The sequence below is a fragment of the Miscanthus floridulus genome, chromosome 14, assembly GCF_019320115.1.
Source record: "Miscanthus floridulus cultivar M001 chromosome 14, ASM1932011v1, whole genome shotgun sequence".
Taxonomy (NCBI): Eukaryota; Viridiplantae; Streptophyta; class Magnoliopsida; order Poales; family Poaceae; genus Miscanthus; species Miscanthus floridulus.
The window spans coordinates 64,692,203-64,763,309 of NC_089593.1; the positions used below are offsets into that span (position 1 = coordinate 64,692,203).

Here is a 71,107-nt window from a genome sequence, read left to right on the forward strand (position 1 = left end):
TCTCGGCACGCGAAGCTAAACCCTAACCCACGAAGCATTCGCTGGGGAAGATGAACAGTGACTCTAGTAAGTCAAACCCTAACCCAAACTTGATGTAACACTAACCCTAATCCCCAATCGGATGAAATCCAAGAAGAAGATCCAAATCGGAGAAGAAGGGGAAAAGGGGAAAGGGCCTACCTCGCCGTGCACCGCGCTGCCACCTCGCCGGCGTGTAGGAAGACGGCCAAGTTGTGCGAGCTCTGGCCAAGGGCGCCGCCGCTAGTCCACTCGACGGTAGCGCGCTCACCGGCATGGGGAGCGCGCGCGCCGGCGAAGGGGCCGGCAACGGCGCCATGTCGCTCAGTCGCCGCTGCTGCTCGTTACGCTGAGGGCTGCTGTGCTGAGGAGAGAACAGAGCGCTGCAAAGAGAGAGAAGAGAACCGAATGGCGTTAGGGTTTTAGGGGAGCCGCTGTCGTCGCCCTTTTGATCGAGCGACGTGCGCGGACATCCGTCGAATCCGATCCGACGACTGGAGCGTCTCGGACCAACATTCGGCCCAGGCGGGATCAGAGAATCCCTGCCCAGGCCCTGGTTGCGGCCTGGGACGCGGGGGAGTGCGGCTGCGCGCCGGGCCATGGGCTGCGTTTCTACTCTGCTATGACGAAATGGCCACAAACACAATGAAACAGAATTTTCTTTCGTTTTATTTTTCCAGAAACTTTTTGATACATATTTGATGAATTTCAATTGAATTTTGATGTCCAACTCTGCATAATTTTGATCCAATGACAATTTTGTTCAGAGAAAAGTATAGTACTATAAAGTTTCTGGAAAAATAATAATGAGAATATTTACGCTTTTCGCTACGTATTTAAAATTGTTATTTTCATTATTAAATTCGAACCAATAGGAGAATTTAATTTTGAAAAATGGATATGTTTTTAGTTTATTATAATATTGATATTATTCTGACCAACATTGATTAATGGCAATATTATGATGTTATTTATGAGTTTTGTCATGCATTAATTCTATTTCTGCCCAACGGTGATGTAGAATTAGTGTAAAGGATAATTGTATGTTTTAATTTTGACCAACGGTTGGAACTAAGGCATGCAATTATTATTATTATGTTTATGTTCTCACTCTATATGAATTGTGTTTTCAGGCGGATACAACTTGATGGGTTGTATCAAAGAGATCACCACTCTCAAAGGTGACAACTACACAGATTGGAAAAAAAAAGATTGACCTGGCCTTCATCTTGGCTGAGGTGGACTAGGTAGTCACCTCACTATGTCCCACTGAACCTGTGGCACCGATGAGGGAGACAAACGAGGCTGATGCCGTTTGGGCAACTAGAGAGAGGGATTTTGCATCCTAAAAGATGTCCTATGATTTTGAGCATAAGAAGTGGGTTACTGCCAACAAGAAATATTTGGCTGTGATAAAGAACACGATTGAGCCTAAAATTATGGGCTCAATCCTAGAGTGTGACACAGTCATCGAGTACCTCGATAAAATAAAGGGTCAGTTCACTGGCTCTTCAAAGACATATGCTACCCAGCTGATAGAGCAGCTGATGATAGAGAGGTACTCTGGAAATGGTGGTATAAGAGAGCACATACTAAGGATGAGCAATTTGACATCCAAGCTAAAACCAATGAATCTGGCTCTCAAGGAAGAGTTCCTTATCCATCTGATTTTTGCTTCCTTGCCAAAGGAATTTGACATTTTTGTTGTCAACTATAACATATAGCCCGAGAAGTGGGACTTAGAGAGGCTCATGGCTATGTGTGTGCAAGAGGAGGAGAGAATGAAAGCTGCCAATGGTGGCACTATCAATTATGTGAAAGACAACAAGAAAAAGAATAATAATGCTAACTCCTCCTCAAAGTCAAAGGAAAAGGGTCCCATGCTGCATCAGCCTCAGCAGAATAAGTTCATAATAGAGAAAGACTAGTGTCTCTATTACAAGAAGACGGGACATTATAAGAAAGATTGTCCCAATTACTTAAAAATGATCATGGCAAAGAAAGGTGAGAACATTATTACGTTCATAAATGAATCCCTATATGCACAATATTCGAAATCTACTTGGTGCATTGACTCAAGTGCAACTGTTCATATTGCTAATTCCTTACATGGATTCTGTTCGACGAGGACTACGCAAAGAAGAGAAAGACACGTTAAAGTTGCAAATGGAGTCCGAGTAGATGTTGAAGCCATTGGCGATCTTTCTCTAGAGCTAGCTGATGGCTTCACACTTTTACTTAGAGATATACTTTATGTTCCCTCTTTACAGAGAAACTTTATTAGTGTTTCATGCTTGGACAATGATGGATATGATTGCCATTTTGGAAATGGCAAATGTAAGATAACATTTAATAATGCATGTGTTGGTCTTGCCATCTTACAAAATGAACTTTATTTGTTATCACTACGTGATGATATGAATGTTGTATGCAATGATGGAAACGTTGCGTGCGATAATGAGAATGTATCCTCGTCTACAGATGTAAACAAAACATGAAAGAGCTCACGATGTGTCGTCGAAATTATGGCACTGTCGTTTAGGCCATATTTCGAGGGGAGGAATAGAAAGACTAGTTAAGAATGATATTCTTCCTCCATTAGAGTTCTTAGATTTAGAACAATACAGAGAATGCACAAAAGGAAAATATGTAAAGAAAATTAAGAAAGATGCCAAACGAAGCGCAGGAATTTTATAGATTATTCACATAGACATCTGTGGTCTATTTCCTGTAAAGAGTGTGGATGGTTATGATTCATTCATAACATTCACAGATGATTACTCCCGTTATGGCTATATTTATCCAATCAAAGAAAGAACAGAAGCATTGAATAAATTTAAGATATTTAAGGCAGAAGTTGAAAACTAACACAATTTAAAGATTAAGATAGTCAGGTCCGACCGTGGGGGAGAGTACTATGGTCGGCATACCCCATATGGCCAAGTTCCTGGACCTTTTGCAAGGTTCTTATAGGAGAATGGCATAGTAGCCCAGTATTCTACACTGGGCGAACCTCAGCAGAATGGAGTAGCCGAAAGACGCAATCGTACCCTGATGGATATGGTGCGTAGTATGATAAGCTACTCCACCTTACCGTTGAGCCTGTGGATGGAGGCATTAAAAACTGCCATTCATATTCTCAATAGAGTACCAAGTAAGTCGGTGCCCAAAACACCATATGAGTTGTGGACAGGCTGAGGCTAAAGTATTTAACCCAAATATTGGAAAGCTAGATCCCAAAATAGTAAGTTGCCATTTCATTGGCTACCCAGAAAAGTCAAAAGGTTTTCGTTTCTACTATCCAGACAGACATACAAAGTTTGTGAAAGCGAGACACGCTGTCTTCCTAGAGGATGAAATGATGAAGGGGAGCATGGTAGCTTGAGAAATTGACCTTGAAGAGAAGTGGGTGTATGCGCCCACTCCGATGATTCATGAGCCATTTTTCTCACTACCTGCTGTCGCTGCACCGACAGTGTAAGATACTGTAGTGACAGCACCTGTTGTTATTCCGCCTGTGGCAACAATGAATGACAATGAGGAACCTATTCTTCAGGATCCTATAGAACATATTGCCACACATGAGGGGGAGCAACAACAGCCTCAAACAGAAGATGTGCCAAATGTGGAGGCCCCTAGAAGGTCTCAAAGAGTTAGAAAATCAGTTATTCCTACTGACTATGAAGTATACAACACTGAGGAATTTCAAATGGAGGATGATCCCACCTCATTTGAAGAAAACCATTAGAAGTGATCATTCATCAAAGTGGCTTGAGGCCATGGAAGATGAAATAAAATCTATGAATGCCAATAAAGTTTGGGACATGAAAATAATTCCTAAAGAAGCCAAAACAGTAGGCTGTAAATGGGTCTACAAAACAAAACTTGACTCTCAAGGGAATAGAGAGATATAAAGCGTGACTTGTGGCAAAAGGCTTTACGCAAAGAGAAGGCATTGATTACAATGGTACCTTTTCTCCAGCCTCATGTAAGGATTCCTTCAGAATCATAATGGCATTAGTAACACATTACGATTTAGAATTACATCAGATGGATGTAAAGACGGCATTTCTCAATGGGGACTTGGAGGAAAATGTTTACAAGGCACAACCGAAAGGTTTTGTCATGGAAGGAAAAGAATGAATGGGATGCCGCCTAAAGAAATCCATTTATAGATTAAAATAAGCTTCAAGACATTGGTACTTGAAGTTTGATCAGACAATAAGGAATTTTGGGTTTAAAGAGAATGTAGAGGACAATTGTGTCTATGCAAAGTTTAAGAATGGGAAGTTTATCTTCCTTATCCTGTATGTGGATGATATCTTACTTGCTAGTAGTGATTCCAGTCTACTACTGGAGGCAAAGAAGTTTTTGTCCTCAAAATTTGATATGAAAGATCTTGGTGAAGCTTCGTTTGTTCTAGGGATCGAGATTCACCGAGATAGAAGTAAAGGGGTATTAGGATTGTCACAAAAGGCATACATAGAAAAGATCTTAAAGAAATTCAATATGCACAGATGTAGTCCCTCACCTGCTCCTATAGTTAAGGGCGATAGATATGGGGATTTTCAATGCCCCAGGAATCAGTATGAGATCGATCAAATGAAAACGGTTCCATATGCTTCAACTGTCGGAAGCTTGCAATATGCTCAAGTATGTGCGTGCCCTGACTTGGCATTTGTTACCGAGTTACTTCGCAGATTCTAGAGCAATCCTAGAACAGAACACTGAAAATTAGTAAAGAAAGTCTTACATTATTTGCAAAGAATGAAAAGCCTCAAAATGACATATAGAAGATCAGATTCACTCCATATAGTGGGATATTAAGATTCTGATTATGCGGGAGATGATAGAAAATCTATGTCTGGATATGTATTCACTCTTGCAAGGGGAGCTATTTCATGGAAAAGCTCAAAGCAAACCGTCACTACATCGTCCATAATGTATGCCGAGTTTGTAGCGTGTTATGAGGCAACGGGACAGGTGAACTGACTAAAGAAGTTCATACCCGATTTGAAGGTGGTTGATGACATCTATAGACCACTTAAGTTATACTGCGATAATAATCCGGTAGTACAGTATGCTCACAATAATAAGTCAAGTGGTGCTACCAAACACATTGACATAAAGTATTATGTTGTGAAAGATAAAGTCTGGGATCATGTCATAAGTCTTGAGCATATAAGTACCAAAAAGATGCTCGCGGATCCGCTTACAAAAGGCTTACCACCCAATGTGTTTAGAGAACATGTAGCCGGCATAGGCTTAAGGGAAAGCCTATAATTCCTGGACAAAAGAAGGCCCAAAGTTAAGTATCTATTTCAGAATAGAGTGGTGTGTTGTAGTTGTTAAATCTATCGGCAATTGACCGTGACAATGAAACATGCTCTATGCGCTAATCTGTAATGGAATGAACAAAAGTAAATTATACGAAATTAAAAGATGGTAGGAGATCAAGGGGGAGATTGTTAGATTGATCTCTAATCCTAAATTGGGCCCAACAGCCTAGTTGAGCCTTTGATCCGTGCCCTGATCGGGGGCGCCCAACCCACTATGGATGGAGGGCCCTTGTCACACTTCGTAATATATAGAGGTGGGGGCCGGTGGCTTTGAGTACGAGGTTCACCTAAGCCGAGCTCCCCACTAAAACCTAAACCCTAATCCCGATTAGAGAGGGGCACAGCCAGTGACAGGAAGCCACCAGCCGCGCTGCCCCGCTCCATCGACCCCGTACGACACCTCTACTGCACTGCCACCGGGTTATCGCCAAGCATTGTGATGGCGAGCCCATCTTCCTCCAAGGCAGCCGATGGTTTGCACCCTTCACCCCTCTCTTTCTCTTGTTCTATCTACTGTTATTGCACTAGTAGATGTTCTAGGACTCACAGTTTTATTCAATAGCAAGTAGACATGCTAGTTCTATGCCTAGAGGTCCTGCTTTAGGTCTAACAGGAACATGTATGTGACACGAAGGAACTAGGCAGCCTTGGCCTCAGAGATTTTGGTATTCAGAACACCTGTCTTTTGCTGAAGATGATACACAGGCTTCACTCCCAACAATCCATCATCCTGGGCACAATGGGTCACAAGGAACGCTTGCATTGCCTCACTCACAGGAAATCTCGTTGGTAATCACTAGGACACAATGAGATCTCTACTGCCCATCTATCATGCAATCACAGAGGTGAACCTGGCAGATGGAACAACAACATCCTTCTGGCATGATGTTTTGGATGGGCATGACAGTCTTGCTGAGAGATTCCCAGAGCTCCTTACTCACTGCCAAAATAATGAAATCACAGTCAAGCAAGCATATGATGGAGAACTTCAATGATCACTGACCGCACGGTGATCAGCTCAAGCAAACGAGCAATTGGTTCAGGTTACCCAAATTATGACACGGCACCCACTATCTGATGGGAGAGATCAGAGGCACAGCCCTATGCTCAAGGGAAATGGGGACCTTGTTAGCAGCCTGCCCCTGCTTGTGACAAGCCAAGAGAACACGTCTAGGATAGAAGCCGTATCCTCACTTGCTGCTAAAGATGAAGTTGTTCTAGCCTTCCGGTCCAAAAGGCTCCGTCGACCCAGTACAAGAGTAGCTAGCCCAATGTGGCTTGTCTGAGTCCATTGTATAAGTAGGGGGAAGGCAGAGAGGAGAAGGGGCATGTATGACAGAAAACCAAAATTACTCTGAGTAATCCGGCCATTGTGCCGTGCACTACCTTCTGTTCTTCCTGTTCTTCATTTCCAAGTATTTACTCCTTACAATTGGTATCAGAGATCAGTTTGAGCCCTGGTCTCTGATCCCCCTCATACCCACTTCACTCGTCTACAATGCTCTCTGGGAGCCATGGAACTAAACCTCAAGCTAGTGCTGGAGGAAATCCAAAAGTCGAAGGAAGAGTTTGGGCGTCTTTTTGATGAGCACAACGAGCAGTGGGAGCGACGCTTTGCTGATCTCGATCTTGCCTGCGCCGCCCACAATGCCACCATCAACAAACACCTTGATGCCATCGAGCTCGCCGGCGCCGACACAGCGTACACCATCGGTGGGTGCGTTGTTGATCTGGATGATGTCCGCATCGACCCCCTCCACGACAACTGCATCACCACCCATGAGGTGGCCGCCACGGACCTCGGTACTTGGCACCTGAAGGTGGAGGTGCTCATCGACGACCTATGGATCGGGGTGAAGAAGCTATCACAAGGTCGTGACCCTAAGGTGTTCGACGCTTCGCCTCAATGGCCCAACATCACCGCCTCTTCTTCCTCTGAGCCCAGTGGGCACGATGCTGCATCGTCTCACCGGGATGGTGGGTTCGGGACCAGGGTGGTCTGGACTCACATCCTAGTTATGGGTAAGCAATCTGACCCTCCTCCCCCTCCCCCTCCTCCTCCCATTCCTCCGTGCTCGACACCACTGCTTCTGCACCATCCACTAGCTCCACCGTACCCTTCTCTACACCCTCCTCTGCATCAGTCTACCCACCCTCCACCACATCTCCCACTGCTCTACATACCCCCTCATTCACCAATTTCAACTCCTCACCACCCAACTCCTCACGACACCCATGAGTTCCAACTCCAACATCCAACTGGACGCCTCCCTAAACTTCCATTCTCAAAATTCGATGGCAAAAACCCACGCCTCTGGCGTTCTCGCTGCGAACGCTATTTCAACATGTATGTCGTGGATCCCTCACTTTGGGTTAGCATCGCATCCATGTATGTGGAAGGTGCCGCTGCCGGTTGGTATGAGTCCATCGAAAACACCCCAACCACTGTAAATTGGACAGCCTTCTGTCAAGCTTTGCACGATCGATTTGATAGCGATCAGAAGGAAGCTTTAATTCATAAATTGTTCCACATCAAACAAACTTCTACGGTGTTAGATTATGTCGAGCACTTCTCTATCTTAATTGATCGCCTCAAATCCTATTCTGCTTCTACTGATCCACTGTTTTATACAATGAGATTTATCGATGGCCTTCGGCCCGACCTCAAAGCTATGATACTAGTTTCTCGGCCACAAACACTTGATACTGCTATTTGCATGGCTCTTGTGTAGGAGGAGGTGGCTGGCCAATCTGGTGGCTAGTCTTCATTTCGCTCGTCAGCACATGTTGAGTGGTCTCCAAAGCCCACACCACAAACCGCGCTGCCGCTACCACCACCTCCGCCTCGTGCTGAGAAGCCCATGGCGACGCCTGTAGCCACCGAGCCCGCAACATCTTCGGCGACTAGTGCTCTAGCTGCTGTCAAAGTGTATCATCGTGCCTTGGGATTATGCTACAAGTGCAACGCCAAGTGGAGTAAGGATCACCAGTGCGCACCGGAAGTCCTGCATGCGGTCGAAGCTCTTTGGGAGTCGTTGGACCCTGATGTTGTGATGGCTGCGGAATCATCTGATGATCCGCCAACTGAACATGTGTTTTTGGCCATCTCAAAATTTGTTGTTTCTAGGGTACCTGCTGCTCGTACTATTCAATTGTTGGTCTCGATGTCAGGTATTCTAGTGCATGTCTTGGTGGATTCCGGGAGCTCCTCTTCATTTATCAGTAACAATATGGCTGCTAAGTTACATCACCAAGATTCAGTATCTCTGTCTAGCTGTGTGCAAGTTGCTGGTGGTGGTGTGTTGCAGAGCTCCTTGCTACTTCACCAAGTTCGTTGGATAGTTGGCTCATGCTCCTTTCACACTAATTTTCGGGTGCTGTCTTTGGGAAACTTCGATGCAATTTTGGGCATGGATTGGTTAGAGGCCTACAGTCCAATGCAAGTTCATTGGGCCTTGAAGTGGTCGGCAATTCCATATGATGGAAAGACTCAGGTGTTGCAAAGTTTACTGCCTGATGAACTGGAACAGCTTCTTTTGCAAATTGAAGATACCGCGCCTGCTTTCTCTTCACATCATGAGGTTATCACTGTACCAGCCCCCATCAGTTAGTTAATTGAGGAGTTTTCTGACTTGTTCTAGCCACCAACATCTCTTCCACCTTCTCGCACTTGTAACCATGAGATTCCTCTATTGCCTGGTGCTCAACCGGTCTTCATTAGGCCCTACAGGTACCCGCCAAAACTGAAAGATGAAATTGAAGCCCAGGTTCAGGAGATGTTGTCACAAGGGCTAATTCAGCTGAGCTCTAGCTCTTTTTCCTTGCCGGTCCTGCTTGTCAAAAAGAAAGATGGCTCGTATAGATTTTGTGTTGACTTCAGATACCTCAATGCTCTTACAAAGAAATCTAAGTTTCCTGTTCCAGTGTTTGACTAGTTGGTGGATGAGCTAGCAAACGCTAAGTCATTCTCAACACTGGATCTTCAAGTGGGTTTTCACCAGATTTTGTTGCAGCAAGGTGAAGAATTCAAGACCGCTTTCCAAACTCACCTGGGTCAGTACGAGTTCAAAGTGATGGCGTTCGGCATTACTGACGAGCCAGGCACATTTTAGGGTGCCATGAATGGTACTTGGGCTTCGGGTTTATGCTGCTTCGTGTTGGTCTTCTTCAACGATATTCTCATCTACAACCCCACCTTTGAAGCCCATGTCGACCACCAGCGGCAAGTTTTTCAGTGGCTACGCGCCGATCAGTGGAAGCTCAAACTCTTAAAATATACCTTCGCTAGGGAGTCTGTCTCCTACTTGGGTCATATCATCAGCAGCCATGGCCTTTCCATGGACCTAGCAAAGGTGCAAGCAGTGCTCGAATGGCCCGTTCCATCCTCAATTCGGGAGCTTTGAGGTTTTTTGGGCCTTGCCGGTTATTATCGGAAATTTGTGCGTAATTTCAGCATCATTGCCAAGCCACTCACAGATCTCCTAAAGAAGGATCAGTTGTTCATATGGACCTCAAACCATGATTTGTGTTCTCTGTGCTGAAACAAGGTCTATGTACTACCCCTGTATTGGCGTTGCTGGATTTCAGCTTGCCCTTCCACATTGAAACTGATGCCTCCGGGTTAGGCATTGGCGCAGTCTTACAGCAGAATGGGCATCCCATAGCATTCATCAGCAAGGCTCTAAGTCCTAGGAATCAAGGTTTGTCAGTCTACGAAAAGGAATATCTCGATATATTGATGGATGTTGAACAATGGCGTCACTACTTGCTTCAGGGTGAGTTCTTTATTCACACTGATCATCGCAGCTTAATCCATCTAAATGATCAGAGGCTACATACTGCATGGCAACAGAAAGTATTCTCCAAGTTGCTTGGGTTATAGTATAAGATACTATACAAGAAAGGCTCTGAGAATGGCGCTGCAGATGCCCTATCTCGCCGAGTGCACCAAAACCAGAGCTATGCTATATCTTTAATCTCCCACAATTGGCTCGATGAAGTTGTACAAGGCTACTCTTCTGACAAAGCTGCTATTGATCTATTATCCCAGCTAGCTGCCAGCCCAGATAGCTGCCCTCCATTTTCCTTAGTCCAAGGAGTCATCAGATACAAGAACCGTCTATGGTTGGGTTCTAATAAGCCCATGTAGCTTAAAATTATAACAACACTGCATAGCAGCCCCTTGGGTGTCACTACAAGAAATAGGGCTTTACATGACGGTTTACTGGTGATGTTCTAAGAAAGCATCATAGAATTCTATTGTCTATGACGGTTCATTCCTGAGGTGATACATCTATGACAACTGGTTTAGTTGTCATCACTGTTGGACATCACAGATCATATTCCCTTGTAAACAGGGAAGTTGGTACCCAAGGGGAAGGTGGTACCAGCCTATCGATGAGGTTAAATGTGTAAAAATTATTTTTTTTTGAAAGTAAATGTGCAAAAACTATTGCCATGGCCAGGAGTCGAACTGCAGGCATCTTGTATTCAAGGGTAGGGAACTAACCACTGAGATGCAGCGTTGTTTTCGATGAGTACTAATCTATTTCAGATTTTGTCCTCTGCTAAACAAATTATAGTGCATTGAAATCCCTAGTCTATGACGTTTTGTGTTTGAGTGCACAGAAAAAATATGTCGCAAATTTTCATGCTCCGTGCGTGCCTATGGGACTCAAAATTTTTCCTCCAGTGACTCCCTCCCTCTTATCCTCTCCCATTCTCCCTGCAGCAACACACATGTCCCAGTCTCCAACCTTTCTCCACCTTCCCTGCCATCCTCTCGACCATCCCTCCCCAATCCACCTCTCTCCATCCAGGTGCGCACAACGCGGGGTTGTGGTGGCGTGGATTTGCGGTGCGGGGCTAGGGGCTGAAGATGCGAGTGGCGTGGGGCTGCAGGTGGCGCTGGGATGTGGGCAGCGTGGATCTGCGGGCGATGTGGATCTACGACGCGGAGCTTCGTGCTGAAGCTACGAGCGTCGGGGTAGCTACCGTTAGGGGTGGCCGACCGTCCCGTCCTCGCAAGCAGGATCGTGACTCCACCGAGTCGCCCGGTCCTCCGCCGGCGGCCAGCTACCCCACGCCGGCGCACCCCCGCCTAGCCACCTCAGCCCTTCGGCCTCCGCCCTTGGCCGACGCTCGGAGGCCATAGCCAGCCGCCCAGGCACCCACGTCGCACACTCTGCAGTGTGCTGCTCCTCTCTCCTGTTGCCTACTGTGGTATGCTTTTGTCTCTTAAACAACAGTAGATTTTAGCTAAACCCAACTCTGAATTTTGTACCAAAATTATAGTGTTTTTAGCCGAATTTGAGCCTTTGCAACTTCTAAACGGTGTAGGTTTTGATCCATGTCCTTAAACAAGATCGGTAGAACTTTATGTCTAGAACATATTTCTTTATGATAGATTAAATCATGTACATGTGAATTTAGGAGAAATTCTTTGATGAACATAGGATCTCAATCTCAATTGTGAGCTCTGAAGTTATAAATTGCAGGTATATTATTATCATAATTTTGACATTAGTTCTCCAACCTAATGTATATTGTGTGCTCTGTAATAAACAAGGTATGGTGCTAATTTGCAGCAATCTAGATTAGAGAAGATAGCTAGCCGATTTGATTTTTTATATGCTCTGTTACCGATATGATTTCTGAGAACTTGAGATGCATAAACAACCTTTATTCTAGAACTTGTCACTTGTACTGCAAACTGCAATCAGTAGCAATAGAAACTTTAGTTCCAGATAGTCGTTCCAGGAACTCGGTACTTAAGAGTTTCTAGTGTTCATGGGATCTGTTCCTCACATTTGCAGGCACGTATGGCCAATGTGAACTTGTCAAAACAGGCCTAGTGGAATCGTGATGTAACTTTCACTAGCTATTTTAACTTATGCAGCTACCATCAGTGAGGTATCCCTTTTCCAAATTACTATACTAGCAGTGCAAATTACTATACTAGTTGTGTTAAAAAAATACTATACTAGCAGTGCAAATGCAACTGCCAAGCCAAATTGTTTTGGTTATGTTTCCAGCTTTAGTGTGCATAGGATAAATTAAATTAGGAGATTTGCAGAACTTGTCTTATAACTAGTTCAGCTATGTTTTCTGATTTGTTAACGAACTGATCTGCTAAGTTCAATTATGTTTTCTAATGCAAGTCTATGCATTCTGTTTGTCCTATACCTCAAAGGCTAATTGTGTTTTCTTTTTCTTTCTGTACCTCTATAGATGATGCCTCATGCAGAGAAAACCAAATGATTGTTCAGGTGAATATCTTCATCGATCCATTCATTCATCAATCATTTTACAGAAGTCTTAAATGTAGAGATCTAGTGCAAACATTTGACTAAGTGCTATGCTGTTATGTTCACCTCATGTCGTGTAGGCCTATCTAGGCTCTCAATATGCTCCTGTCTTCTTCTTATTAAGTTGACAATCTTCAAATAAATAGCAGTTGTGATGTAGAAGTTTTAACTTGGCCAAAAGACCCTTGCAATTTTTTCAAAGATAGTACCTTTGCACATGTGAGTTTTATTACCGATCAAGTATTCTTTGCAGATGTTTGATGAGGCTATCTGTGAATTGCGGCAAGAGAATCAAGGTGCTCATGGTGGCTATTTTCATTAGTCATGAAAGATTTTGTTGTGCGAGTAAATCATATGAGTTGTTGCTGTACAAGCCAACATCTTAGTTTTGTAAGTACTTGAGTGTAGCTTGGTTATTGCCTTAGTATTTCGTGTGAAATGTTGTACAAGTACAAATGCTGATGGTTTCAATGAAAATGATTAGCAATATTTTGTCAGTTGTGAGCTTTGTTGTAGTTTATGTGTGTTTCATGAGTGTGCTTTAATGTGTGGCATGGTTAATATTGATTGTATGGTTAATGCTGTGATGATTTGGCACTAATTTGTGATGTTCTTTTTCGTCACTATGGTTTGGATCTGGGCTGGTTATAGGAGACAAACAACTAATTCATGACGAACAAAAAAAAGCCAATCTGTGACGGTCCATTTTGGTCCAATAAATGTATGACGCGGGATACATGACGTTTTTCTTGATCGTCATCATAAGTTAACTATGACACATTTTTGTTTGTCTGTGACCAAAGTAAACCGTCATGTACAAGGGTATTTTTTGTAGTGTGGACACTCGGGAGCACCAGCAACATACAACAAGATTAAAGCATTATTCTTCTGGCCTGGTATGAAGTCTGACATTTGGGCTTATGTTCAGTCGTGTACTATCTGCTTGCAAGCCAAGCCGGACAGATCTCGTTATCTAAGCCTCTTGCAGCCACTTCCAGTGCCATCTGCTTCGTGGGAAGTTATCTCAATGGATTTCATCGAAGGGTTGCCATAGTCTGGCTCGTTCAATGCAATCTTAGTAGTGGTGGATAAGTTCTCCAAGTTTTCACACTTCATTCCTCTGCGCCATCCTTTTACGGCAGCCTCTGTTGCCAAGGTTTTCATGGACCAAGTGTACCGCCTTCACGGTCTTCCTCGAGCTATTGTCTCAGACCGCGATCGCATATTTACAAGCAACTTTTGGAAATCTCTGTTCAAGGCAGCTGGCTCAGAGCTTCAGTTCAGCTCCGCCTACCATCCACAGACGGACGGTCAGACAGAGCGTGTCAACCAGTGCATCGAAACATTCCTTCGCTGCTTCGTGCACACTTGCCCAGCTCATTGGAGTCGTTGGCTGTCGCTCGCCGAATTTTGGTACAATACGTCCACACACTCAGCGCTGGGCCGTTCCCCTTTAAGGTATTATATGGCTTTCCTCCACGCCTATTATCGGTGAATTTGGATGATGTGGCTCCAGTGCTTGAACTTCACAAATGGATGGCTGATCGAGAGCTCATGCACACTGTTGTCAAGCAACACTTGCTCCGTGCCTAGGCTCGCATGAAACGCCAAGCTGATAAAGGCCGTTTTGAGCGTCACTTCACCGTGGGCGACATGGTGTTTTTGAAGCTCCAACCCTATATTCAGTCATCCCTGTTCCACCGCTCCAACAAGTAGTTATCTTTCAAGTTCTTCGGGCCATTTCCAATCATTCAGAAGATTGGTCCAGTCGCCTACAAGCTGTTACTTCCACCAGGCGCTGCCGTCCACCCGGTCTTCCACGTCTCGCAGCTGCGTTCTTCTCCTGGCAATCAGCAGGTATCGCCATATCTACCTTCTTACTTGCAGCAGTTTCAGCTTCCACTTCGTGTGCTGCAACGCCGTTGGACGTCCGGGGCTCGGCCTGTGGAGCAAGGCCTTATCCAGTGGTCCCATTCACCTCCGGAGCTGTCTACTTGGGAGCCGATCGAGCAACTCCGCTAGCAGTTTCCGCGAGCACCAGCGTGGGGACACACTGGTTCTGAAGATGGGGGGAATGTTAGCAGTCTGCCCCTGCCCGTGACAAGCGAAGAGAACACGCCTGGGATAGAAGTCGTATCCTCACCTGTTGCTAAAGATGAAGCTGTTCTCCGTCGACCCAGTACATGAGTAGCTGGCCCAATGTGGCATGTCTGAGTCCATTGTATAAGTAGGGGGAAGACAGGGAGGAGAAGGGGCATGTATGACAGAAAACTAAAATTACTCTAAGTAATCCGGCCATTGTGCCGTGCACTACCTTCTGTTCTTCGTGTTCTTCCTTTCCAACTATTTACTCCTTACAGACCTCGACACAGCCATGCTATACAGAGCGCTGAAGAGTGAGCAATCAGCTCCGAACGCCTGGACAAAGTTTGTTTGGAAGAACAAGGCTCCACCAAGAGTCAAATTCTTTGCGTGGCTGCTCTCCCAAGAGAGAATCAAATGCAAAACAAATCTGATAAAGAAGCACATCGTCGACAACACGGTCTGTGAAGCCTGCCAAGCGCCTGAAGAAACGACAGCACATATCCTGGAAGGCTGCCCAAAAGCTCAAGAATTCTGGAATGCCATTCAGATAACCACTAATGCTGACTGGCCGGTGCAAGCAATCAGAGAACTGCAACAACCTAAACACATACCGGGCAAGTTCTTCAACACTTTCCTCCTGCTTTGATGCTGGCACATTTGGAAGAGAAGAAACGGCTTTGTCTTCAGCTGACAGGACTTCACTGACCGCAACATTGGCAGCATGCAAAACTGAAGCCTACCTTTGGGGTGCTCGTTTACCACGTAATGATAGGGAGGTTGCTACTACTTGGTGCTCAATCTTAGCTAGCACAATGTAAAAGAATCACGAAAATGTATTCCAAACAATATTTGTAAACCTCATGGCTATTAAGAGCCAAATATGAATGAAAACCCAGGTGGGGGACTCTCTCCCCTCCCGTCGACTTATCAAAAAAAAAAAGGAGCTGTGTGTATATGTGTTTGTTACGTATGTTCTATCAAGATCAGAAGACTATGATGACAATGCTAAATTAAGCACTGACTGAAAAATTGCTTCAGTTATTGAAATGGCCATGAAATCACAGTGATTGGAAGATGTTTCTGTCAATGCAGAGTTGCAAGCCAGCATGCAGAGTTACGGCTGACACAGGTTGCCTCTAAGCTGCCACCTTCAACAATTTTCAGTAGAGGGCCGATCCAATTACATCTGAACAAAGAAACCACTAATCCCAACACAGATAATGCCCCCCGAAAGAAGTTAAGATAAAAAAAACCTATATAATATAAAGATAGCAATTCAACCCTATATAACTTTGCAAAAAACAAAAACAAAAAGCAAACAAAGCAAGAATTAATAATACTCCAATACGCCGGATTCACAATTTTCCTACTACATACATCCGTCATAAAAGTTAATATGACTAGGTTAGTTTGAAAGTCTAGAAAAAGTAATTATTATGACACACGGTTAAGTATATTATAAAAATTTATGGAACACCTAATTTAATAATATTAATTTGGTTTCCTATATGTCTGTATTTTCTCCTATAAATTTGGTGAAACGTAACATAGTTTTGACTTAGGAGAAACCGATAAAGACATATAGTATGGGTGGAGGGTGTATTTCACTTTAGGTTTAGGCCCGTTTTATACATGTCTTCTGCTGGAGCCGAAGCCGTGTCGAAAAAACGTTTGGTAAAACAACTTCTCATAGTAGACCTAAGAGAGGGATATTTTCAGCTCCAGAGTTGAGGAGCTAATTCATTTTAACCTATTTCGAAAAAAAAAGTAGACCCAGACAGTTGCTGAAAGTACTGAAGAAGTTGCGTTAAACAGGACCTTACTAGTTTTAAGTATTTTGTCGTTGATGATAATGTTTTAGTACTGTGAAGTGAAGAGAAGATATAGTGGCAATCATATCATGCGCGGAGGGAGGTGTGTGCCGTGGAACCAAAGTTGCATTATAAAATTTGATATATTTTACTTAATTTTGAAAGAAAAAAAATGAGTAGTACAATTGGGCCCTTCACAGTCGAGTTTCTGGCAACGCCGTCGTGACCGATAAGAAATGAAACACGCAAGCTAAGTGGAAGACGACGACGAAACCCCACAAAAGCTGAAAGGCGAGCCTGTAAAATTTACCAGTAAATCACCAAACCACGAGTCCGCGACAGACATATAAACCTGCCAGGAAACAGAAAGCCTAGGCTCTTACTGTACTAGATAGAAGATCATAGATGTCGAATAAACTAAGCTAGCATACCAATAGAAGATCATAGATGTCGAATAAACCAGCCATGTCTCGGGCAGCTCATCGGCTGGCACCAGCACCACGGCGGCGACAACGAGTACTCGAGTCCGACGTGCCGTTGCGGATAGGGAAAATCGGTTCTAGCATTGAAAGATGCCAAGAATCAGAAAATACCATCAAAAGAGTTCTGTTACGTAAAATACCATTGAAAGATGAAAACGTTACCTGAAAATAGCATTTCGTCACGTTGTCACGTTTGGAGGTAACGGCGTCCACTTCCCTTCTCCATTCCCTCTCTTCTCTCTTCTCTAGTTTAAGCGGACTGCGGCGATGAAGCTCCTTTGGCGTTGTCCGTGTGGTCGGCGGTGACGGTGGGCGCCGAGGAGGCGGTGCCGTTGATGTTGAAGCCGGTGGCGCTGGTCGGGGACAAGGTGAGGACGGTAGGGGGAGGGTTGATCCTGGACGGGTTGAATGACGACGGTGCAGCAGCGCCGCCTGGGGTTTGTAGCGGCGCGGCGCCTGCGGAGGCGGAGGCGCTGTGGCCGCCCAAGAAGTTGTGCTTGTTGTTGTGCATCCAGACCTTGAAGACGGCCTTGCCGACGCCGATGTCGCGGCACCACTCGTCGACGATGGCCTTATCGCGCTTCTGCAGCCGCCACCCGAGCCTCTCCGACAGCTCCTGCATCCGCTGCTTCAGCTTGGCGGTGAACTTGGTGCGGAACCGCTTCTTGGGCATCGGCATCGCGCCCCCGGCGGGCGGCGTGCTCGACGGCGTCAGCTGCTGGGCGGCTGGGGCCTGTAGCCTCTGCAATGCGGCAGCCGCCGCAGCCCCGGGCGCGCCGCCGGAGCCAAGCGAGAGCAGCATGTGCGGGGCCGTCGCGAAGTACGGCGGCGGCGGCGGGGGCTGCTGCGCCACCGGTGCCGGCACGTGGTGGTGCGACGGCGGGGGCGGGGACACCGACCGCTCCTCGTCATACTCCGAGCCCTCCGAGTCGGAATCGGAGTCGTCGGCGTCGACGACCCCCGGGTGGTGGTGGCGGTCCTCGGGCGTCTCCTCCCCGCCGCGGTGCGGCTGGCCGTGCAGCACGCTCGGCGGTGGCGGCGCCGGGAGTGCCAACGGCGCAGGCGCAGGCGGGGAACCCTCCACCGTCCGGCGGTGGAAATTGCGGTGGCACCCCAGCGCAGAGCAAACCTGCACCTGCTGGCTGCTGCCCCGCTCTCCTGTCGCGCACAGCGTCGGCCAAATCGAACCCGCCGCTACCGCTAGCCAAATCGGACCCTAGCGCCGGCCTCCGGCCAAATCGAGCGGCGGTGCAGGCGCATCGGGGAGAGGGGAGAGGGGAGAGGGGAAGCGCGACGCCAGATCGAAGAGGTGTTGCAGGGGCGTGCGGTCGTGCGGACGGCGCCGCCAGCCAGAGCCGGCCAGCCGCACCCGCTCCTGACCTCCTGTCTGTGCTGCTGCAGCCACAGCACACGGCAGGCGCAGGGCGAACTACGGCACAAGTACAGCTGCACAGGCTTTGTACGTACTAGCAACTAGCCAGCAAGCAAGCTGTTTGTAGTACTCGTGTTTTATTCTGAATTCCATTCTTCAATTGCTCTGAAGAAGAACTCACACACACCGCACACTCGGGGTTCCGATGGTGGCGGCTCCGGCGGCCGCACCAACTCATTCGCCCGCGTCCTCCTCCTCCTCCTCAGCGTGCCGCGCGGGAATCTTCTCGAGGGGGACATCCCGCCCCAGTGTTCGCTCCGTCGCTGCTTCGGCCCCTGGATGGAGGAGGCGCAGGGAGCCGTACCCGGCAGTCTCCGTGGCGGCGGGCTCCGCGCAGTCTGCGCCACGAGCTGTAGCCGTCGACACCAAGGTTTGGAGTTTTCTCTTTTTCTTTTCTTCTCGCGAAATCTGCTTCTCTTATTACCTCGGGACCAAAATAGTTGGAGGGATTGGAGCGGGCTGTAAGCCACTGGGGATGCAATCGGCTCCTGCCCTTTAAGTGCGCTGTTGAGGGTGAGGACCGCTACACTTCCACATGATGGCTACAGGCCCTGGATGAGGATCCACCACTAGTGTTGTGCAAGGTTTTATTTGTTCCACTCAAGGAGAGTTGCAGCAAAGACATTTCCTGTTGCCTTGGATAGATTGCTCTGTTTATGCTGTAATAGGATGGAATACCACAAAATTATGGTGCTAGTGCATTGCTTGCAGCCAACGTTCTTGATGCACCATCGATGTTATCTAGTCGTCTAGCCAATCCTAGTCTCCATGGGACCAACCAGAAGACTAGTCGGGATTAGTTGTTGACCAGGGTGTTGGTTGGTCCTAGTCGTCCTATATATATCAGGACTGATATACTAATATACTATATGTTTATTCGGAGGATTTAGAATTCATTTACGTATTTCCTTGTACATGCAGATATATTCTTCTAACCTCTTGAATATCAATATCTTTCCAGTGTAGACTCTGATAGTAGTATGAACTACAGCCATTTGAGACTTTGCAGTAGCTCTGCTACAATTTTGTATCAGTTTTAAATGGAAGCAGAATGTCTGTTTTTTTTATTGTTCCCCTAATATTGAGTTTAAACTATCATTAAAGCAATAAAGCCTAACATAAGTTCATTATCGTGCTGGATAAAAAAATCAGGTTGGCACGTTACTAGACAGCGTGAAGTGGGATAGCAAAGGGTTGGCTGTTGCTATTGCACAGAATGTGGATACTTGGCGCCATTCTTATGCAGGGTTTTGCTAACAAAGAAGCCCTTGCAAAAACTATATCAACCAGGAAAGCTACATTCTTTAGCCGCTCAAGGTCTTCCCTGTGGACAAAAGGGGAGACATCCATGAACTTCATTAATGTTCATGACATTTTCCTTGACTGTGACCGTGATTCTGTAAGCATGTTCTCTGTTGTGAATAAATACTTTCACTTCAGCTTTAGAGGGTACTAACTGCGTAGATGTTTTGTTTTTTATACAACTTAGATAATATACCTTGGAAAGCCAGATGGACCTACCTGCCATACAGGAGCAGAAACCTGTTACTATACTTCAGTTTATGATGCTCTACAAAGTTCGAAGGTACTCATTCTCAAGTTACCCTTCCCTGCAATAGACTTTGACTCATGATTTAAATTAATATGTGATTTCCGTTCACAGCCCAATGAAGGCATGCAGGTTGTGACAACCCTGTACTCACTTGAAGATACAATTAGTAGACGAAAGGAGGAGAAAGTTACTGAAGGAGGTGGCAAGCCATCATGGACCAAAAAACTATTGCTTGATAACCAGCTACTTTGCTCGAAAATACGGTATGTGATGTTATGCTTTTTCTGAACCATCACGGTACTGTATTATTAGAAAACTGTTAATTTTAATGGGAAAGAGAACTGGTATTAAAGCATTGAGTCTTTTCTCTCTTTTTCTGAGTCTAGTTCACCAAGTTCTGCATTTTAAAATAGATAGATCCATGTTGAATTAGCTTAATGCCTCAGTTATGTTTATTTATGCTTTCATAGTACTGCATTTGACTGGAGAACTGATGGGTTAATTTGGTGCAACAAGATTTGATCGGTACAGGAGACCAGAAAAGATAAAAATTCATTTGTCTGTGTCAGGATTTGTTTATTGATGGTTTTGTAGTGAGTTTATGACTTGGCATCACTAAATGTGTGAGAGAATACGTTTACCTGACTCAGGCACATTTCATACCTTTTTCTTTTGGTACTGCCATGTTTTGTTCTCCTTCTCCCTACTTTCTCTTAATGAGAATGGCAATGTATTTCTCTCTTAATGTCAATGCTGCTATTTTTGCATATAATTCAGTGAAGAAGCTGGCGAACTAATTCAAACGCTGCTTGAGAACGAGGGCCAATCTCGTGCAGCTTCGGAGATGGCTGATCTGCTGTACCATGCTATGGTGCTGCTCAGAGTCAAGGATGTAAAGATGGAAGAAGTCCTTGAGGTCCTGAGGAAGAGGTTTTCGCAGTCTGGTATTGAGGAGAAGGCCGGTCGCAATAAATCTTAGCGTGATTGGTAAATGGTGGATGGCTTCTCCGATTTGCTATCGATTCCAGCACCGTTGCAGAGTACTATGGAAGAATTTTGTGTCTGATGATTTTCGGATATGTTTTCTTTTTTTCTCCATCAAGACGACTATGAATTTGTGGTAATCATACACAATCCTGTTTCCTAAAAAAACACTGGAATGCATTCTTTATCCCTGAAATGCTTGGTAGTTAATCAATGAAATGAAATTAATCAGCACAAATTCTTCTCTCGTCTTGTATTTGTTCAAGAAAGTGGCTTCATAGTACATACCAAACATGCTTGTAACAGCACCATATTCTATTCTTGCATGACATCCAATTGATTCCGTGCAACCTCAAATGCTTCTTCCTCTTCTTCACTCGATGATGAGTTCATCTACAAACATTTTCGAAAAATCAACAACACATGCATGATGTGGAATATACCTGTTTTAACACAATTTGATAGAGTAGAGACCATCGTATATTTCAGCTCAAAACAGCTCAGAGAACCAGCGTGTCAAGGAGAACTCGTTCATCCATCTATGCAGGCACCCGTTGCTTGCCACGGCGAGTCATCTCGACTGGCAGCGGCGACTTCTGGGCGCACAGAACGAGTGCGCGAGAGGGAGAGAGAACGCGAGCGCATTCCGGAGCGTGCCTAACCTTCCCGCGAAACTTGGTGCCTAACCTTCAATTTCAAACATGTTTTTTTAGATAGTAACTAGCAAATTTAGCAAATATGAGCGTCTGTATGTTGCAACGAGGTGTACAGTTTATTCCGTGCTGTTCGTACAAATGATGATGAGTTATCTATTTTTGTTTAATTTAGTTGTGTTTGATTCAATCTTAAGGAAAATAAATTTGAAAACCTATAATAGCTAATGCAATAAAAGATTGATCACATATGGAAGATTGACAGGAGATTGACACAACTTAAATAGACGTTATTGGCCCCGTTCGCTGGTCTGAAACTTGGCTGAAAAACACTATTCCGGCTGGTTTGTTGTGAGAGAAAAATACTGTTTGACTGGATGGATGAATAGTGCCACATGAGGGAAACCAGCCGGCTGACTGATCTCCTCCAGACCAGCGAACGAGCTCATTATGTGCAACTGATGTGAGTTTAACAACGGTGAAATGGACACAGAGAGGATTCAGAGGCAGAAGAAATTTTTGCAATCAGGGTGTTCCATACAATCTAAGCATAATATCATACAAACTCTTTATGTACTGCATATTATATATTTTGGATTTTAACTATTGTTATTGTTGATTGCTTGATTCTATCCTAGTACTGTATTTATATTCCTTAGTCCTTGTTTTAAATGAAGGGCGGGCCTGGTGCAAGCGGTAGAGTCTTACCGCCTGTGACCGGAACGTCCCGGATTCGAGTCGCGGTCTCCTCGCATTGCGAAGGCGTGGGTAAGGCTGGTCACTAACACCCTTCCCTAGACCCCGCACAGAGCGGAAGCTCTCTGCATTGGGTACGTCCTTTTAGGGTGTTCCACCGTCGATCATGCGCACCGTTGGGTGCATCGCGCGGCAACGTCTTGCCATCTGGGCGCCTAGGCTCGCCAATTGAGTCCTTATATATAAGGTTGTGTTTGATAAAGCTCCGGCTCTAGGAAATCCATAGATTTTTTTAGAGTTTGCGACCTGTACTTCTAGAAAATCCTAGATCTGTAATACAAACATGTTTACATAACTCATTTTGTTTATACTTTAGATTAAATAAAAATATTTGAACCACCTTAATTTAGTTTATAAACTATAGATCCAACATAAATCTCGAAGCTAGAGTTGTGACAAACAAACCCTAAACCTTAGATGTGTATATGTGTAATAACGTAGCCTCGTCGAGCTGTAGATGTAATCTGCCCACGTGGAGCTTAGATTGCGGTGATAATAAATGTAAAGAAGTAATAAAAAAACTAAATGTTGAAGCTTCAAGTTCAGTTAACTCTTCTACTGGCGACCGAGTCAGAGACTCAGAGGTATCCATTGTTCAGAGACCAAAAAAAACCGACGACACCACGGCGTCCCAACGGCTACCTACTTAACAACGACAGCACACAGACGTCAAGATGACCGGTGTAATCTCAAAAAGAGAGAGAGAGAAGATGACCGGGAACCGTTCTTTTCTTGTATCGTACATAGCTGAGTTTGAATACTATTCTCTCCTTGACTGAATTACGAGCTCTTCCGTTGGTTGAGCACGCAGACCCATCTTGCATGTGCCTGAACTTTGACAGGAACCAACACTGTCACCATTCGTAGTTCTGCATGGCCTCCCTGTTTTTTCCGGGTGACAATCGGATTAAAGAAGCGACAGTGACGGGAGCAGATTTGATAACAGACTGTTGGTTTGGCTGATAAGCCATGGCTGAAAGTACTGTTGGCTGATTTGTTGCGATAGAAAAATACTATTCGTTGGCTGAAAAAATATGACTTATAAGCCAAGCGAACAGGGCACAATGATCCAAGCTTGCTAAAAGCATACCGGCAACTGCAGAATATCCAAAGCAGCTCAGTACTAACCTACTACAAAACTTTTTTTACCACTCTTGCGAAACTTGCAAATGAATTCTATCCTCCTGAAGTTCCTGACGCAGAAGGGAAAGCTTTTCTTCTGAACCAAAAAAAAAACACCACTGAAATCTACAAGAAGCTGGCATGGCATTTGTCACACAACGGACTGCTACGAAACGGTCCTCCTTGTTGACACTCGCAACTTCTCCTAGCTGCTTTATTATGACAATTTGGTTTCCGCATCTGCACGCCAAGACACATGATGCCGGGTCCCTCCCGACATCGTGCAGGAATTGAACAGCTCAAAAACCTACCTGATCCACTACGATTCCTCATCAGCGGCGGCTGACGCCTGACGCCTGACGGTTCATAAAGAGAGCAACACAGCTCGGAGGAGGACCAACAGAGGGTGGCCAAGACCAGCAAGCAACGGGCGTCCCAGTCACAGCACAGGGCGGCTGAGAGCTGCCGGCCGGCTAGCGGCTATGGCCCCCCGCCTTCTCCTCCTCGCCGCCTTGGCCTTGGTATTCGTCACGGCAGCTGGGCAGGGCGCCAAGACGGTGCGGCCGTTTGCGCCTTCCTGCTCGACAAGCGGCAACTACACCGACGGCAGCCAGTACAAGAAGAACCTGGACCAGCTCCTGGCTGCGCTCCCGACGGCGGCCGGCGACAACGGGTGGTTCTACAACGGCACCGCCGGGACGGGGGCCGACCAGGTGTTCGGTCTCATCATGTGCTACGCCGACCGCAACGCGACGCAGTGCCTGGAGTGCCTCGCCGGCGCGCCCGCCGGGATCACCGCGCTGTGCCCGGGCAGCCGGAACGTGAGCGCGGCGTACGACGCGTGCGTGCTCCGCTACTCGGACACCGACTTCTTCTCCGTGGCCAGCCGCGACGAGGCGTTCTACGTCATGTGGCCCAGCACCGTCGACCAGGCAAGGCTCGAGAACGCGCGCTCCAGCCTGATGAACCGGCTCGCCAGGACGGTCCCCGTCTCGCTGCTGTTCGTCGCGAACGAGAGCGCGCCGCTCGCCGGCTCGTCGGACTCGGTGTACGGGCTCGCGCAGTGCACATGGGACCTGACGGCCATCGAATGCAGCTGGTGCCTCAACACGTATATCGCTCTGCTGCCGGGGAGGTTCCCGAACAACACCGGCGGCGCGCTCAAGGGGTACAGCTGCTACATCAGGTACAGTATCGGCGCCTTCGACATCACCCTGCCGCCGACGGAACGTCATATGACACCTTGAGTATTCGGACCCTTCTTAGTTAGACAGTTGGCATAAGTGTGATTGTCTATCTTATTGATCTCCTCCAAAGGTATTTGTTCCTCCAAAGGTTTCGATCCCGGGACTTGTGGGTTATGGGCCCACGCTTCCGCTGCGCAAACTAGAACGTATGATACTTCATCTTGCAAATTCTTTAACTTGGCTACCCCTTAAGAAAAATTAAAGTAGGGGACATAAAAAGGGTAGCTTGCACCTTCTTCCAGAAGGGCTAACTAGTATCAAGATGTTCTGAGATCCCAATGATATTCTCGTGTATGAGCAAGGACAAGAAATCTAAAATTCCTCGCGAGCAGAAAATCAACAGCATAGTAAAATAGCTGTAACTGTCATTCTGTTACTCCAATATAGGTACAGTTATATTGTTGGAAAGCTTATCAAATTCTCCACAACTTTCTTATAGAACACTTTTCCAAATTTTGCAGTTTAGGTAGTCGAAACCAGTGCACAACAGAAACTATTCCAGTCTTCAGACAGCATCGATGTATCATCTTGTGATTTTCATAACTCCATAACCAACATAGCTATCAAGGTGATTCTTATGGTCAGAGAAACATATTTAAGTATAATGTCGTCCTAAATTTTGTCATGGTTTTTGTAGTGCAAAGACAGAGATATAAACTGATAAAGATAGGTTGCTCCGAAGGCATGATAGAGAAAACAGGAGAGAACCAAAACCCGACTATTTATTTCATTAATCCTTATACCTTAGGCCTATAAATTAAATGAAATTGTGGGAACACCCAACAAGATCATTGCAATCATTACAAAGATTCAAAACAATCATAAGCAAAATGATAATTTAACAAAACAATAAAGGTGTGCAATTTAATCATTGACTCAACTTACGATACTATCGTCCTTATTGTACTAGGTGTAACAATCCTAAGACTCATCTTCAGATTACGCAAGAAGGTGGTGAGAAACAGTTCTAAAAGCATATTAAATCAAGGAGTGAAGATGAGAACAAAGACTTTAAAATAAGCACCAAGGTAGAGATGAATAACAAGCGTAGAGTTATAGTAGAGAAGAAAATATCAAGGTTCATAGAGCAAGGGTTTTTGTAGCAACTTCTAAACCTTAAAACGACCAGTTTATACTAGGCTTGTGTCCTATAGTCAACATTGCTCTAATACCACTTTGTAGCATCCGATTTTAAGGACAAAACCAGATACACACCATATGTGAGCTCAGAAAGTCAAATATCATATATAGCTATAAATAAAGGTAATATCAATAGATAATGCTTAATATATAGCATACTTAGTATAAAGGATATAACCTTAGACAGCAAACAGTGGAAAGACAACTCCGATCTTCGGGTGAAGACTCCAATTCCACAGGGACAACTGACTGGTTGATCACAAGCCTAATGTCGGGTACCTTAGTATGGGGTACCCCAAGCAAAACATCAAATAGGGTCGCTAAAGTCCCATCTAAAAAAAATAATAAGAAAAGCTAGAAGGTAAGTCGTGGGCCCCTCACCCGCCACGACCGAGCCCACTGGGTCCTCTCCCTCCTCGCCTCGAGCCTCGAGCAGGAGGCCTCGGCATCCTGACGTGAACTCCGCTTCGTGCGAGGCTCCCCAGGGAAGGCCTCGGCAGGGAACGCCGTCTCCACCTTGCCCGAGGCTCTCCACGGAAGGACTCGGTAGGAGGCGCGTTCTCCGTATCGCGCGAGGCCTCGGCAAGGAGCCTGATCTCCGTCTCACGCAAGGCCTCATTCTCCGTGTCGCTCGAGGCCGGCTCGTCCGCGGTCCGTCGCCCCCCGTCTCGGCCGACCCTCCCGACAACGTGTCATGTCTCATTAATGCTTCAACCACTCCTGCAATCTCAGCCGGACGGTGGCTCCACGCCACAGAACGGCCGACGCGACCCGAGGTCGCATCAGCGCCATGTCGGCCGGGACAGGGCACAGCGGGGATTACCGGCTACTGTGTCCCACCACTGTGTCCACGATCAGCGCCATACCGGCTAGGACAGGGTATGACGGGGATTACCAGCCACTGTGTCCTAACGCTGTACCCATGATCGGCCGCCCGCCCAAGGCCTTGGCACTGTACACCAGGGGCTCGGCACTGTACACCGGGGCCTCGGCGATCTTGGGGTTCATGCCTGCCAAGACCCCCCCACCGCAGTACAAGCCTCGGCACCAACCAAGTCTCGGCCTCGCGCACAGTCCGTCCACAGTGGCTTGCACATTCGCCGCCGCGTCCACTCCGAGGCATTCCCGGGGCTCCCACGACGCACAGGATCTGATGGGACGACCACGCCGCCCTAGTACCCTAAGGATGGACCACTCCGACGACCACGCCGCCACAGGAACAGGCCACAGGGCTCGGACATGCCGCCCCTGTTGGCACGACGCCGCATAGTTAACACATGTACTGTCCTTGTCTTCCCTTCAACTATAAAAGGCGAGGACTTGGGCCATTTAGAAAAGAGGAAGGAGGAGGACACCTTGTAACACACAGACACGCACACATTCCAGCCGCTTGAGAGCAACGTCTCAGACAGCCCACACGACACCCCGCTGAGACCTGGGACTAGTTCCCTCTCTCCCTTAGCTTGTAACCCCCTACGAGCACTTTGGTGCAAGGAATACGAGTTTGATCTCTCAGACTGGACGTAGGGCGCCGATTGCCTGAACCAGAATAAATCTTGTGTCTCTTTACATCACCATCCGGAATCGGGAGAACGCAGAACAAATTCACTGGTCGGTCGTGGACCCCTCGGTCTGAAACACCGACAGTTGGCGCGCCAGGTAGGGGCCTCTGCGTGTCAGTTTTGTCATCCCAGCTGGTTCCGAATGGCAGACCCCGTACGACCATTGCGTCTCGGCACCGTGGTTTGGTTCGGGAGCCTAGAGTTCATGTCTCTAGGGCATGAGTACGACATGGTACTCCTTGCTCCTCGGGCCCCACCGTCCGATGATGAAGTTATGCACCGGTAGCCCAGGCGCAGGCGGCGCCCGGGCGGCCGCTCTCATCGCGCTCGCCAGGCACGACGCGAGCAAGGCCACCCCGATGCTACGCGAACTCGGGGCGGCATGCCACTCCCCGCCGATATCCTACGACCAGCTGTTGGTATGGGGTCCCTGGCTGGGGACCTGTCTGGCCTGAGCTTGGACAAAGGAAAATCGCCGGTGGCTCATGGCGATGCCCAGTCGTCAAGCTCCGCTCCACCACTCCCTAAAGAACCGACCTCAGCGGAGCAGAATTTGGCGACGGCACCATCCCCATACCCCTTTGGGTTGAGAAATGCCGCCGCTTCTTACGCCTACGCATACGCTGCCGCTCACGAGGATCCCTCAGAGCACTGCCAGCGCTTCGGTCTCGACCTAAGCACCCACGCCGACTCCTCGGATGAGGACGAGGCGTGGCCCGGGGTGGATTTCTCCGGGCTCCATGACTCTAGGGCTTTGCGCCAGTTCTTGGCCGCAAGCGACTACTGCTTTGGTTACTCCGACTCCGACGACGAAGGCACTTATGATCCCACTCGCGAGTGTTTCCACGTCGGGCTCGGGATGCCGAGGGCAGGCGAAGAGGATGAGGCGGCAGGTAGCCGCTCCCCACTTCGCCTAGGGGCGGGCGCCGCCACGCCCCCACGCATTGCCCTACCGGCCGCATGAAATGAGAACGTCGCTCTTGCACGACCTCAGCGCCCAGACCTAGAGCAGCTCCGTGAGCTCCAGGCCAAGGTCGAACAAGACTAACTCCTTCTGCAGCAGCTTCAAGACTCTCTCGAACAAGAACAGCGAGGCCGCGGTGAAGGCGAGGGAGCCCGGCGGAGGGCCCGCGATGTGCATCACCGCATCCACGACGACGAAGGGAGTGAGCAACCCCCAGTCTTCAATCGCGCTAGCTAGAACATCATGGCTACGGCAATGCTGGTCCACACAATGCCCGAACCTTCTACCACGGAGGGGCGACAGGTCCGCGGCGAGCTCCGCGATCTCCTAGAGACCGCTGTGGTTCAGCAGGCCAAGAGTTCCGCCTCCCGATGGTACGGGACGCCTCAAACCTACCCATGGCACCGCCTCGGTAGGAGAGGGAAGCCTCGGCTCGTCCCGAGCCCGATCGAGCACCAATAGCCCACAGGGTCCCTATGCTTCTGGACCGCCTCGGCAATCAACGCGAGGTGCAGGGAGACCATGAGGTGGTCAGCAGGCGACGATGCCACGACAACAAGGGGCCCGATCAGGGCTACCACCCACACCGAGGCGGTCGCTACGATAGCGGGGAGGACCGCAGTCCTTCCCCTGAACCGCTAGGCCCTTGGGTCTTCAGCAGGGCCATCTGCACTGCTCTTTTTCCCACCCAATTCCAACAGCCGGCCAATCTCGCGAGGTACAGCGGCGAGACCAACCTGGAGCTCTGGCTTGCCGATTACCGCCTAGCCTGCCAGCTGGGTGGCGCGGACGATGACCTGCTCATCATCCGCAATCTCCCCTTGCTCCTGTCGGACTCGGCGCGAGCCTGGCTCGAGCACCTTCCTCGCAAATCCACGACTGGCGCGACTTGGTTAGGATCTTCGTCGGGAACTTCCAGGGCACATACGTGCGCCCTAGGAACTCCTGGGACCTCAAGAACTATCGCCAAAAGTTGGACGAGTCTCTCCGAGACTTCATCCGGCGCTTCTCCAAACAGTGCACCGAGTTGCCTAGCGTCGGTGATTCAGAGATCGTCCAAGCTTTCCTCTCCGACACCACTTGTCGGGACTTGGTCCAAGAGTTAGGTCAGAATGTGCCGCGCTTCTCGACATCGCCACCAGCTTCGCCTCGGGTGAAGAGGCTATCGGAGCCATCTTCCCCGACACCGACACCAAGGGTAAGCGGAGGGACGAGGCCCCCGAGGCCTCATCCTCCCACCTCCCTAAGAGAAAGAAAAAGGGGCGCCTGGGGAAGCAGGAGGTCCTGGAGGCTAATCTAATCATAGCCGCGGAATGCAAGAACCCCCGAGGCTTCAAAGGCCCCAGGCCCTTCGACGACATGCTCAAGAAACCCTACCCTTACCACCAGGGCCCGGTCAAGCACGCTCTCGAGGATTGCACCATGCTGCAGCGTTACTACACCATGCTCGGGCTCCCCGACGACGACACCAAGCAGAAGGGCACCGGTGGCCAGGACAAAGACAAGGACGACGGGTTCCCCGAGGTACGCAATGCCTTCATGATCTTCGGTGGGCCCTTGGCCTGCCTTATAGTGCGGCAGCGCAAGAGGGAACATCGAGAAGTCTTCTCGGTCAAGGTGGCCACCCCCCAGTACCTCGACTGGTTTCGAGAGGCGATCACCTTCGATCGAGATGACCACCCTAACCATATTCCGAATCCCGGGCAGTACCCACTGGTCGTCGACCCGATCATTGGCCACACCTGACTCTCCAAAGTATTGATGGACGGAGGCAGCGGCCTCAACATCCTCTACGCCAACACCCTAGAGATCTTGGAGATCGACCGGTCGATACTCCGAGGTGACGTCGCACCCTTCCACGGCATCGTGCCAGGGAAGCGCACGCAACGCCTCGGGCGCATCGACCTTCCTGTCTGCTTCGGCACCCCCTCCAACTACCGCAAGGAAGTCCTCACCTTCGAGGTCGTCGGGTTCAGGGGAGCCTACCACGCATTCTGGGGTGGCCGTGCTACGCCAAGTTCATGGCAGTGCCCAACTATACCTACCTCAAGCTCAAGATGCCAGGCCCTAGTGGCGTCATCATGATCGAGTCGACGTACGAACATGCATACGACTGCGACGTCGAGTGCATCGAGTACGCCGAGGCTCTTGCGGAGGCCGAGACCCTCATCGCCCACCTCGACCAACTCAGTGGTGAGGTGCCTGACTCCAAGTGTCGTGCGGGGGCGTTCGAGCCCGCTAAAACCATCAAACTCATCCCGGTCGACCCCGCCTGCCCCGACGACCGAGCGTTGAGGATCAGCGCCACCCTCGACATCAAATAGGAAGCCGTGCTCGTCGACTTTCTCCGTGCAAACGCCGACATATTCGCATGGAGTCCCTTGGACATGCCGGGCATACCAAGGGAGGTCACCGAGCATGCCCTAGACATTCAGGCTGGATCTAGACCGGCAAGGCAACGCCTGCACCGCTTCGACAAGGAAAAGCGTAGGGCCATCGGTAAGGAGATACAGAAACTCTTGGCGGCCAGGTTCATCAAAGAAGTGTCCCACCCAGAGTGGTTGGCTAACCCCATGTTAGTCAAGAAGAAAAATGGGAAATGGAGGATGTGCGTAGACTACACCGGTTTGAACAAAGCCTGTCCAAAGGTCCCTTTCCCATTACCTCGAATCGATCAAATCGTTGATTCCACCGCAGGGTGCAAGACCTTGTCTTTCCTCAATGCATATTCTAGTTACCATCAGATCAAGATGAAAGAGTCCGACCAACTCGTGACTTCTTTCATCACACCCTTTGGCATGTACTACTACGTGACGATGCCCTTCGGCCTCAGAAACACAGGTGCCACGTACCAACGATGCATGACCCAGGTCTTTGGCGACAACATTGGGCGGACCGTCGAGGCCTACGTGGACGACATCATGGTCAAGACCAGAAAAGCCGAGGGTCTCGTCGATGACTTAAGAATAACCTTCAAATGCCTTAGAGAAAAGGGCATCAAGCTCAATCCCGAGAAGTGTGTGTTCGGGGTCCCCCGAGGCATGCTCTTGGGATTCATAGTCTCAGAATGCGGCATCGAAGACAACCCAGAGAAGGTCTCAGCCATAACCAGCATGGGACCAATCAGAGATCTCAAGGGAGTGCAAAGGGTCATGGGATGCCTTGCGGCCCTGAGTCGCTTCATCTCACGCCTCGGTGAAAAAGGCTTGCCTCTGTACCGACTCTTGAGAAAGTCCGAGCGTTTTTCTTGGACCCTCGAGGCCGAGGAAGCCCTCAATAGACTCAAGAGGTTGCTCACCAATCCTCCCGTCCTAATACCCCCAACCATGAATGAGGCCCTCTTACTCTACGTCGCCACAATGACCCAAGTGGTCAGCGCCGCTGTAGTGGTAGAGAGGCAGGAAGAAGGGCATACTCTACCCACCCAACAACCTATTTATTTCATTAGCGAGGTGCTCTCCGAGACCAAAGCACGCTACCCCCACATCCAAAGGCTGGTCTACGCCGTGGTCCTGGCCCGGCGCAAACTGCGCCACTACTTCGAGTCGCACCCAATGACTGTGGTATCATCCTTCCCCCTAGGTGAGATAGTTCATAACCGGGAGGCCTCGGGCAGGATAGCCAAGTGGGCTATCGAGCTTATGGGGGAAACCTTGACCTTTGTGCCTCGAAAAGCGATCAAGTCTCAGGTCTTGGCCGATTTTGTGGCTGAATGGACAGATACCCAACTGCCACCTGCTCAAATTCAGATGGAGTGCTGGACCCTGTACTTCGACGGATCCCTGATGAAGACCGGGGCAGGCGTGGGCTTGCTCTTCATTTTGCCCCTTAGAGTACACATGCGCTACCTGGTGTGGCTCCACTTCACCGCCTCTAACAATGTGGCCGAATACGAGGCCCTCATCAGCGGCTTACAAGTCGCCATCGAACTTGGGGCGCGGCGCCTCGATGTCCGAGGTGACTCACGGCTCGTTATAGATCAAGTGATGAAGGAGTCAAACTGCCTCGACCCCAAAATGGAGGCTTACTACAAGCTAGTATGACGCCTAGAAGACAGGTTCAACGGTCTCGAACTAAATCACATCGCACAAAAGTACAACAAAGCCGCCAATGAGCTGGCAAAGATGGCCTCGGCACGGGCCCCGGTCCCTCCAAACGTCTTTGCCAGAGACCTCCACAAACCATCCATTGGCCACACCTCGGCAACAGAGGAGGGTCCACTTGTGGAACCCACGATGAAGCTCGACACTCCCTCTACTGCCGAGACCCCCTCGACTGAGCCCGAGGTCATGGAAGTCAACGCCGAGCCTCCGCAGACTGATCAGAACGGGGATTGGCGAGTCCCGTTCCTCGATTAGCTTGATTGAGGGGAGCTCCATGACAACAGAACCAAGGCGCGGCGGCTTGCGCACTGAGCCAAGACCTATGCCCTCTACAATGACGAATTGTACAGACAAAGTCCCTTAGGTGTCCTCCAACGGTGTATCAGTACCGAGGCGGGCCAAGCCCTACTTTGGGATTTACACGTAGGCGCTTGCGGGCACCATGCGGCGCCTCGGACGCTCATAGGGAACGCTTTCCGCCAAGGATTCTACTGGCTAATGGCGATCGCCGACGCTACCAAGCTAGTATGCTCCTGCGAGGGATGCCAGTACTACGCCCAGTAGACACATCTCCCGGCCCTGGCCCTGCAAACCATCCCCATCACATGGCCGTTCGCCGTGTGGGGGCTCGACATGGTCGGGCCTCTACAAAAGGCCCTCGAGGGCTACACCCATCTACTGGTATCAATCGACAAGTTCTCCAAATGGATCGAGGCTCGTCCAATCAATCGAATCAAATCCGAGCAGGCGGTGCTGTTCTTCACTGACATTATCTACAGGTTTGGGGTCCCCGACACCATCATCACCGACAATGGGACGCAGTTCACCGGCAAAAAGTTCCTGATGTTTTGTGACGACCACCACATTCGAGTGGCCTAGTCGGCTGTAGGACACCCAAGGACCAATGGCCAAGTGGAGCGTGCCAACGGCATGATCCTACAAGGCCTCAAGCCAAGGATTCACAACCGGTTGAAAAAGTTTGGCAAGAAATGGCTCGCTGAACTCCCATCGGTCATCTGGAGCCTGGGGAACACTCCAAGCCGAGCCACGGGATTCACGCCTTTCTTCCTAGTCTATGGGGCCAAGGCCATCCTACCCACCGACCTGGAATATGGTTCCTCGAGGCTGCAAGCCTATAACGAACAAAATAACCGCACCACCCGAGAGGACACCCTTGATCAACTGGAGGAAGCCCGAGATGTCGTGCTACTACACTCGGCCAAATACCAGCAGAGCCTGTAGCGCTATCAGGCTCGACACGTCCGAGGCCGAGACTTGAAGGTAGGCGACCTGGTGTTGAGGCTAGCACAGAGCAACAAAGGTCGCCACAAGCTGACCCCACCATGGGAAGGACCGTACATCATCGCCCAAGTACTAAAGCCCGGGACCTACAAGCTGGCCAACGAGAAGGGCAAAATCTTCATCAACGCTTGGAACATAGAACAGCTACGTCGCTTTTATCCCTAAATTTCCAAGCATTGTATATGTCGTTTCCTGAAATACAATTAAAAAGCGTTCTTTAGTTGGTCTTATTTTTCGAGAAACCCCCCGAGCCCATCGTAGGTCTCGGCAATACAATCAACACGACAAGGGAGACTCGGCTCTGCCTTGGCAGAACCAAGCCTCCCTCGGGGGCTAGATGGGGGACTCCCCCTAAGTCCCACGCACCATTCTTTAGTTGTTTTTCACAAAAATTCCTACACCAAGACTCTAGTAGGCTCTGACGAATCATTTGTAAAGACTCCTCGGACCAAGGTCTGTTTCCTAAGCAAGAGGCCGGTAGAGTCGCGAGACGACCTACGCCCCCGGGCAACGGCACTCCCTCACTACCTCTCGCTCAAGGGACGGCTTAGGCCCCAAAGGGGTATTTTGCAAATGAAATTTGATCAGAAGCAACAAGAGGACAAAGGCTCGGAAGCATAAGAAAAACAACTAAGAAACACAAATACTTCAGAAACAAGGGCCTCGACGGCCACAAATGTTATGATACAAAAATAACCCCTATTCTATCTTTACATAGCCCCCAGGGCCCAGATTAAGACTCGGGGCCTTCAACACCGGCAGATGGTAGGGAAGGAACCACCTCCTCTTTGAAGAGCGTCGCCAGCGCCGTGCCAGGGCCCTCCGCCGCCTCCATCAGCTTCGCGACCGCCGCGTTGGCCTCCTCATCATCATCAGGCAGAACATAGCCATCACTGATGGCCGGGAGGTCGACGCCAAGGTAGTGAGAGGAGATGACGGCCATCGCCCGCTTCACACCTGTGTGCAGCGCCCCTTGGAGTCGCTCGCGCACCTGGCTGCTCAGCGTAATCAAGCGACTCCCAAGGGAGCTACCTGACTGAACTCCCTCGACTTCCAAGGCCTCGCAGGCAGAAAGGGCGGCACATTTCAGTGCCTCGTGCTCCTTGATCTCGTTGTCGAGCACTGTCTGCACCACGCTGGAAGCCTCGACGGCCTGAGCGAACTTCGCCTCTGACTCTACACCGTGGAGAATGGAATGAGGTCGAGCCAGAGAAAAAACAACCCAAGCTAGGGATGGAAGCCCACGGGACTCACCCTTGGCCTTCTGCTCCCAGCGTCGGGTCTCGGCTGCCGCCCTGGAAACTTCACCCCCCAGCTCTGCGTCATACAAAGAAGTTAGGGAGCGAACATAAGGAGAAGGAAACGAAACATGGGGACTGGAACTCACCCTCGACCGTCCCCCTCAAAACCACAGCCTCGATTTGCGAGGCCTCAACCGAAGCAAGGGCCTCGTTCAAAGCGCCCTTGGTCAGCCGGTGCGCACTCTGCTCTTCCCCCAGCTGCCCGGCGAGGGCCTTGCCCGAGGCCGTCGCTTCTTCAGCCCGGGATCTGAAGGCATCCCGATCGCTGACGGCGCGGGTAAGCTCCTCCTCCAGCTCCTTGATCCATGCCACCAAGGGGGCGAGCTATGTCTAGGCTGTGGCCGCCTCGACCTTTGCGTCGGCACAGCGAAGGCGGAGGTCCTCCACCTCCGCGCTTCGTGCCGATAGAAGCTCGTTAGCATCGGCAAGAAGGCCCCTCTACCACTGAAGCTGGTCCCAGACTCCCCTCTCCCACCGGAGGAAGACCGACTTCCCGAGGGACCGGGTCTCGAGCTCCTGAGGAGGCAGAGCAGAGGTCATCGATTGTGACAAAACCGAGAAAAGAACAACGTCACGTGAGAAAGGAAAACACGAACCTGGGCGACTCTAGGCAGTTCGTCGGCCACCACGGACAACGCCGTCCATAGCAACCGCTCCGCCAGCTCGCGGTACTGCTCGAAGGTACTCCAGCACCCGCCCTCGGCCGTGTCCTCGAGGGCGAATAGAGGCTCCCCCTCAGGGTCGTCCTGGCTCCGCCACAGTACCCGCGGGTGATCCCACCCGCGGGGCTCGGGTCGCACCCGCACGAGGGCCAAGCTTCCCTCGCCCAAGAGTAGCACTGGCTGCTCCACAGCGTTGGTCTCCTCGGCGTCGACCACCTCCCACGCTCGGGAAGTATCGTCGGAGGAGATCGGATAGACCTCCGTCTCCCAGGCGCTCTCCCGCAACAACGGCGGGCCCTGAGCCAAGGGCACGGCCGAGGCCTCCACCGCCTGCATCTCCGCCTCCTGCACAGATGGCCTCGCCGCCATCACGACAGCCGTGGTGACCTCGGGGGCTCCGACCTCTGTGATCACGGCCTCGGCAGTCTCGAGGGCTCCGGCCTCCGCCATTATGGCCTCGGCAGACGCAGAAACGCCGACCGTGGACACTATGGTCTCGGCGATCGTAGGCGCCGGGGCCTCCATCGCCTCAGCCTCGGAGGCCCCGGGAGCCTCGGCAACAAAGGGCACGACGGCCTCACCCGACCGTGTAGGGGCCGCCTCGGCAACCCCTCCTTGGGCGGCCGGTTCCTTTGGGTCGACCCTCGCCGACGTCGTGCCACGTTGGATGGCGGCTTGTGCCTCCGCCACCCAGTGGGCGGAGGAGCCGGGGCTCGCCTTAAGCACCTTGAGGGGCGCCAAGGGGAGGTCGTCCGCAAGCCGCTTCCGACTAAAGAAAATTAACCTACAGGGTCAGCGTGAGACCAAAAAAGCGAACGGAAGACACTATGACCCTACCAAAAATACACTTACTTAGAACGGGGCGGCCCCCGCTTTGCCGCAGCAAACCTCATCCGCAACGGCGGAGGCGGTGGCAGTGGTGTCGCATCCATAACCATCGGCGCCGGTCGGTCCTCAGCGGACCCCGGCGCCCCTTCGGTCCTCTACGGGGGCGGTGGCGTTGCCTCCACCGCCACCTGCTCTGCCACGGCCGCCGAGCCTACCGGGCTGACGGCGCGTTTGCCTAACGCCCGTGCCTTGGGCGTATCGGCCTCGGCCCCGGAGCGGGCAACCGCCAGCCCTGGGTCCGCTTCTCCTCCCCTTCCCAGGGGTGCCGGGCTGCTTGCCGATGCCCCAGGCGCCACCTCCACGACATCAGGAAGGTGGTCCAGGGGACCTCGCCCTCCCTCGCCCTTGTCGTTCCCGTCCGAGGCCTCCATCGACAACGACGTCGACGGGGATTCCTCCAACGGGAGACCATCCTTCCATTGCTGACGGCGGCGCTTATCCAATGCCTCGCGCGCAAGGATGTGCTTCGTACGCTTCGCCGCCTTAGCGTCCTTTCGTTTCTTCTGCGCGTCGGTGTGAGCGCAGTTGATCGCCCGCTGCCCCACGTCCTCGGGAACGGGCAGCGGGGAGGAGCGCACGTCCCTCATCCCCTGAAGGAACGACAAACGTGCATGAGGAAACAAGGGATAAAGGGAGATTGAGGAGGCTTAGAGGCCGCAGCAGTACTCGACTTACCAGCAAAAGGAACCCCCACGACGGTCGCATCACGAAGGGGGTCAGGTTGCCGCCCCTCAACTTCGCATCTACCGTCTCCCCCACCCGATGGTGAATTTCCTCATCGGAGAGGGCGGAGGAAGACATCCGGGTGCCTTCAATGGGCTCACCCGGCCTCATCTCGAACAGCCACCGCCACCGAGCCATCAGCGGCAGCACCCTTCGGCGGTGGAAGGCGGCCACGACCACAGCGACCATGAGGCCATGGCTCTGCAGCGTCGCCAGCCCCTCCAGGAGCGGCTCCAGCTTGGGCTGGTCGACCTTCGGGACGCCCCACTTCCATTTCTTCGGGCAACTCCCCACAATCCGCCCAGTATAAGGGGGAAGTCCTCTGTCGTCGTTGCGGAGGTAAAACCAACTCGTGTACCACCGGCGATTGGAGGACGCGAGTTGGGCCGGGATGTAGAGGTGCAGGCGATCCTGACGCACTTGGAGAGTGTAGCCTCCGGCCCTCGACGCCTTCCTCTTACCCGACATACCCGTCGACTTGGTAGTATGCCCCGCCCGGAACAGGTGGAGCCACAAATCCCAATGGGGAGCGATCCCCAAATACCCCTCGTAGACGGCAACAAAGATAGCCGCCTAAGCGATGGAGTTGGGATTAAAATTGTGGAGCTCCACGCCGTAGTAGTGCGGGAGCGCCCGCATGAACCGGTCCACCGGGACGCCGAGGCCGTGCTCATGGAAGGAGACGAAGCTCACGACGTAGCCGTCGCGGGGCCTCGGCTCCGGCTCACCGTACGGAGTAATCCACTCCGGCCTACTAGGGTCTGTCACCGGGCAGAGGAGTCCATCATCGACAAGCGACTAGAGCATCTCCTCGGTGACATCCGACGGATCCCAAGGGTCCGCCTCGACAATGACAACATTGCCGACCATGGGTGCGATGGAGGAATCGGGCGTGGTGGTGAGTTTTTCTCTCTCCCTCCCATGCTCTCGCTCTTTCCTCACTTTCTCCCAAGGCTCGCTCTTCTCTCCTCTTCTTCCCGGCACCCGCTGCTCTGGCGACGGCTCGATGGAGGCGGTGCTAATGCAGGCAAGGTAAGACGAGGAGGGGCGAGAGTCCTCGGGTATTTATGCAGGGAGGAGGTGAAATGAACGGGCGATGAAATCGGGGAGGTTTTCCCCCGTCCGGCGCGGTTAACCACGAGCCGATTTCGGCGGCCCACGCGCCCACGTCTCCCGCATTAAATGCGAGGACAGTTACGTCCCATCCATCACGTCACGCTCAGCCACTACAGCAGCAGGCATCGTTTCGCCTCCCCCTAAAACCGCCTCAAAAGGCGCGCCACCCGTTGTCGAGCCAATAGGGAAGATTTTCCCCGCGACCTGTTCCTTTCATAGGAAGGAACCGGGCTCTAAGCCTATTACGATCCAGGGGTTCGAAGGCTGGACCCCAAAGGGTTTCGACAGCCGCCCTAGGATAACAGAGTCAGGGGCGACTGCAGGCGAGCCTATACAAGGCTGAGGCCCAAGCAAGCGAAACGCTTGGGACGCCCAAAGTCGTGTCCGAGACCGACAGGAAAGTATCCGAATGGGATCCCACTGTAGGGAGGCATCGAGCCACCAAGGCCCAACGAACGGCCTCGGCACCCACTAGAGAAATCCTCTGGTACTCTTGGAGTGTGTCTCTGGACCGCTAGCCGTCCCCTAACGAACGGGGTTTGGGCCTCCACTCGGACTACCCGATAATAGCTCACTGGAAGTGCCACCGCTCGTGCCCATCGAGGGTAGTGAGGCACATTCCACCCCTCCTTCGGAGCGAAAAGGAAGCGCGAGGGTCGCATAAAAAGTTAGGGGAACTCCTGACGGCCTTCTCGCCCTACGCAGAGGCTAGGGAGCTCCTCCTACAAATATGCCGAGACCCCATGACCCGGGCTCACGCCTAAAGGGGCCTCGGCAAACAAACCCTCACACGCGAGGGGCGTATAAAAGTCAGGAGAACTCCCGACGGCCCTCTCACGCAGAGGCTAGGGGCTCTTCCTGCAACCTTGCTAAGACCAGAATGGGCTCGGCAAACTAACCCTCCGTTCGAACGAAAAGGACATGTGAAGATCAGATGAAAGGGCCAGAATACCCAAGACAAAGACAAACAGTCCAAAACCACGCTAGAGGTTTCGCTACAAACACGATAAAAGGGCACCGAGCCCGTTACAGTCCATGGGTTCGAAGGCTGGGCCTCCAAAAGGTTTCGACAGCCGCCCCAGGGCAATAGAGTCAGGGACGACATCGGGGCGAGCCTACGAATGGCCCAGGCCTGAGCGAACAGTCGCTCGGGGCATCCTAAGTCATATCCGAGACCGACGGGGAAGTATCCGAATGGGATCCCACCGTAGGGAGGCACCGAGCCACCGAGGCCCGCGAACGGCCTTGGCACCCACTAGAGAAACCCCCTGGTACTCTTGGAGTGCGTCTCTAGACCACTAGCCGTCCCCCAGCGAACGGGACTCGGGCCTCCACTCGGACTACCCGCTAACAGCTCACCGGAAGTGTCCACGCTCGTGCCCATCGAGGGTAGCCTGGCACATTCCACCCCTCCTTCCGAGCGAAAGGAAGCGTGAGGATCATGCCCAAAGTCAGGGGACCCCTGACGAACCTCTCGCTTCGTGCAGAGGTAGGAGGGCTTCTTCCTGCAGCCTCGCCGGGACCCCCGCAACCCGAACTTGCACTTGGGGGCTCGGCAAATGCAATAAGAACTACTCGTTCAGACGCAAAAATGAAGAAAGCCCCTAGAGGAGTAATTCCACTCCTCTGGGGGCTCGAGGGCTACACCCGGTGGGTGCGCTCGCGCGCACCCACCGGAACCTCAAAAAACAAACCCCAATTCCTACGGGGCTGGTATAAACCAAGCCTTGGCGAACCCTCAGGGGGAGTGCACGCACTCCCCCCCGAGGCTCGGGGGCTACTGTCGGGTACCTTAGTATGGGGTACCCCAAGCAAAACATCAAATAGGGTCGCTAAAGTCCCATCTAAAAAAAATAATAAGAAAAGCTAGAAGGTAAGTCATGGGCCCCTCACCCGCCACGACTGAGCCCACTGGGTCCTCTCCCTCCTCGCCTCGAGCCTCGAGCAGGAGGCCTCAGCATCCTAACGCGAACTCTGCTTCGTGCGAGGCTCCCTAGGGAAGGCCTCGGCAGGGAACGCCGTCTCCGCCTCGCCCGAGGCTCTCCACGGAAGGCCTCAGTAGGAGGCGCGTTCTCCATATCGCGCGAGGCCTCTCGCGCGAGGCCTCGGCAAGGAGCCTGATCTCCATCTCGCGCAAGGCCTCATTCTCCGTGTCGCTCGAGGCCGGCTCGTCCGTGGTCCGTCGCCCCCCACCTCGGCCGACCCTCTCGACAATGTGTCATGTCTCATTAATGCTTCAACCACTCCCATAATCTTAGCCGAACGGTGGCTCCACGCCACAGAACGGCCGACGCGACCCGAGGTCGCATCAGCGCCATGCCGGCCGGGACAGGGCACGGCGGGAATTACCGGCTACTGTGTCCCACCACTGTGTCCATGATCAGCGTCATACCGGTTGGGACAGGGTATGACGGGGATTACTGGCCACTGTGTCCTAATGCTGTACCCATGGTCGGCCGCCCGCCCAAGGCCTCGGCACTGTACACCAGGGGCTCAGCACTGTACACCGGGGCCTCGGCGATCTTGGGGTTCATGCCTACCGAGACCCCCCCACCGTAGTACAAGCCTCGGCACCAACCAAGTCTCGGCCTCGCGCACAGTCCGTCCATAGTGGCTTGCACGTTCGCCGCCGCGTCCACTCCGAGGCATTCCCAGGGCTCCCACGACGCACAGGATCTAATGGGACGACCACGCTGCCCCAGTACCCCAAGGATGGACCACTCCAACGACCACGCCGCCACAAGAACAGACCACAGGGCTCAGACATGCCGCCCCTGTTGGCACGACGCCGCATAGTTAACACATGTACTGTCCTTGTCTTCCCTTCAACTATAAAAGGCGAGGACTTAGGCCATTTAGAAAAGAGGAAGGAGGAGGACACCTTGTAACACACAGACCGCACACATTCTAGCCGCTTGAGAGCAACGTCTCAGACGGCCCACACGATACCCTGCCGAGACCTGGGACTAGTTCCCTCTCTCCCTTAGCTTGTAACCCCCTACTACGAGCACTTCGGTGCAAGGAATACGAGTTCAATCTCTCAGACTGGACGTAGGGCGCCGATTGCCTGAACCAGTATAAATCTTGTATCTCTTTGCATCACCATCCGGAATCGGGAGCACGCAGAACAAATTCACTGGTCGGTCGTGGACCCCCCGGTCTGAAACACCGACACCTAATTCCTCTAAGCTCTAGCAATCTGGTACCCATCTGGAATTTTTCCAAAGATTTAAAAAGTAAAGCAAGCGTAAGTACATGTCGTACTCAACAAATATAACATGGGGTTCATAAGGCTCAAAAGGCTGACACTGGTTTAACTACAATTAACTTTTATTGAGTCATCTTTTAGCAATTAGGTGGCAACAAGTTTATTCAGAAGCCCATATAAACACATGATTAGGTAAACATGAATAATGAATGACATAAATAGTAATCATTAGTGAGCATCTTTATCATCGATATCATCCATGTTCTTTATCTATTCTGTAAGGGTCCAAGGCCGCTCGTGACCATAAGCACGGCTGATATACCAGTTTTACACTCTACAGAGGTTGTACACTTTCACTGTGAGTCGTAATTTACCCTTTCGTCCGAGGTGGCCAACCTCTTGACCCACTACCAAGGAAGGTCGGCAGGGTTCACTACGAAGCCTTTCAAAGGTTCGTCTAACAAGTTAGGGCCGCTAAGATTTCCCCATTAATAAGCATGAACCCACCTCCAAGGAGTAACTAACAAAATACTAAGAAACCAAAGTGCACCCTCTTGGCAGGCCGAGATCATACCTGTCGGAGCCCCTCTTGCGCCATAAAGGTAGCCATTAACAAGCTAGAAAAGGTCTTTATACTGAGCTAAAGCCAGAGCCATGTAGCCCTCATAGCTGTACTGTAAGCCCCGGATGTTCGCTTATAGATAAGTCCTTAGGGAGAGGAATCTAGAGCACCATAAAATAGTCCAATGCTCTAGCCCCTTGTTCCATGTTGCTAAAAGCATCTTTTAATGTTTATTGCATATACCATTAGTCAAGTTACAAGATCATGGCTTTAGTTGAGCACTAGCATCATACTACCCAATGCAATAATCCAAAGGAATCAAGGAATCCAGGATATCAAATAGCTAGGAAAATTACTACGGTTGTCAAGGTAGACACATGTATATGATTAAAATGGTATTAAGGTGAATAGGACAACAAGGAAGATCCCATGCTATACTTGTCTTAAACTCAGATCATTCTTCTATTGAATTGTAACCTCCAAAGGACTTCTTCTGGATCACCAACTTATTTTATATCACGAACGCAAAGCTCACGATCATAAAACACCACACAAGCATCCATGCAATCATACACAAAGCAAATAATAGATCTAAATTAGAACAGTACACCAAACATAAAATCAAGATGAAATGTTTGTAAAACAAATTTATGTCTCGCTACGAACACATAGATGTGAAAAGCACTCTAATCGGAGCTATAACGAAAATGTTATGAATTAAACAAGATTTTTTTTAATAAAACAATAGATTAAATCTAACCTCGAATTTCAAAAGTTGAAAATATATTTAATAGTAGGATGACCATGTAGATTACTCAATTACGAATCTAACGCAACTTGAATGGATCAAAACGAAGTTAAAACGAAGATTTTATGGCCTAAATAAGACTAGTGGCAAAACTACAAATAGATGAAAGCGTATTTCGGATCTAACAGAAGAAACTACATTTTCAAAAGAAGAAAACGTATTCTGAATCTAATAGAGGAATTTTACGCTTTCTGAAAGAGAAAACGTATTCTGAATCTACTAAAAAGAAAGTACGCTTTCAGAATAGGAAAACGTATTCTGGAAGTGCGTCATGGACTGTGGGTTATATTACGCGAAACTGCAGGGGCTCTTTTGCAAATAAACCCAACGAAGGGGTACGGGTGATCTTAGACCGTTGGATTGAATCTGGACGGCCTAGATTAGAAAGGAGGGGGAGAGAGAGTCACCGGCCTAAGAAGAAAACCGGCGAAGTGGAGCTCCATTACCGTCGGCGAGAAGCTCCCCGGAGCGCTCGATTTGGGCCCTAGAGGCCACGGTATGACGAGCCAAGAGCACTGGGAACAAGAGGAGAAGACGGCGAACTCACCTAGGGCCTTCTTGCGGTCGACGATGGGTCTATGGTGTCGGGCAGCGCGGCGGCGACAGCGACGACGAGAGGAGGAGAAAAATCTAATTTACTATATGAGGGATTTCCCAAACTAGGGGCTCCCCTTATGATAGTTTTGATGTGCTTTGCCCAAGGGGTTAGTACATATTTATAGGGAAAAAACTCCACACATCTACATCAACTAGCAATATGTTACTAATTGATATTGCACCCTCCGCATTTACTAATGAACCTAAATAATCGTTAAAGCCCATTAGTAAATAAATGTCTGGGCCTTTGAGATTTATTAGGATTATTTCACATGAGCTTTGAGAGTTGGTTGGAAAATGAGATATATTATTTATTTTCGGAATTAATTAATTTTGTGAATAAAATAATTTTAGAAAAGTCCAGAATCGATATTTAAGACACGAAAAATACTCCGAGACCTCCGAAAATTTAGGGAAAATTTCTAGAGACACTTTGAAACATGATGAACCCAAATAAAGTATTTGGAGCTCATGAAAAGATTGTTGGGAACTTGGAACATAAAGATTAAGGTGAAGGAGGTAGGAATTAAATTCTAGAAAGAAGCTGCAAATTTTCTAGAGACAGATATTCGTCTCCTAAACGTATTTAAAAAAAACACATTTTACACATAGAAACACAAGGTGCGACCGGCATGAATGCAACAAACACGTTTCTACCTTAAGATAAATTTTAATGTAATCAAAATTTATTATTTCCTCATGTTTTCATGAGCATAAAAATATAAAATTAAATCATTTTAGCTCTATTTCAAGAGAAGCAAATTTTAGGGTGTTACAACGCAGATCTATTGCCTGTGTATTTATAATAATGGATGGCGCTTGCATGCCTTTGCTTGCTCTGTGAAGACAAGTGCGGCAAGAGTGCGCAACCATTAATGGATTCCCCATACCTCTGCTCTTACTAAAAAAGATTGCGCCGTGCGAATCCACGATATGTTTTGCTACGCCAATCGCGAGAGCAGAGCAATAATCTATATTTTTTATATAAAGCTAATCCCAATTATAAGTATCTTAATGTGAAAAGTCATCTACAACATTCCTCCACTACTACCCACATCATCTCACACCGATAATCATGTCATCTCACTAACTTCAAACCTCTTTATGCAAGCTATTTATGTCATCTCCACTTAATTTCATTTCAAAATCCCCGTAGCAACGTGCATAAAGCTAATCCCAAGTCTATCTTAATAGGCAAGTCATATCATTTCGCTAACTTTCAACCTCTTCATATAAGCCATCCATATCATCTCCACTTAATTTTATTCTAAAATCTCCGCAGCAAAGTGAGGTATCTTCTAGTAAAGAAGAGTGTGAAATTCAGTGCCAACTAAGTAGAACTAATAATTGTTACAATACGTAACTCGTGGAACCTCTCTGTGCCGCCACCACGTGAAAACCACATATGTAGGGGGCACTCCCTCCTGTTACCAAAAAAAAACCACATATGTACATGTGATGCTAGAGCAATCAGTGTCATGTGATCGACGCGGCCTTGAAGTCAGGCTCAATACAATGAAAGTCAATGTAATGACCATAAAACTATGATTAAGGTCCTTATCTGGTTTTTAAATAAGGGTGTCATTCTTAAACTAATGCATGGATAATTTAATCGAGCGACGATTTTGAACAGGTAGCTAGTGAAATTTGTTGGGGTTTTTTTATATCATGTTACAAGAGACGTAGGAGTAACAACTGTGCATTCAATAATCACCGTTCCGATGACTTCTGAACAAAACAGCCGCTGCCGCCCTTTTAATTTATACTCTTCCTCCTCGTCGCCGCCCCCTATAAGCAAGGCTCCTCTCCTTTGTTTCATGGCGAGTCAGCTGGTGACAATAAGAAAAGGGGACTCCTCTCTTGTTTAGTACAGTTCTTTAGATTTAATGTGCTTATGTTAGTTCATATAAATCTACTAACGAAATTAGATAATTTTTTCTTAGGGTCTTATTACTTTACGTGCGATGATTTTATCTCTCTTTCTCACCGGTGACCACTGGCGCCGGCGCCGGCGACCGGCGAGCTCGCCCCGGCGCCCGTGCCTGGCGCGCCTCCCCGCGCCCGCGCTGGCCATGGCACTGGCGGTGGCGGCGGCGGTGGATCTGTGATTTGTTCTTCCATAGAAAAAAAAATATTTCATGTGATCTGTGATCTTGTGATTTGTGATTATTTGAAAGTAGAAGAAAACTGGAGGTAGAAGAAGGCTAGAGGCTGGAGGTAGAAGAAGGTTGGAGGCTATTGAATCTTAATCTTATGGTGTAAAAAAATCTATATGTTGAAACTACATAAAACACATGGTTATGTAATATCTGTCTCATCACTCATCAGCAAGCACCCCCACAACTGCTAAGCAGAATTAATTTCCGTGGCTTCTACAATGGCCGTGAGAGGTCAGTGTCCACGGTTCCAGGATGTAGCAGGATGCAGGCGATGTTGTCCTTCCTGCCAAACTCCACTGACACTGTCTTGGTCACTGCATGATTGACATCTACGTAGCGTCTAGGTCTACTACATACTCTACAAAGACCGGGCATACTGTGCGCAGACCAGAGTAGCAGGATGGATATGCCCCTTCTCGTCGTCGTCTTTTTGCTGCTCCCCGGCGGAGCCTTCTCCACTTCTGCTGACGGCGGAGCTTTCCCCATATCCGGCGATGGCGGTGGCGGGTGCAACCACCGTTGCGTTGGCTCCGTCGTCCCATACCCTTTCGGCTTCTCTGGCGACTGTTCCATCCCTCTGGCCTGCAACTCCGCCACGTTGACGCCACTGCTCCCGCACAGCACGGCGGCCGCACCGTACCCCATCCTCTCGTTCAATTCCACCACCTCCACCTTTCTGGTCTCCATCGAGCCCTCGTGCAGCCGCAGCGTCCCCGAGGCCAAGGCGTCGCTCACCGGCGCCGGCTACGCCATCTCCTCCCGCACTGGCCTCTTCCTACGCAGCGACTGCCGCGCACCGGGGGCTGCCAACTGCACCGCCCCATCGGACGACATGAACAGCTGGCTGCTTCCCAGTTCCCACCACGCCGTGCGCCAGCACCGACGACACGGTTTGGGCGTGCGTCTCTGTTAAGTTGAATCCCGTGCATGTTCATCCTGATGTAAATAGCTTTAGATGCATTGTCAGGTTCATGTTTACTTTCTGAACTTAGCTAGCTGCATGTGTAGAGTGGTCAGGTCTGAGGCGTGTTGCGTTCACAGCAAGACCGAGTCAGTCGCTCCGCCACGACGCGCACAAAATTCGCTCCTGCGCTAGGCAGGCACGGCACAGCGTGAACGGGTCATGGCGGGGATCCCGAGCGTTGAACGCCCTGTAACCACTCGAGAATAAGAAGCAAAGAAGGAAGCCGAGAAAAGCTGCAATGTTTGGCAACGCCAGTTTCGCGTGTTCGTTTGTTCGTGGTGACCGCGGCCAGTTCAGGCGAGTTCCGACGAGTGAACCCGAGCGTTGTAGATCGCCGTCGTGCTGTCCACTCCGGCAGCCGGCGCCAACATCTGGTATCAGAGCCGCGTTGTATGTTCTACGACTGGTCTGTGAGCCCACCGCGTGAACCAGCTCGCAAGAAGTTCGTCGTTCCATCAAGGTCGCCGCCGCCGTCAAGAAAGATGGGCGGCGCGGAGACAACGTCATCGAGCGGGTCGGCGCACGGAGTTCGGGAGAGCTCACTCATGTGGCCGATGCTCACCCGCTCCAATTACACGGAGTGGGCAATGCTCATGCAGTGTAACTACGAGACCCTTGAGATTTGGGAGATGATCGAGCCCGGCGGCGATGGTGTGAAGAGATCGCAGGACAGGCAAGCCATGGGCGCGCTCCTGCGGTCGGTTCCCTAGGAGATGTGGCAGATGCTTGGGGCAAAGAAAACCGTCAAGGAGGCGTGGCTGGCGGTGAAGAGCATGTGTGTCGGTGCCGAACGCGTCAAGGAAGCCAACGCACAGCGCCTGCTCCAAGAGTTCGAGAACATCGCGTTCAAGGACAGCGAGATGGTGGACAAGTTCGCCATGCGCATCAACACCCTGGCGGCGGACTTGCGCACCTCCGGGGAAACCATCGATGAGACCCGGGTGGTGAAGAAGATGTTGCGCGTCCTCCCCAAGCGCTACCTGCAGATCGCCATCTCAATCGAGACACTACTCGATCTAAAGACACTCACCATCGAAGAGCTCGTCGGGAGGCTCAAGATGGCGGAGGATCGCCTCGGGATCGAGGCTGTCACCGACAAGGCCGGCAAGCTCCTCCTGACGGAAGAGGACTGGGTGGCGAGGAATCGTCATCGTCTCCTGCCAGAATCCTCCGCATCTGGTGGTGGCGACAAGAAGGGCGGGAAGCCGAGGGGCGGCGGGCGCGGTGATCGCGGAGACAAAAAAGAACCCGTCGTCAAGCTGACTTCCAAGGGCACTCCAAGGCGCAAGGGGCGATGCAGGAACTGTGGTCTATACGGCCATTGGAAGGAAGACTGCAAGAAGCCCAAGAGGAAGCGCAAGGAGGAAGCACATCACGCACAGGCGGACGCCGACCAGCCATCGATTCTGCTGGCCACGGTGAACGCCGTGCGCGTCCACCCACGCGACGTCGAGCCATCCGGGGGGTGTGCGACGCGCCATGTCGTGCATCTCAACGAGAGGAAGGTGTACCCTGCAGATCATGATGAGGACAAGGGTGCCTGGGTCCTCGACACAGGTGCCAGCAACCACATGACTAGGCACCATGAGGCACTCACGTCACTGGACACGTCGGTGGGCGGCACGGTGCGGTTTGGGGATGGATCGCTCGTCGACATCAAGGGCATCGGATCGGTGCTCCTTCAGACCAAGAAGAACGGGCACAAGGTACTCTCTGAAGTATACTACATACCCAAACTGAAAAGCAACATTGTCAGTCTAGGCCAATTAGAAGAAGGAGGCTGCAAAATTGTGATAGAAGATGGTTTTTGCCAATGTGTTTGATGTTGAGCGTTCACTTGTTGGCACGTGCACACCCCATGTCAGAAACCGTCTATATCTGTTGAGTATGCAGTTTACAGCACCAGTTTGTCTTGTGGCAAAGGCAGACTGATCAGGCCTGGCTCTGGCATGGTCGCTATGGCCATCTGAATTTCAGAGCGCTCAGGGAGCTCGGGACAAAGTAGATGGTGGAAGGAATACCCCAGCTAGATCGGGTTGAAGAATTCTGTGATGGGTGTGCTTTGGGAAAACAACACCGTTTCCCATTCCCACAGGTTGCAAACTACCAGGCCGACAAGCCATTGGACCTGGTACATGCAGATTTGTGTGGCAAGATCAAACCAAGCACAGCTGGTGGTAAGAACTATTTTCTGCTCATAGTTGATGATCACACTAGATATATGTGGGTTGAGTTCTTGACAACAAAGGATGAGGCATTTGGATGCTTCAAGAAGGTTCAGGCTCTGGCAGAAACTGAACGAGGCTGCAAGCTTCGTGCATTCAGGAGTGATCGAGGGGGAGAGTTTAATTCCATTGAATTCAAACAGTATTGTGATGAGCATGGAGTCAAACACTTTACCACAACTCCTTACACACCACTAGCAGAATGGAGTCATTGAACGACACAACCGTACTATGGTAGAGATGGCCAGATGCCTGTTGAAAAGCAAAGGAGTTCCTGGTGAGTTTTGGGGAGAGGCAGTTGCCACTGCAGTGTATTTACTGAATCGAGCCCCAACCAAGAGCCTGCAAGGCAGGACTCCATTTGAAGCATGGCACAACCTGTAAGCCCAAGGTACATCATCTTCGCACTTTCGGCTGCATTGCTTATGTGAAGACAGTTGGGCCAGGTATCTCCAAGTTGTCTGACAGATCGACCAAAATGGTGTTTGTGGGCTATGAGACAGGAACAAAGGGTTACAGGGTTTATGATCCTGTGACAAAGAAATTGCAAATTTCACGTGATGTCATATTTGAAGAGAGCAAGGGTTGGAATTGGAAGCAAGAAACCCAGGCAGATCCAGTGACATCAGTGTTTGATGTGGAGCATTATACATGTTGCCGGACAAGGAACAAGTAACTGAAATTGAAAGTGCAGAAGACATAACAGATCCTGTGGTTCCAGATCAGGGGTCACCATCCCAAGTTCAGTGGTCTATCAACACAGGTTCTAGTGCTGGATCAAATGCATCAACACCTCCTGGGAGTCCTCCTGCACAAGCAATAGAATATGCAACACCACCTACTGGAAATACAGTGGATTCAGAGGGAGTGCCAATGAGATTTAGAACACTGGACAATATTAATGACACAACTGATGAAGTCCATGGCTTTGAGTATAGTGGTGTGTGCTACATTGCAGCAGAAGAACCAAGAAATGTTGATGAGGCACTAAATGAAGAGTGTTGGAGGAAGGCTATGATAGCTGAGATGAAGTCAATTCAAGAAAATGGGACTTGGGAGCTGTCAGCATTACCTGCAAAGCACAGAGCAATAGGGCTTAAATGGGTTTTCAAGGTGAAGAAAGATCCTGATGGTAACATCATTAAGCACAAGGCTCGACTGGTTGCAAAGGGGTATGCTCAGCGTGAGGGGGTGGACTTTGATGAGGTTTTTGCCCCAGTGGCAAGAATAGAAACAGTGAGACTGTTGATTGCTTTAGCTGCACAAAATGGTTGGCAAGTGCATCATATGGATGTGAAGTCAGCTTTTCTGAATGGTGATCTAATTGAGGAGGTGTATGTTCAGCAGCCTCCAGGTTTTGTTGTCAAAAATGGATGTGGCAAAGTGCTCAAACTGAAGAAGGCTCTGTATGGGCTGCGTCAGGCTCCAAGAGCATGGAATGCAAGGCTAGACAATGAATTGATTAAGCTTGGCTTTGAGAGAAATCCACTGGAGCATGTTGTTTATAGAAGATCAGAGAACAGTGGGTATCTTCTGGTGGGAGTCTATGTGGATGACCTGATAATCACTGGGCCAAGCAAAGAAACACTTGAAGCCTTCAAGAAGGAGATGATGAGAAGCTTCAGTATGAGTGATTTGGGACTGCTCACTTATTACTTGGGAATTCAGGTAGATCAGAAAGAAGGGGTGACTACACTGTGTCAGAGCTCATACACTCTGAAGATACTAGAACAGACAGGGATGAAAGGTTGCAATTCCTGTCATGTACCAATAGAGAACAGATTGAAGTTGAGCAAAAATGACAAGTCACCACCTGTTGATAAAACCAAGTACAGAAGCATCATTGGGAGCCTGAGATATTTGGTCAACACTAGACCAGACATAGCATATGCTGTGGGAATTGTCAGCAGATACATGGAAGAACCAAGATCAAGTCACTGGGCAGCAGTCAAGCAAATAATAAGGTATCTAGCAGGTACTGTTAATTATGGCTGCATGTATAAGAAACTGAACACTCCAGATACAGAACTAGTTGGGTTCAGTGATAGTGACTTAGCTGGAGATGTGGATGACAGGAAGAGCACAAGTGGCTCTGTGTTCTTGTTGGGTTCAAACCTAGTGACTTGGGTGTCCCAGAAGCAAAGGGTTGTGGCCCTATCATCATGTGAGGCTGAGTACATTGCAAGTGCAAGTGCAGCATGCCAAGGCATTTGGCTCAGCAGGCTTCTGGGTGAACTGCTGGGCATACTAGGCACCAAAGGTGAAGCTCCTGGTTGACAACAAAGCAGCCATTGCTTTAAGCAAGAATCCAGTACACCATGACAGGAGTAAACACATAGATACACGATTTCATTTCATTCGTGACTGTGTGGACAGAGGTGAAGTCGACATTGATCATGTGAGCACCAATGAGCAACTTGCAGACATACTGACAAAGGCACTTGGGCGTGTCAGGTTTGTTGAGCTTCGTCAGCAGCTAGGTGTTGTTGAAGTGCAGCGGGATTAGGGGGTGAAATGTTAAGCTGAATCCCGTGCATGTTCCATCCTGATGTAAATAGCTTTAGATGCATTGTCAGGCTCATGTTTACATTTCTGAACTTAGCTAGCTGCATGTGTAGAGTGGTCAGGTCTGAGGCGTGCTGCGTTCACGGCAAGACCGAGTCAGTCGCTCCGCCACGACGCGCACAAAATTCGCTCCTGCGCTAGGCAGGCACGGCGCAGTCGTGAACGGGTCGTGGCGGGGATCCCGGGCGTTGAACGCCATGTAACCACTCGAGAATAAGAAGCAAAGAAGGAAGCCGAGAAAAGCTGCAACGTTTGGCAGCGCCAGTTTCGCGTGTTCGTTTGTTCGTGGTGACCGCGGACCAGTTCAGGCGAGTTCCGACGAGTGAGTGCCGAGCGTTGTAGATCGCCGTCGTGCTGTCCACTCCGGCAGCCGGCGCCAACAGTCTCCTAGATGCCACCGCTGCCCAACAGCGCTGAGGCGGAGAGCGGCCAGGGCCAGTTCATGGCGTGGGAGAAGGTGGAAGGCACCGGCTGCGGGGATGCGCTGACAGCGTTGTACGACGGAGAGGCACCGCGCGCGGCGGTGGCGGCCCCGTCGCAGGAGTTTGGCGTGGCGGAGCTGGGTTGGTGGCTCAACGGGACGTGCTCGAACGCCACCAGCAGCGGCGCCCAGCCGTGCGCCAAGAACGCTACGTGCCATGACGTGGAGACGCCAAGAGGGACGTGGGGTCACCGGTGCAGGTGCACGGACGGGATGGTCGGAGATGGGTTCGCCGCTGGCAACGGATGCTACCACGGTGAGAACGTTTTTGAGAGTGTTGCATTGCGTACGACTTGTGGTTGTCAACACTGAATATCCAACAAGTATACTATCTAACAACAATCTAACGTTTGCGCTGGGACAAAAGACGACTCGAAGAACCGGAAGCTGTCGCCGGCGTGTCTTTCGCTTTCATGTTGTTCATCATCTGTCTGTCGTCATCATGGTGCCTCATCAGTCCGCAGAAACGGCGCCGGAGTGCCAAGATCATGACGGTGACGAAGGCATCCAAACATCAAACACCGAAAGATGCGAGACTTTTCCGCGGCAAACCTGTTCACGACGACCTCGAACAGGGGGTGACCGGGCCCCGACGATTCTGCTACGACGAGCTCGCCGCAGCCACTGGAAACTTCTCCGACGACCGGAGACTCGGGAGAGGCGGCTTCGGCTCCGTGTACCGTGGGCCGTTGACCGACACTAACCGCCACGTGGTCGTGAAGAGGGTGTCGGAGACCTCTCGGCAGGGCTGGAAGGAGTTCGTCTCCGAGGTGAGGATCATCAGCCGTCTCCGGCACCGGAACCTCGTGCAGCTCAACGGCTGGTGCCACAGCGGCGGCGACGAGCTTCTCATCGTCTACGAGCTGATGCCCAACGGTAGCTCGGACGGTCACCTCTACGGGCCGGACAGCCAACTGACGTGGCCGGTCAGGTACCGCATCGCGGTCGGCGTCGGCGAAGCTCTGCTGTACCCGCACCAGGACGCCGAGCGGCGGGTGGTGCACCGGGACGTCAAGCCGAGCAACGTGATGCTGGACGCGTCGTTCACCGCCAAGCTCGGCGACTTCGGGCTCGCCCGGCTCATCGACGACGACCGGCGGTCGCACACGACGGGCTTCGCCGGCACGATGGGGTACATGGACCCGGAGTGCGTGCTCCCCGGGAGGGCGACCGTGGAGTTGGACGTGTACAGCTTCGGCGTCCTGCTCCTCGAGATCGCCTGCGGCAGGCGCCCGGCGGTGCGGCGCGCCGGGGACGAGGACGAGGAGGAGTACTTCGTCCACCTGGTGCAGTGGGTCTGGGACTCGTACGGCGCCGGGACCATCCTCGACGCGCGGCTCCGGGGCCAGTTCGACGGCCGGGAGATGGCGTGCGCGATGCTCGTCGGGCTCTGGTGCGCGCACCCGGACCGCGGACTGCGGCCCACCGTCAGGCAGGCCGTCAACGTGCTGCGGTTCGAGGCGCCGCCGCCGACCCTCCCCGCGAAGATGCCAGCGTTTCTACAGTTCATAGCCGAGCTACTGAAGTTGTTAATTCGCAACTTACTGAACATTTGTTCAACAGGACGCAAAAAAAAAAAAATGTCAACCCCCTGGGCTGACCGTTCTCTCATTCCGAAACGTAAAACGATTCGGCTTTGCCCTTCCGTTCAAGACGGATGGACCTCCCCAATTTCCTAGGCTCAAGAGCTCACAACCCAGGCAGAGGCCCAACCGTTGGGCCGGGCCTGAACCATGTCACTACACCACCTCTTTAGCCCTCCAACTGACTAGAGTGACAGGCTCGCGCGACCGAGCTCTAATAAGACACCCCCCATGGTCGACAACACAAGCTACCCCGTGTTACAATATGCGGACGACACTTTGCTGTTAGTTAGAGGAGAGCTCACAGATGTCCAAAGCCTGAGAACGATCCTTGATCAATTTGCCAGTGCAACGGGGCTGCAGATAAACTATGCAAAGAGTACAGCAGTACCAATCTACATGGATGAAGAAACTATTGGAGACTGCATCTCTGCTCTTGGATGCCGCCGAGAAGGGTTCCCACAAACTTACCTTGGGCTGCCACTATCAAACTCAAAGCTGGCCTTTCTGCCTTTGCACCTAGCATCGCCAAGTGTGATAAATACCTTGCAGGATGGCAAGCCTCCCTTCTCAACCAAATGGGCCGTGCAACTCTCATAAATTCTGTTCTTGACAGTCAACTCATCTATGCCATGGAGATCCCTCCAGGAATTATAGAACAGGTAGATCAGAAACGGAGATACTTTCTCTGGTCTGGCACAGGCACATCAGCAGCCGGAAAAAGCATGGTGGCGTGGGAACATGTATGTGACACGAAGGAACTAGGCGGCCTTGGCCTCAGATTTTGGTATTCAGAACACCTGTCTTTTGCTGAAGATGATACACAGGCTTCACTCCCAACAATCCATCATCCTGGGCACAATGGGTCACAAGGAACGCTTGCATTGCCTCACTCACAGGAAATCTCGTTGGTAATCACTGGGACACAATGAGATCTCTGCTGCCCATCTATCGTGCAATCACAGTGGTGAACCTGGCGGATGGAACAACAACGTCCTTCTGGCATGATGTTTGGGATGGGCATGACAATCTTGCTGAGAGATTCCCAGAGCTCCTTACTCTCTGCCAAAACAATGAAATCACAGTCAAGCAAGCATATGATGGAGAACTTCAACGATCACTGACCGCACGGCGATCAGCTCAAGCAAACGAGCAATTGGTTCAGGTTACCCAAATTATGACACAGCACCCACTATCTGATGGGAGAGATCAGAGGCGCAGTCCTATGCTCAAGGAAAATGGGGACCTTGTTAGCAGCCTGCCCCTGCCCGTGACAAGCGAAGAGAACACGCCTGGGATAGAAGCTGTATCCTCACCTGCTGCTAAAGATGAAGCTGTTCTGGCCTTCCGGCCCAAAAGGCTCCGTCGACCCAGTACAAGAGTAGCTGGCCCAATGTGGCATGTCTGAGTCCATTGTATAAGTAGGGGGAAGGCAGAGAGGAGAAGGGGCATGTATGACATAAAACCAAACTTATTCTGAGTAATCCGGCCATTGTGCCGTGCACTACCTTCTATTCTTCGTGTTCTTCCTTTCCAAGTATTTACTCCTTACAATTGGTATCAGAGATCAGTTCGAGTCCTGGCCTCTGATCCCCCTCATACCCACTTCACTCATCTGCAACGCTCTCTGGGAGCCATGGAACCGAACCTCAAGCTGATGCTGGAGGAAATCCAGAAGTCGAAGGAAGAGTTCGGGCGTCGTTTCGACGAGCACAACGAGCAGTGGGAGCGGCGCTTTGCTGATCTCGATCTTGCCCATGCCACTCGCGACGCCGCCGTCGACAAACGCCTCGACGCCATCGAGCTCGCCGGCGCCGACATGGCGTACACCATCGGCAGGTGCGTTGCCGATCTGGAGGCCGTCCGCATCGACCCCCTCCACGATGAGTGCGATGACTGCGTCACCGCCCTCGAGGTGGCCGCCCCGGACCTCGGTACATGGCACCCGGAGGTGGAGGTGCTCGACGACGACCTGTGGATCGGGGTGAAGAAGCTGTCGCAAGGTCGTGACCCTAAGGTGTTCGACGTTTCGCCTCAATGGCCCAACGTCGCCGCCTCTTCTTCCTCTGCACCCAGTGGGCACGGCGATGCATCGTCTCACCGGGATGGTGGGTTCGGGACCGGGGCGGTCTGGACTCACGTCCCGGTCATGGGTAAGCAATCCGACCCTCCTCCCCCTCCCCCCCCCCCCCCCCTCCTCCTCCCCTTCCTCCGCGCTCGACACCGCCACTTCTGCACCATCCACCAGCTCCACCGTACCCTTCTCCACACCCTCCTCCGCATCCATCTACCCACCCTCCACCGCGTCCCCCACCGCTCTACAGACCCCCTCGTCCACCAATTTCAACTCCTTGCCACCCAACTCCTCATGACACCCATGAGTTCCAACTCCAACATCCAACTGGACGCCTCCCTAAACTTCCATTCTCTAAATTCGATGGTGAAAACCCATGCCTCTGGCGTTCTTGCTACGAACGCTATTTCAACATGTACGTCGTGGATCCCTCACTTTGGGTTAGCGTCGCAACCATGTATGTGGAAGGCGTCGCTGCCAGCTGGTATGAGTCCATCGAAAACACCCCAGCCACTGCAAATTGGACAGCCTTCTGTCAAGCTTTGCACGATCAATTTGATCGTGATCAGAAGGAAGCTTTAATTCGTCAATTGTTCCACATCAAACAAACTTCTACGGTGTTGGATTATGTCTAGCGCTTCTCCGTCTTAATTGATCGCCTCAAATCCTATTCTTCTTCTACTGATCCACTGTTTTATACAATGAGATTTATCGATGGCCTTTGGCCCAACCTCAAAGCTATGATACTGGTTTCTCGGCCACAAACATTCGATGCTGCTATTTGCATGGCTCTTGTGCAGGAGGAGGTGGCTGGCCAATCTGGCGGCCAGTCTTCGTTCCGCTCGTCGGCACATGTTGAGTGGTCTCCTGAGCCCACACCACGAACCACGCTTCCGCTACCACCACCTCCGCCTCGTGCCGAGAAGCCCATGGCAACGCCTGCAGCCGCCGAGACCACGACAACATCTTCGGCGACTGGTGCTCTAGCTACTGTCAAAGCGTACCGTCGTGCCTTGGGATTATGCTACAAGTGCAACGCCAAGTGGAGTAAGGATCACCGGTGCGCACCGGAAGTCCTGCATGCGGTTGAACCTCTTTGGGAGTCATTAGACCCTGATGTTGTGCCGGCTGCGAAATCATCTGATGATCTGCCAACTGAACAAGTGTTTTTGGCCATCTCAAAATCTGTCGTTTCTAGGGTACCTGCTGCTCGTACTATCCGGTTGTTGGGCTCGATGTCAGGTATTCCAGTGCATGTCTTGGTGGATTCCGGGAGCTCCTCTTCATTTATCAGTAACACTACGGCTGCTAAGTTACATCACCAAGATTTAGTATCTCTGTCTAGCTATGTGCAAGTTGCCGATGGTGGTGTGTTGCAGAGCTCCTTGCTGCTTCGCCAAGTTCGTTGGATAGTTGGCTCTTGCTCCATTCGCACTGATTTCAGGGTGCTGTCTTTGGGAATCTTCGATGCAATTTTGGGCATGGATTGGTTAGAGGCCTACAGTCCAATGCAAGTTCATTGGGCCTTGAAGTGGTTGGCAATTCCGTGTGATGGCAAGACTCAGGTGTTGCAAGGTTTACTGCCTGATGAACCGAAACAGCTTCTGTTGCAAATTGAAGATACCGCGCCTGCTTTCTCTTCAAATCATGAGGTTATCACTGTACCAGCCCCCATCTGTCAGTTAATTGAGGAGTTTTCTGACTTGTTCAAGCCACCAACATCTCTTCCACCTTCTCGCGCTTGTAACCACGAGATTCCTCTGTTGCCTAGTGCTCAACCGGTCTTCATCAGGCCCTACAGGTACCTGCCAAAACTAAAAGATGAAATTGAAGCCTAGGTTCAGGAGATGTTGTCACAAGGGCTAATTCAGCCTAGCTCCAGCCCTTTTTCCTCGCTGGTCCTACTTGTCAAAAAGAAAGATGGCTCGTATAGATTCTGTGTTGACTTCAGACACCTCAATGCGCTTACAAAGAAATCTAAGTTTCCTGTTCCGGTGTTTGACCAGTTGATGGATGAGCTAGCAAACGCTAAGTCATTCTCAACACTGGATCTTCGAGCGGGTTTTCACCAGATTCTGTTGCAGCAAGGTGAAGAATTCAAGACTGCTTTCCAAACTCACCTGGGTCAGTACAAGTTTAGAGTGATGGCGTTTGGCCTTACTGGCGCGTCGGGCACATTTCAGGGTGCCATGAATGGTACTTTGGCTCTGGGTTTACGCCGCTTCATGTTGGTCTTCTTCAACGATATTCTCATCTACAACCCCACCTTTGAAGCCCATGTCGACCACTTGCGGCAAGTTTTTCAGTGGCTACGCGCCGATCAGTGGAAGCTCAAACTCTCAAAATGTACCTTCGCTAGGGAGTCTGTCTCCTACTTGGGTCATATCATCAGCAGCCACGGCCTTTCCACGGACCCAGCAAAGGTGCAAGCAGTGCTCGAATGGCCCATTCCATCCTTAGTTCAGGAGCTCCGAGGTTTTCTAAGCCTTGCCGGTTATTACCAGAAATTTGTGCGTAATTTTAGCATCATTGCCAAGCCACTCACAGATCTCCTGATGAAGGATTAGTTGTTCATATAGACCTCAAACCATGATTATGTGTTCTCTGTGCTGAAACAAGCTCTATGTACTACCCCTGTATTGGCAATGCCGGATTTCAGCTTGCCCTTCCACATTGAAATTGATGTCTCCAGGTCAGGCATTGGCACAGTCTTACAGCAGAATGGGCATCCCATAGCATTTATCAGCAAGGCTCTAAGTCCCAGGAATCAAGGTTTGTCAGTCTACGAGAAGGAATATCTCGATATATTGATGGTTGTCGAACAATGGCATCACTACTTGCTTCAGGGTGAGTTCTTTATTCACACCAATCATCGCAGCTTAATCCATCTAAATGAACAGAGGCTACATATTGCATGGCAACAGAAAGTATTCTCCAAGTTGCTTGGGTTATAGTATAAGATACTATACTATACAAGAAAGGCTCTGAGTATGGCGCTGCAGACGCCCTATCTCGCTGAGTGCACCAAAACCAGAGCTACGCTATATCTTCAATCTCCCACAATTGGCTCGATGAAGTTGTACAAGGCTACTCTTCTGACAAAGATGCTATTGCTCTGTTATCTCAGCTGGCTGCCAGCCCAGATAGTCGCCCTCCATTTTCCTTAGTCCAAGGAGCCATCAGATACAAGAACTATCTGTGGCTGGGTTCTAATAAGCCCATGTAGCTAAAAATTATGATAGCACTGCATAGCAGCCCCTTGGGTGGCACAACAAGAAATAGGGCTTTACATGACGGTTTACTGGTGACGTTCTAAGAAAGTATCATAGAATTCTATTGTCTATGATGGTTCATTCCTGAGATGATACATCTATGACAACTGGTTTAGTTGTCGTCACTGTTGGACGTCATAGATCATATTCCCTTGTAAACAGGGAAGTTGGTACCCTAGGGGAAGGTGGTACCAACCTGTCGATGAGGTTAAATGTGTAAAAAAAAATTGAAAGTAAATGTGCAAAAACTATTGCCACGGCCAGGAGTCAAACTGCAGGCATCTTGTATTTAAGGGTAGGGAACTAACCACTGAGATACAGCGTTGTTTTCGATGAGTACTGATCTGTTTCAGATTTTGTCCTCTACTAAACAAATTATAGTGCTTTGAAATCCCTGGTCTGTGACGTTTTGTGTTTGAGCGCACAGAAAAATATTTCACAAACTTTCGTGGTCCGTGCGCGCCTATGGACTCAAAAATTTTCCTCCAGTGACTCCCTCCCTCTTATCCTCGGAATCACAAGGGTGGATAGCAATGTAAAGAGTAGGCAAGAAGGTTATACCGCCGTGTAGATGTATGAACCAATCAACACAAGTGTGGATAGCAATGAAGACCAATCACCTCGGAATCAATGATGAACATAATGATTTTTTACCAAGGTTCACTTGCTTGCCGGCAAGCTAGTCCTTGTTGTGGCGATTCACTCACTTGGAGGTTCACGCGCTAATTGGCATCACACGCCAAACCCTCAATAGGGTGCCGCACAACCAACATAAGATGAGGATCACACAAGCCACGAGCAATCCACTAGAGTACCTTTTGGCGCTCCGCTGGGGAAAGGTCAAGAACCCCTCACAATCACCACGATTGGAGCCGGAGACAATCACCACCCTCCGCTCAACGATCCTCGCTGCTCCAAGCCATCTAGGTGGCGGCAACCACCAAGAGTAACAAGCGAATCCCGCAACGAAACACGAACACCAAGTGCCTCTAGATGCAAACACTCAAGCAATGCACTTGGATTCTCTCCTAATCTCACAAAGATGATGAATCAATGATGGAGATGAGTGGGAGGGCTTTGGCTAAACTCACAAGGTTGCTATGTCAATGCAAAATGGCCAAGAGAGTGAGCTTGAACTGACCATGGGGCTTAAATAGAAGCCCCCACGAAATAGAGCCGTTGTACCCCTTCATTGGGTAAAACGCGGGGTGACCGGACGCTCCGGTCCGATCGACCAGACGCTGGCCCTCAGCGTCCGATCACGTGATACTCGCCATGTGTCCTCTGCTTCAAATGTTGTTCGTCAGATTTCAACAGTCATCTCCTGACCGGACACTGCACACAAACTGACCGGACACTGAGCCTCCAGCGTCCGATCGTTTCTAGTAAGGTTCTAGAAACGTATTTTGCCGACCGGACGCGTCCGGTCATGCTTCACCGGACATAGCCAGCGTCTGATCACTTGTTGACTTCTTGCTGCGCTGTTGGTCAACACGACCGGACACAGCCTTCCAGCGTCCGGTCGCTGAGCGACCCAGCGTCCGGTCGTTTACGGATGCTGGCGTCTTCACTGCCATACATGGCCGGACGCGCCGGTCCCCCAGAGGTCCAGCGTCCGGTCACTGTATAGCCAGCGACACTAAGTCCTTTTCACCTCTAACTTCTTCACCCTTGCTCAAATGTGACAACCACCAAGTGTATCACCTTGTGCATATGTGTTAGCATATTTTCACAAACATTTTCAAGTGTGTTAGCACTCCACTAGATCCTAAATGCATATGCAATGAGTTAGAGCATCTAGTGGCACTTTGATAACCGCATTCCAATACGAGTTTCAACCCTCTTAATAGTACGGCTATCGATCCTAAATGTGATCACACTCACTAAGTGTCTTGATCACCAAAACAAAATGGCTCCTACAATTTATACCTTTGCCTTGAGCCTTTTGTTTTTCTCTTTCTTCTTTCCAAGTCTGAGCACTTGATCATCACCATGGCATCACCATCATTATGTTATGATCTTCATTTGCTTCACCACTTGGAGTGTGCTACCTATATCATGATCACTTGATAAACTAGGTTAGCACTTAGGGTTTCATCAATTCACCAAAACTAAACTAGAGCTTTCACAGGCGCTGGCATGCCCTCGCCTGGCCGCCTCAGCCCTCCGGCCTCCGCCCTTGGTCGGCGCTCGGAGGCCACAGCCAGCCGCCCAGGCACCCACGTCCCACACTCTGTAGTTGTGCTGCTCCTCTCTCCTGTTGCCTACTGTGGTATGCTTTTGTCTCTTAAACAACACTAGATTTTAGCTGAACCCAACTCTGAATTTGGTACCAAAATTATAGTGTTTTTAGCCAAATTTGAGCCCCTGCAACTTCTAAATGGTGTAGGTTTTGATCCATGTCCTTAAACAAGATCGGTAGACCTTTATGTCTAGAACATATTTCTTTATGATAGATTGAATCATGTACATGTGAATTTAGGAGAAATTCTTTGATGAACATAGGATCTCAATCTCAGTTGTGAGCTCTAAACTTATAAATTGCAGGTATATTATTATCATAATTTTGACATTAGTTCTCCAACCTAATGTATATTGTGTGCTCTGTAATAAGCAAGGTATGGTGCTAATTTGCAGCAATCTAGATTAGAGAAGATAGCTAGCCGATTTGATTTTTTATATGCTCTGTTACCAATATGATTTATGAGAACTTGATATGCACAAACGACCTTTATTCTAGAACTTGTCACTTGTACTGCAAACTACAATCAGTAGCAATAGAAACTTTAGTTCTAGATAGTCGTTCTAGGAACTCAGTACTTAAGAGTTTCTAGTGTTCATAGGATCTGTTCCTCACATTTGCAGGCACGTATGGCCAATGTGAACTTGTCAACACAGGCCTAGTGGAATCGTGATGCAACTTTTACTAGCTATTTTAACTTAAGCAGCTGCCATCAGTGATGTACCCCTTTTCCAAATTACTATTACTAGCAGTGCAAATTACTATACTAGTTGTGTTAAAAAAATTACTATACTAGCAGTGCAAATGCAACTGCCAAGCCAAATTGTTTTGGTTATGTTTCCAGCTTTAGTGTGCATAGGATAAATTAAATTAGGAGATTTGCAGAACTTGTCTTATAACTAGTTCAGCTATGTTTTCTGATTTGTTAACGAACTGATCTGCTAAGTTCAGCTATGTTTTCTGATACAAGTCTATGCATTCTATTTGTCCTGTACCTCAAAGGCTAATTGTGTTTTCTTTTTCTTTCTTTACCTCTATAGATGATGCCTCATGCAGAGAAAACCAAATGATTGTTCAGGTGAATATCTTCATCGATCCATTCATTCATCAATCATTTTACGGAAGTCTTAAATGTAGAGATCTAGTGCAAACATTTGACTAAGTGCTATGCTGTTATGTTCACCTCATGTCGTGTAGGCCTATCTAGGCTCTCAATATGCTCCTGTCTTCTTCCTATTAAGTTGGCAATCTTCAAATAAATAGCAGTTGTGATGTAGAAGTTTTAACTTGGCCAAAAGACCCTTACAGTTTTTTCAAAGATAGTACCTTTGCACATGTGAGTTTTATTACCGATCAAGTATTCTTTGCAGATGTTTGATGAGGCTATCTGTGAATTGCGGCAAGAGGATCAAGGTGCTCATGGTGGCTATTTTCATTAGTCACGAAAGATTTTGTTGTGCGAGCAAATCATATGAGTTGTTGCTGTACAAGCCAACATCTTAGTTTTGTAGCTACTTGAGTGTAGCTTGGTTATTGCCTTAGTATTTGGTGTGAAATATTGTACAAGTACAAATGTTGATGGTTTCAATGAAAATGATTAGCAATATTTTGTCAATTGTGAGCTTTGTTCCAGTTTATGTGTGTTTCATGAGTGTGCTTTAATGTGTGGCATGGTTAATATTGATTGTATGGTTAATGCTGTGATGATTTGGCACTAATTTGTGATGTTCTTTTTTGTCACTGTGGTTTGGATCTGGGCTTGGATATGGGCTAGTTATAGGAGACAGACAACTAATTCATGACGAACAAAAAAGCCAATCTGTGACGGTCTATTTTGGTCCAACAAATATATAACGTGGGATACATAACGTTTTTCTTGATCGTCATCATGAGTTAACTGTGACACATTTTTGCTTGTCTATGACCAAAGTAAACCGTCATGTACAAGGGTATTTTTTGTAGTGTGGACACTCGGGAGCACCAGCAAGATTAAAGCATTATTCTTCTGGCCTGGTATGAAGTCTGACATTTGGGCTTATGTTCAGTCGTGTAGTGTCTGTTTGCAAGCCAAGCCGGACATATCTCATTATCCAGGCCTCTTGCAGCCACTTCCAGCGCCATCTGCTTTGTGGGAAGTTATCTCAATGGATTTCATCGAAGGGTTGCCACAGTCTGGCTCGTTCAATGCAATCTTAGTAGTGGTGGATAAGTTCTCCAAGTTTTCACACTTCATTCCTCTGCGCCATCCTTTTACAGCAGCCTCTGTTGCCAAGGTTTTCATGGACCAAGTGTACCCGCCTTCACAGTCTTCCTCAAGCTATTGTCTCAGACCACGATCGCATATTTACAAGCAACTTTTGGAAATCTCTGTTCAAGGTAGCTGGCTCAGAGCTTTAGTTCAGCTCCGCCTACCATCCACAGATGGACGGTCAGACAGAGCGTGTCAACCAGTGCGTCGAAACATTCCTTCGCTGCTTCATGCACACTTGCCCAGCTCATTGGAGTCGTTGGCTGTCGCTCGCCGAATCCTGGTACAATACGTCCACACACTCAGCACTGGGACATTCCTCCTTTGAGGTATTATATGGCTTTCCTCCACGCCTATTATCGGTGAATTTGGATGATGTGGCTCCAGTGCCTGAACTTCACAAATGGATGGCTGATCGAGAGCTCATGCACACTGTTGTCAAGCAACACTTGCTCCATGCCCAGGCTCGCATGAAACGCCAAGCTGATAAAGGCTGTTCTGAAAGTCAGTTCACCATGGGCGACATGGTGTTTTTGAAGCTCCAACCCTATATCCAGTCATCCCTGTTCCACCGCTCCAACAACAAGTTATCTTTGAAGTTCTTCGGGCCATTTCCAATCATTCAGAAGATTGGTCGAGTCGCTTACAAGCTGTTACTTCCATCGGGCGCTGCCGTCCACCCGGTCTTCCATGTCTCGCAGCTGCGTTCTTCTCCTAGCAATCAGCAGGTATCGCCATCTCTACCTTCTGACTTGCAACAGTTTCAGCTTACACTTCGTGTGCTGCAACGCCGCTGGACGTCCAGGGCTCGGCCTCTGGAGCAAGGCCTTATCCAGTGGTCCCATTTACCTCCGGAGCCGTCTACTTGGGAGCCGCTCGAGCAACTCTGCCAGCAGTTTCAGCGAGCACCAGCGTGGGGACACGCTGGTTCTAAAGATGGGGGGAATGTTAGCAGCCTGCCCCCGCCCGTGACAAGCGAAGAGAACACGCCTGGGATAGAAGCCGTATCCTCACCTATTGCTAAAGATGAAGCTGTTCTCCGTCGACCCAGTACATGAGTAGCTGGCCCAATGTGGCATGTCTGAGTCCATTGTATAAGTAGGGGGAAGGCAGAGAGGAGAAGTGGCATGTATGACAGTAAACTAAAATTACTCTGAGTAATCCGGCCATTGTGCCGTGCGCTACCTTCTGTTCTTCCTTTCCAAGTATTTACTCGTTACAGACCTCGACACAGCCATGCTATACAGAGCGCTGAAGAGTGAGCAATCAGCTCCGAACGCCTGGACAAAGTTTGTTTGGAAGAACAAGGCTCCACCAAGAGTCAAATTCTTTGCGTGGCTGCTCTCCCAAGAGAGAATCAAATGCAAAACAAATCTGATAAAGAAGCACATCGTCGACAACACGGTCTGTGAAGCCTGCCAAGCGCCTGAAGAAACGACAGCACATATCCTGGAAGGCTGCCCAAAAGCTCAAGAATTCTGGAATGCCATTCAGATAACCACTAATGCTGACTGGCCGGTGCAAGCAATCAGAGAACTGCAACAACCTGAACACATACCGGGCAAGTTCTTCAACACTTTCCTGCTGCTTTGATGCTGGCACATTTGGAAGAGAAGAAACGGCTTTGTCTTCAGCTCTGACAGGACTTCACTGACCGCAACATTGGCAGCATGCAAAACTGAAGCCTACCTTTGGGGTGCTCGTTTACCACGTAATGATAGGGAGGTTGCTACTACTTGGTGCTCAATCTTAGCTAGCACAATGTAAAAGAATCACGAAAATGTATTCCAAACAATATTTGTAAACCTCATGGCTATTAAGAGCCAAATATGAATGAAAACCCAGGTGGGGGACTCTCTCCCCTCCCGTCGACTTATCAAAAAAAAAGGGAGCTGTTTGTATATGTGTTTGTTACGTATGTTCTATCAAGATCAGAAGACTATGATGACAATGCTAAATTAAGCACTGACTGAAAAATTGCTTCAGTTATTGAAATGGCCATGAAATCACACGGTGATTGGAAGATGTTTCAGTTAATGCAGAGTTGCAAGCCAGCATGCAGAGTTACGGCTGACACAGTTTGCCTCTAAGCTGGCACCTTCAACAATTTTCAGCAGAGGGCCGATCCAATTACATCTGAACAAAGAAACCACTAATCCCAACACAGATAATGCCCCCCGAAAGAAGTTAAGATAAAAAAACCTATATAATATAAAAATAGCAATTCAACCCTATATAACTTTGCAAAAGACAAAAACAAAAAGCAAACAAAGCAGGAATTAATAATACTCCAATACGCCGGATTCACAATTTTCCTACTACATACATCCGTCATAAAAGTTAATATGACTAGGTTAGTTTGAAAGTCTAGAAAAAGTAATTATTATGACACACGGTTAAGTATATTATAAAAATTTATGGAACACCTGATTTAATAATATTAATTTGGTTTCCTATATGTCTGTATTTTCTCCTATAAATTTGGTGAAACGTAAAGTTTTGACTTAGGAGAAACCGATAAATACATATAGTATGGGTGGAGGGTATACTTCACTTTAGGTTTAGGCCCGTTTTATACACGTCTTCTGCTGGAGCCGAAGCTGTGTTGAAAAAACGTTTGGTAAAACAACTTCTCATATTAGACCTAAGAGAGGGATATTTTCAGCTCCAGTAGTTGAGGAGGTAATTCGTTTTAACCTATTTCGAAAAAAAGGTAGACCCAGACAGTTGCTGAAAGTACTGAAGAAGTTGCGTTAAACAGGACCTTATTAGTTTTAAGTATTTTGTCGTTGATGATAATGTTTTAGTATTGTGAAGTGAAGAGAAGATATAGTGGCAATCATGTCATGCGCGGAGGGAGGTGTGTGTGCCTTGGAACCAAAGTTGCATTATAAAATTTGATATATTTTACTTAATTTTGAAAGAAAAAAAAGAGAGTAGTACAATTGGGCCCTTCACAGTCGAGTTCCTGGCACCGCCGTCGTGACCGATAAGAAATGAAACACGCAAGTTAAGTGGAAGATGACGACGAAACCCCACAAAAGCTGAAAGGCGAGCCTGTAAAATTTACCAGTAAATCACCAAACCACGAGTCCGCGACAGACATATAAACCTGCCAGGAAACAGAAAGCCTAGGCTCTTACTGTACTAGATAGAAGATCATAGATGTCGAATAAACTAAGGCTCTGTTTAGTTCCACTCTAAAATGCCAAATTTTTAAAGATTCTCCGTCACATCGAATCTTTGGACGCATGCATGAAGCATTAAATATAAATAAAAAATAAAACTAATTACATAGTTTAGACAAAATTCACGAGACGAATCTTTTAAGCCTAATTAGACTATGATTGGACACTAATTGTCAAATAACAACGAAAGTGCTACAATGATATTTCGCCAAAAATTTTGCCATCTAAATGATACCTAATCATACCAATAGATAGATACATGTCGAATAAACCAGCCGTGTCTCCACGGCGGCGACAACGAGTACTCGAGTCCGACGTGCCGTTGCGATAACGAGTACCGATAGATAGATAGATGTCGAATACCAATAGATAGACAGAAAGCTTAGGCCCATCCAAATTTGAAGGCCCAATCCATGTGGCCGGGCTACCAATTCTCGTCGCCCCAGCGGCCAGCGCAGAGCAAACCTGCACCTGCTGGCTGCTGCCCCGCTCTCCTCTCGCGCACAGCTACCGCTAGCCGAATCGGACCCTAGCGCCGGCCTCCGGCCAAATCGAGCGGCGGTGCAGGCGCATCGGGGAGAGGGGAGAGGGGAAGCGCGACGCCAGATCGAAGAGGGGTTGCAGGGGCGTGCGGTCGTGCGGACGGCGCCGCCAGCCGGAGCCGGCCCAGCCGCACCCGCTCCTGACCTCCTGTCTGTGCTGCTGCAGCCACAGCACACTGCAGGCGCAGGGCGAACTACGGCACAAGTACAGCTGCACAGGCTTTGTACGTACTAGCAACTAGCTAGCAAGCAAGCAGTTTGTCGTACTCGTGTTTTATTCTGAATTCCATGCTTCAATTGTTCTGAAGAAGAACTCACACACACCGCACACTCGGGGTTCCGATGGCGGCGGCTCCGGCGGCCGCACCAACTCATTCGCCCGCGTCCTCCTCCTCCTCCTCAGCGTGCCGCGCGGGAATCTTCTCGAGGGGGACATCCCGCCCCAGTGTTCGCTCCGTCGCTGCTTCGGCCCCTGGATGGAGGAGGCGCAGGGAGCCGTACCCGGCAGTCTCCGTGGCGGCGGGCTCCGCGCAGTCTGCGCCAGGAGCTGTAGCCGTCGACACCAAGGTTTGGAGTTTTCTCTTTTTCTTTTCTTCTCGCGAAATCTGCTTCTCTTATTACCTCGGGACCAAAATAGTTGGGGGGATTGGAGCGGGCTGTAAGCCACTGGGGATGCAATCGGTTCCTACCCTTTAAGTGCGCTGTTGAGGGTGAGGATCGCTACACTTCCACATGATGGCTACAGGCCCTGGATGAGGATCCACCACTAGTGTTGTGCAAGGTTTTATTTGTTCCGCTCAAGGAGAGTTGCAGCAAAGACATTTCCTGTTGCCTTGGATAGATTGCTCTGTTTATGCTGTAATAGGATGGAATACCACAAAATTATGGTGCTAGTGCATTGCTTGCAGCCAACGTTCTTGATGCACCATCGATGTTATCTAGTCGTCTAGCCAATCCTAGTCTCCATGGGACCAACCAGAAGACTAGTCGGGATTAGTTGTTGACCAGGGTGTTGGTTGGTCCTAGTCGTCCTATATATATCAGGACTGATATACTAATATACTATATGTTTATTCGGAGGATTTAGAATTCATTTACGTATTTCCTTGTACATGCAGATATATTCTTCTAACCGCTTGAATATCAATATCTTTCCAGTGTAGACTCTGATAGTAGTATGAACTACAGCCATTTGAGACTTTGCAGTAGCTCTGCTACAATTTTGTATCAGTTTTAAATGGAAGAAGAATGTCTGTTTTTTTATTGTTCCCCTAATATTGAGTTTAAACTATCATTAAAGCAATAAAGCCTAACATAAGTTCATTATCGTGCTGGATAAAAAATCAGGTTGACACGTTACTAGACAGCGTGAAGTGGGATAGCAAAGGGTTGGCTGTTGCTATTGCACAGAATGTGGATACTGGCGCCATTCTTATGCAGGGTTTTGCTAACAAAGAAGCCCTTGCAAAAACTATATCAACCAGGAAAGCTACATTCTTTAGCCGCTCAAGGTCTTCCCTGTGGACAAGAGGGGAGACATCCATGAACTTCATTAATGTTCATGACATTTTCCTTGACTGTGACCGTGATTCTGTAAGCATGTTCTCTGTTGTGAATAAATACTTTCACTTCAGCTTTAGAGGGTACTAACTGCGTAGATGTTTTGTTTTTCATACAACTTAGATAATATACCTTGGAAAGCCAGATGGACCTACCTGCCATACAGGAGCAGAAACCTGTTACTATACTTCAGTTTATGATGCTCTACAAAGTTCGAAGGTACTCATTCTCAAGTTACCCTTTCCTGCAATAGACTTTGACTCATGATTTAAATTAATATGTGATTTCCGTTCACAGCCCAATGAAGGCATGCAGGTTGTGACAACCCTGTACTCACTTGAAGATACAATTAGTAGACGAAAGGAGGAGAAAGTTACTGAAGGAGGTGGCAAGCCATCATGGACCAAAAAACTATTGCTTGATAACCAGCTACTTTGCTCGAAAATACGGTATGTGATGTTATGCTTTTTCTGAGCCATCACGGTACTGTATTATTAGAAAACTGTTAATTTTAATGGGAAAGAGAACTGGTATTAAAGCATTGAGTCTTTTCTCTCTTTTTCTGAGTCTAGTTCACCAAGTTCTGCATTTTAAAATAGATAGATCCATGTTGAATTAGCTTAATGCCTCAGTTATATATGTTTATTTATGCTTTCATAGTACTGCATTTCACTGGAGAACTGATGGGTTAATTTGGTGCAACAAGATTTGATCGGTACAGGAGACCAGAAAAGATAAAAATTCATTTGTCTGTGTCAGGATTTGTTTATTGATGGTTTTGTAGTGAGTTTATGACTTGGCATCACTAAATGTGTGAGAGTACGTTTACCTGACTCAGGCACATTTCATACCTTTTTCTTTTGGTATTGCCATGTTTTGTTCTCCTTCTCCCTACTTTCTCTTAATGAGAATGGCAATGTATTTCTCTCTTAATGTCAATGCTGCTATTTTTGCATATAATTCAGTGAAGAAACTGGCGAACTAATTCAAACGCTGCTTGAGAACGAGGGCCAATCTCGTGCAGCTTCGGAGATGGCTGATCTGCTGTACCATGCTATGGTGCTGCTCAGAGTCAAGGATGTAAAGATGGAAGAAGTCCTTGAGGTCCTGAGGAAGAGGTTTTCGCAGTCTGGTATTGAGGAGAAGGCCGGTCGCAATAAATCTTAGCGTGATTGGTAAATGGTGGATGGCTTCTCCGATTTGCTATCGATTCCAGCACCGTTGCAGAGTACTATGGAAGAATTTTGTGTCTGATGATTTTCGGATATGTTTTCTTTTTTTCTCCATCAAGACGACTATGAATTTGTGGTAATCATACACAATCCTGTTTCCTAAAAAAACACTGGAATGCATTCTTTATCCCTAAAATGCTTGGTCGTTAATCAATGAAATGAAATTAATCAGCACAAATTCTTCTCTCGTCTTGTATTTGTTCAAGAAAGTGGCTTCATAGTACATACCAAACATGCTTGTAACAGCACCATATTCTATTCTTGCATGACATCCAATTGATTCCGTGCAACCTCAAATGCTTCTTCCTCTTCTTCACTCGATGATGAGTTCATCTACAAACATTTTGGAAAAATCAGCAACACATGCATGATGTGGAATATACCTGTTTTAACACAATTTGATAGAGTAGAGACCATCGTGTATTTCAGCTCAAAACAGCTCAGAGAACCAGCGTGTCAAGGAGAACTCGTTCATCCATCTATGCCGGCACCCGTTGCTTGCCACGGCGAGTCATCTCGACTGGCAGCGGCGACTTCTGGGCGCACAGAACGAGTGCGCGAGAGGGAGAGAAAACGCGAGCGCATTCCGGAGTGTGCCTAACCTTCACGCGAAACTTGGTGTCTAACCTTCAATTTCAAACATGTTTTTTTAGATAGTAACTAGCAAATTTAGCAAATATGATCGTATGTATGTTGCAACGAGGTGTACAGTTTATTCCGTGCTGTTCGTACAAATGATGATGAGTTATCTATTTTTGTTTAATTTAGTTGTGTTTGATTCAATCTTAAGGCAAATAAATTTGAAAACCTATAATAGCTAATGCAATAAAAGATTGACAGGAGATTGACACAACTTAAATAGACGCTATTATGTGCAACTGATGTGAGTTTAACAACGGTGAAATGGACACAGAGAGGATTCAGAGGCAGAAGAAATTTTTGCAATCAAGGTGTTCCACCGTCGATCATGCGCATGGGCGGATACAGAGGGTATTCCCCGTATTCCCAGGAATACCCAACTATTTTAGCACACTTCTATGTATATATG

The 71,107-nt window shown here is 49.3% G+C and overlaps 3 protein-coding genes and 1 pseudogene across 5 annotated transcripts; 3 read left to right on the top strand and 1 right to left on the bottom strand.

Annotated features, from left to right (window-relative positions):
- Positions 1 to 16,726: 16,726 nt before the first annotated feature.
- Positions 16,727 to 17,975, bottom strand: LOC136505290 (zinc-finger homeodomain protein 9-like). Of its 2 annotated transcripts, XM_066500446.1 has the most exons (3): positions 17,205 to 17,975; positions 16,992 to 17,119; positions 16,727 to 16,912 (listed from the first exon to the last, which is right to left on the bottom strand). In XM_066500446.1, the coding sequence occupies exon 1, from the start codon at positions 17,842 to 17,844 to the stop codon at positions 17,293 to 17,295; it is 552 nt and encodes a 183-aa protein (XP_066356543.1). In that variant the 5' UTR covers positions 17,845 to 17,975; the 3' UTR covers positions 16,727 to 16,912; positions 16,992 to 17,119; positions 17,205 to 17,292. The 2 variants fall into 2 exon arrangements, with proteins under 2 accessions (XP_066356543.1, XP_066356542.1); XM_066500445.1 differs by having other exon boundaries at positions 16,727 to 17,119.
- A 299-nt stretch (positions 17,976 to 18,274) lies between these two features.
- On the top strand, positions 18,275 to 21,290 carry LOC136505292 (histidine biosynthesis bifunctional protein hisIE, chloroplastic-like; annotated as a pseudogene).
- A 2,733-nt stretch (positions 21,291 to 24,023) lies between these two features.
- Positions 24,024 to 55,109, top strand: LOC136503592 (cysteine-rich receptor-like protein kinase 10). The gene is made up of 5 exons (XM_066498617.1): positions 24,024 to 24,771; positions 26,968 to 26,983; positions 49,843 to 49,874; positions 52,506 to 53,672; positions 54,529 to 55,109. The coding sequence occupies exons 1-5, from the start codon at positions 24,024 to 24,026 to the stop codon at positions 55,107 to 55,109; spliced, it is 2,544 nt and encodes an 847-aa protein (XP_066354714.1).
- A 12,052-nt stretch (positions 55,110 to 67,161) lies between these two features.
- LOC136505725 (histidine biosynthesis bifunctional protein hisIE, chloroplastic-like) lies at positions 67,162 to 70,246 on the top strand. 2 transcript variants are annotated; one of them, XM_066500866.1, is made up of 6 exons: positions 67,162 to 67,491; positions 67,576 to 67,834; positions 68,615 to 68,860; positions 68,951 to 69,046; positions 69,125 to 69,276; positions 69,793 to 70,246. In XM_066500866.1, the coding sequence occupies exons 2-6, from the start codon at positions 67,610 to 67,612 to the stop codon at positions 69,992 to 69,994; spliced, it is 921 nt and encodes a 306-aa protein (XP_066356963.1). In that variant the 5' UTR covers positions 67,162 to 67,491; positions 67,576 to 67,609; the 3' UTR covers positions 69,995 to 70,246. The 2 variants fall into 2 exon arrangements, with proteins under 2 accessions (XP_066356963.1, XP_066356964.1); XM_066500867.1 differs by having other exon boundaries at positions 67,579 to 67,834.
- The last annotated feature ends 861 nt before the right edge of the window (positions 70,247 to 71,107 follow it).

Excerpts from the sequence above, each read along its gene's own strand:
- LOC136505290 (XM_066500446.1), bottom strand. The coding sequence starts at position 17,844 with ATGCTGCTCTCGCTTGGCTCCGGCGGCGCGCCCGGGGCTGCGGCGGCT.
- LOC136503592 (XM_066498617.1), top strand. The coding sequence starts at position 24,024 with ATGGCCCCCCGCCTTCTCCTCCTCGCCGCCTTGGCCTTGGTATTCGTC. Across the intron at positions 49,875-52,505 it reads TGCATCAACACCTCCTGGGA|CTGTCGCCGGCGTGTCTTTC; the intron begins GTCCTCCTGCAC and ends AAGAACCGGAAG. Across the intron at positions 53,673-54,528 it reads TCGCAACTTACTGAACATTT|GCTTCACTCCCAACAATCCA; the intron begins GTTCAACAGGAC and ends GATGATACACAG.
- LOC136505725 (XM_066500866.1), top strand. The coding sequence starts at position 67,610 with ATGGCGGCGGCTCCGGCGGCCGCACCAACTCATTCGCCCGCGTCCTCC. Across the intron at positions 69,047-69,124 it reads ATGCTCTACAAAGTTCGAAG|CCCAATGAAGGCATGCAGGT; the intron begins GTACTCATTCTC and ends TTCCGTTCACAG. Across the intron at positions 69,277-69,792 it reads CTACTTTGCTCGAAAATACG|TGAAGAAACTGGCGAACTAA; the intron begins GTATGTGATGTT and ends CATATAATTCAG.